At 44.8% G+C, this 72,089-nt stretch overlaps 1 protein-coding gene and 1 long non-coding RNA gene across 2 annotated transcripts; both read left to right on the top strand.

The window, feature by feature from the left end:
* Window positions 1-2,893: 2,893 nt before the first annotated feature.
* Tcim (transcriptional and immune response regulator) lies at window positions 2,894-4,419 on the top strand. The gene has a single exon (XM_048456382.3). It carries the CDS (start codon window positions 3,149-3,151, stop codon window positions 3,467-3,469), a length of 321 nt encoding a protein of 106 aa, XP_048312339.3. The 5' UTR covers window positions 2,894-3,148; the 3' UTR covers window positions 3,470-4,419.
* An 8,662-nt stretch (window positions 4,420-13,081) lies between these two features.
* Window positions 13,082-45,518, top strand: LOC146890563 (uncharacterized). The gene is made up of 3 exons (XR_014998695.2): window positions 13,082-15,773; window positions 44,038-44,181; window positions 44,702-45,518. It is a non-coding gene; the product is annotated as an uncharacterized LOC146890563 (long non-coding RNA).
* The last annotated feature ends 26,571 nt before the right edge of the window (window positions 45,519-72,089 follow it).

Here is a 72,089-nt window from a genome sequence, read left to right on the forward strand (position 1 = left end):
TACAGAAAGAGATCACAGGCTAAGCTTTATAACAGAGAGTCCTGGGTATCTATGCTTGCAAAGGGGTAGGAAACAGGGGCTGACAGAGGGAGCGCTCAGCCAGTACCACTAATGTTCAGAAGTCCACTTGCCCTCTCAGTGCTAGGAGAACAGCAGGGTGGGATTTCAGCATCTCATGTTGAAGATCTCCCAACTAACCCACTCCTCCCTCCTAGTAACCTATTTCTCCTGGTGAACTACCACTGCAGTCGTCAGTGATGGCGGTGACAGCTGAGCTAGGGAGCTCTGGCTCAGACATCATCGGCACTAGAATTTTGGCTTGCTTGTTCTTGTCTTGGTCTTGTGCAGACGACCACAAGTCACTGTGAGTTCCGGAGTGCAATGGTTCCGAGGACACCATTTCATAGACGCTCCCTCTAACAAGCGGTTCTTTCACTCTTTCTGTTCCTTCTTCTGCAGTGTTTCCTGAACCCTGTTGGAGGAGATGTGTTACAAATGTCTTCAGCAGGGATGAGCACTCCACAATTACTTGTTCTCCGCACTCTGACCAGCGGCCATCTGTATTTGTTGCCATTCACTGCAAAACTAATGCTGAGAGTTGGGATGTGCACTAGTCTGCGGGTGCTGGGAGTTAGACAGGGTCTCGACTTTTTAACACAACAGATACGTGTGCCATGTTTTTATACAGCCACATGAAGGAAAATTATACTTCGGAGTATGGGTCTAGGCTGAGTATCATTTGGGAGCCATCAATAAATAAGTCATAATAGAAAGTCAGAGCCTGTGTAAGAATGAGCTTCTGCAGCTTTGAAGAGTGCTAATAATCGAGTTACAGACATTTCTTGTCACCATGCCTGGCACATACTAACATCTCAATAAATCACTGTTTCCATAACAATAGTGATTCATGGTCTAAGAAGAAATATCCTCCCCAGGAGCACCTGCAATGGCAGTCACCCCCAGCTACACTGTCCTCCCACCTCAATGGGAAAACCCTTCCATCCTCTTGGCTTTTCCTTCACGTTATGCCCAGAGTCAGAAGCATTCGGACTTGTCTTGTCTAGGTAACTTGGAGGTCTCCCAGCTGTTCTTGCTCCTCCCTCCTAGCTCTGTCAAGTCATAAGCAAAATCATCCCAGTCTTCCTCTTCAATGTGTCCAGGGATCGCTCATCTCATGTGGAATGAGCTCCGTCAGGATGGGACTCCTCGGAATCATAGCCTGGTTTGCTGTCTTCCTGGCAACACCTTCTCTTCCTGGCCTGGGCTCCTCCCAACCCCCTGCCCCAGTTCACTGCGTCCCAACCACACTGACTCCAGCTACCCACACACTTGCCCTGTGCCAGACCTCTGCACTTACCGCTCCCTCAGACTAGAACCCTCCTGCCACAAATGACACTCTAGCTCCTTCCCCATCTCCTTCAGGTCTGCACAGGTTACATGAGAAGATACCTGTGTGGGATAGTCTCTATGTCACCTTGATGCAAGCTAGAGTTACCAGAAGGGAAGGAACCTTAATGGAGACAATGACTCCATAAGATCGAGCTGTGAGGCATTTCCTTAATTAGTGATTGATGGGGGAGGGCCCAGCCTATTGTGGGTGGGGCCATCCCTGGGCTGATGGTTCTGGGTGCTATAAGAAAGCAGGTTGAGTAACCCGTGGGAAACAAGTCAGTAAGCAGCATCCCTCCATGGCCTCTGCATCAGCTCCTGCCTCCAGGTCCCTTCTTCAGTTGAGTTGTTATCCTGACTTCCTGGATAACGGACATGATGTAAGGTGTAAGCCAAATCAGCCCTTTCTTCCTCAACTTGCTTTGGTCATGGTGTTTCGTTACAGCAATAGTGACCCTAACTGAGACACACCCCTCTCCCCTAGGCCCCACAAACCCTATTCTTCTTTCCCTTCCAGGCTCATCCAACTCTGGGGCATTTTTTATCCACGGTGGACATTACTTTCAACCATATGACAATGAGACTCAGGAATTCCCCCTTTCCTTTCTCCTAGTAGGATGTAAACTTTATTAAGGTAAAATGGTGATTTTTAATTCTATGTTATCAATTAAATTTTGAGACAGGGTATGCTTGTGTGACTTGCTCTGTCCTGAAGCTTGCTGCCCTGCCTCAGCCTTCTAGGAGAGATGAGATAACAGATGTATGACTTTCTTGATTATGTAAGGAATAAATGAAGGTCCGTTCTGATTCTTAGAGGACCAGAAAGTCCAGTAGAGATCTACTTCATAAAAGGGAGTCTCCAGGCCAGGCGAAGGAAACATTTAGTGTACCATAGTCATACTTGTCTGGGTCTTGTAGGTAGCAAAAGCAATACATTGAAACTCTAAATGAAGATAGAATCACCCTAATTATGCTGAGTGATTCCAAAATAAACCTCAAAGCAAAAGGTCGGCTCCTTTTTTTTACGGGCATTAAGTACTCAGAGTGTCCCATTAACTTTTGCTCCCGGCTTGTGGGTAGCTGTTGCTGTCGATCCCCACACAAGTACCTGCACAGTTATCACCGGTTGCTATTTCCTATTTAAACTGTAGTTTCCTGGGGGAGAATTGTACACAGTTTGAGACACAGGGTTTCAGGCTGAGCTGTGCCAGTGTTCTGTCAGAAAAACCTTGGCTCAAGAAGCAGGAGTCCTCCCAAGTGTTTTCCCTGACTCTCCCAGCCTAGCTCAACACGTAGCCCTTCCCCTGACAGGGCCGCCCAAAAGGCAGGCAGCCCTAGGCTGCCAGGGTTTGGCGAGCAGTTTTAAACTTCTGTACTATTTGAAACTCCCTTGAGCTTGGCAGGGTTCTGTTGCTTCAGTTGTTGGTAGAGATTTGGAGCCTCTGTGCTCTTTTGTAGTCTTTTCTGGCCTAAGCTTCTGGAAGGAAGAGTCAGTTTGTAGGACGCGCTGTTGTCTGGGATGTCGAGAGGGAAGCCCATAGCCAGCTCTCCAGCTTTGAAAGGCGTTCCTACATCCGGAGCCAGATATTTGGCAACTCAACTGTTAACTTTCTGTGGTTTTTCCTCCCTGGGATCAACGTGACGTCACCAGTGTAATTTGAGTCCGGAGCTTTGTTCACACTTTAAATAGCAGTCCAGGGACGGTTTTACACAGACTCCCTGGAAGCGCCCAAGCCGAGCTGGGGGAAGACCCACATCGATGAAAGCAAAGCGACGCCACCAAGCCACCAGCATGTCCTCGTCTCTCCGAGTAAGCCCGTCCATCCACGGCTACCACTTTGACACGGCCTCTCGCAAGAAAGCTGTGGGCAACATCTTTGAAAACATAGACCAGCAGTCCCTGCAGAGGCTCTTCAGGAACTCTGGAGACAAGAAGGCAGAGGAGCGGGCCAAGATCATTCTTGCCATCGATCAAGACTTGGAGGAGAAAACACGAGCTCTCATGGCCCTGAAGAAGAGGACCAAAGATAAGCTTCTTCAGTTTCTCAGACTGCGGAAATATTCCATCAAGGTGCACTGAGCATAGCAGGATGGGTCAGGAGCTTATCCACCAATGGACCTTTAAAGACAGACCCAGCCAGCGAGCCTGCCAGCCCTGGCAAGAGCAGCGTCCTGCGCGTGAACGCTTGAGCGCTTCTTCCATCAGGACCCCGAGGATGGAAGGGGACAGAACACACCAGCTACAAAGACTCCAACTCCTTGCAGCCCTGAGCTGTCACATTGAGAGCAAAGTGCCTTCGGCAGGCGTTGAGAACTCTCCCGGCCAGAAAGAACTGGCTTTGCTCTGGTAGGAGAGAATGGAAGCACGGAACTGAATGTGACAGACAGACCCGGACTGGCAGAGTGCACCCAGGGTCATCAGCAAGGCCCTAAGACTGAACTAAAACCGAACTTGGTTTTTGGTGGTGTTGTTCGGTTTGTTATTTTGTTTTCTTTTCCTTTCTTTTTTTTTTTTTTTTAATGTGTCAAAGCAGATAGGGAGAGGGAGGAAGGAGGAGGAATAACAAACCTGAATGGTTTACTGAGTTTTTAAAATCTGAATGTTTAAAATGTGGCTAAACCTCAATGCTGTTTATTAGCCAAGATTTTTAGAGATCAGTAATTGACTGCTTGCATTTGCCTAAGAAAGTGTATCGCCTGGTGTTAAGTCAGGGGACTGGGTGCTTTGCCCAGCCCAGGAAAACCCACACCACTGTCTGCGTGTTTCTAGAGGATTTGTATACATTTCAAAAAGGTTTGCACAAAGTTGAAATAATGGGGCTGCCCATAAATCTGAAGTACTGTGAACAACTTTTTAATGTTTTTTTACTCTCTGACTAATGCTGACATCTAATCTAATTAAATGTCCTAAAGATACTACAACCATCATTAGAAAGTGAGCATGGGAGACTTCAGAAGATGCTGTGTGGCCTTTATAATTTATTATACATTGTAAGTGATACGCAGCCCTAATAAATTATTATAAACGTAGCTTCTCTTGGTCTGTGATGATTGGTCCCACAGGAAAAAAAAATCTAGATTGGTAAGTTTGGATCATTCTAAACTTTCCTAGGGGGCTGAGCCTAAAGCTGTAGGGGCTTTCAGAGCAGTCTTGTGCAGACTGCCAAACTTTACCCAAACAAATTATTGCACCAAGTGTCTACAAATTTCTTTGCCCCAGTTTTAAATGTTGTGGCAGAGATATAGTTATCCACAGAGTAACTTTCCAACATTGCTTTTATATATCCATTATATATTTCCATGTTTGTGGAATCTCTCCTCCATCACCGTGGCCGATATCCATGGGTACCCACGCATTTCTTCCTGATCAGTTTGATTTAAAGTTAGACTGAATAAGGATAAAGTTTCTGTGGGTTAGTATAACCCTACTATCTCTTTCATTATTTCTGCATTATTTATAATAAAGCATTTCTAAGGAGGCATACACACAAATGCCCACTGTGCTTTCTGAAGCAAAAACAACCCCCAGAAATTGTTTCAGTGAAAACCTATCAAAAATTTGACTACAGTATTTCAAAACACATGACCTATCTGAAATCTTCAGGGAGGTTAGAAGCCAGAATTTTAAATACAAAAATTATAAAAGAGAAGTAAGGTGGTAAAATTCTATATTCAGCTATTAGTTATGAAGCTATTGAAGGCCATTACAAATCAACCCATGGGACCCTTATCTAGGGTTGTAGACAGTGTTTGATCATTTGGCCAGCATGTGCAAAACCCTGGGTTTCATTCCCAGGAAATAAGGAAAAGGTGAAGGGAAAGTTATTCTAGCAGTGTGTGTGTGTGTGTGTATGTGTGTGTGTGTGTGTGCGCATGTGTGTGTGTGTGTGTGCAATGCCCTTGACCATTTTTTTCTGGGAATAGTATTCATAATCATCATCATCATCAGATTATCAAAGACAACCATGACATTAAAAGAATTTAAGACCCACAGAGGCAGGGCTTCACAGGGAGCAGTCAGCTGCCAGAACATGATTATGAAAGTGAAGGCTGTGGACAAGCCCTCTGCTCCATTCCCCTGTCTCTCAGCCTGATGCACACCGAGCTAGCTAACTGCAGTCTGCGTGTGCTCGGAGTAAGTTTCCCGTTCCTTGTGGAAACCCTCATGGAGGACTTTTAAGCTGCACTTTATTCAAAGACAGAGCTGGGCATGGCTTGAAATCCTACCACTCAGGAGGGTCATGAGTTTGAGGCCAGTAAGAGTCACTTTGTGAAATCATGTCTTCGAAATCCATCAGCCCACCCATTCCTCCATGCATCCCAATGAAGGCGGGTGCATCTCAGATGCTGAGCCTAGAGCCTGAGTTTAACCCGCCCCAGGCACTCAGAGCTCTGTCTTCTGCTGCTGCTGTTTTCAGAAGAGTGTGGTGAGAGCTTGTCTTTTTTACACAGGAACATTAAGTTGTATTAACTTTTTTTTGGCAGCAGCTTGCTGTTATTTTCTGATTTCAACACCAATGCACGAGGAAGGAAAGCAGAAACTCCTCCAGCAGGTTGTTCCAAACACTCGCCTCGAGTGGGAGAGGTCTGATTGCGCAGGAACGTTTTAGGTACATCAAGCACATTGTATAATGTCAGATGAAAGTAGGCATTATCAGAAAAGGGAGACTGTGGGGCCAGAGAGGTGGCACAGTAGTTCAGAGCACACGCTGTTCTTGCAGAGGACTGGTTTTGGTTCCAGGTACAACACATGTGACTCAATACCGGTAACTCCTGATCTGATACATCTGCCCTCAGTGGGCATCTACCCTAATGTGTACAAATCCACAAGTACACACCACACACACACACACACACTCCAAATTAAATCTTAAAAAAATGTAAAGGAGGCTTAGTTCGGTCCTGAGTTCTATTTCTGATATGGGGAGAGTCAAATAAATTGTAAGATCTTGTAATAAAAGAAATAAGCATAAAGTGCTCAGTAGCTCATTAAGAATATTAGCTCATTTGAATCATAGTAATAACTAACTTTTGACAAGACCTAGTACCAGTGGCCAGATAATTCTCTAACTATATTTGTGATATAAGTAGTAAGAGCAAGCATGTCTGCATTTATGTCTCCCTGTACACACAAGGCTGTAAGCTTCAAGAGTTGAGGAAACTTGCCAGGGACATATAACTCCAGGAAGGATGGCCTCCATGCCCAGACAGTGGCTTTGACCATGTCACCAGGACAGACAAAGCTCCCTCCTCCTCTGTAGTTAGCGATCAGTCACTTTGTTTTCAGCTGTATCTGTCTGTCTGTCCATCCTGGGGAACATGTTGTAGTTAACCATTTTGGTGGTGTCAGACAGCTAAGATAGTATAGTGCGCAGCTTGGAGCCAAGACCACTCTTCATGTCTCCTCCAAGCAACTAGGGGCTTGGGTCTCTTTAGGCATGTCAGAAAGCACAGTTCACTGATTTATTGACTCAGCTTCCTGTCTGTTCACAGTAAAAGGACACCCGGTAGCACACACTGTTCTTGCAGATGGGGTTCACGGAGAAAGGTCTAAGTTATGTGTCTAGCTACACACTCTTCCACTGTCATGGGGTAATGATCTGAATGTAACCAACATTTCCCCGAGAAGCTGGATTTGCTAACTTTAAAGAGAGGCCCTCTGTCTGGGGCTTCTCTGTCCTTGCAGACACGTCAGGCACCTTCATGCTTGCACACAAGTTCCCAGCATGAGCTCGATTTTAGATGACCCTTCAAGTATGGGGAGCTGAGCAGTGGGGACTGAGTTTGTAGCTTATCCGCTCTTAGAGGCCGCACCTAGAGGTGTGAACCAAGGCCAGAAAAGACACTGCTTCCTCTTAAAGGGTTGACAAGGGCTTTGAAACAAACAGGAATGAGTCACTGGAACAGCAGAAGCTGTAATTGTGGCTGTAAATGCATGGGTGTGTCTGAGTGTGTGTTTGCATGTGTGTGTAAGTACATGTCTTCTGTGTGTGTCTAAGCATGTCTGTTCGTGTGTGCATGTATTGGTAGTCTGTATTTGTGTGTGGACCTGCACATACTTGTGTGTCTGTGAGTGTATGTGTAGAATGTTATGTTTGCATCTCTGTGAATCTGTGTGTCTGTGAGTGTATGCATGTGATGATGTGTCTGAATGTATATCATATGTGCGGTGACTGTGTGTCTTATGGCTGTATAAGTGATGTATCTGTCTGTGTGACTGAATGAGCAGAGTTGTGTCTGGTGTGTATGTGTGTGTGTGTTTGTGTGTGTGCATGAGAAGGGAGAGAGAGAGAGAGACAGAGAGAGAGAGAGAGAGAGAGACAGAGAGACAGAGAGAATAGGAGAGAAAAACCCACAGAGAGCAAAGAGACCGGTAGTCAGATAGAAAGGAACAAACTATGTTTGTCTTTGTGGATCTATGAAGTGTGTACTTGTGAACATGTATGCGCCTGTGTGGATATGTGTCTGTATCTGAGTGCACATATATGTGTGAATACATTTGTATACATGTGTGGCTGTGTATCTGTGATATCTGTATGTTTTGGTCTGTGAGCCAGTATGCCTGTGTATGTCTCCTTGACCACATGGGTAGGATGTCTATGTGTGCATGTGTCTATACTGCTGTGTGATCCTGTCTGTGTGCGTGGAGGAGCAGCAGAAAAGAAGGAAAATCTTTTACTGGCCCACGGACATATTGTCCACAAAGGCAGGAAAGAGTGGGTCATGCTTGAGTCTCCATGGATTGCGACTAGGGGGACTAAGCAATAAAGAGTGACAATTAGAAGAGACTAGGCCTTTAAGGACAAGTTCAGATCGATCTGTCCTGAAAGTAATGGGAAGCATTGGGGACTTTACATATGCTCCTAACACTTGCTAGCTAGTGGTGCACATCTGGCCTTATAAAACATAATGTATTAGAGAACAGCAGAACTCACGGTCAGCTTGCAAAGATTCCTCTAGAACCTTGTGTCCTCTTCCCTGTGTGGCAGAGGGAAAAGGCATGTGACTTAGTGGCAACAAGCCACTACATGGCAGCTATTGATGACCTGGAAGACCCTCTGGTGAGATGGGGGAAACAGCCTTCTTACAGACTTCCCAGCCTAAACCTTCAGATTCGTGGCTGTCTACATGATGTGTTGAGTCGGACTCTTTTGCTAGTAAAAACAGTTACCTGGCTGTTGTTACGCGGGCAAGCCTGCTGCAGTTTCTTGGCACTTGGTGTGTCTCCCACCATCCTATTAAAATACCCTGCTTCAGTGTGGACACACATGTTTGGTAGATACAATTTAGAAACCTATAAGCAAAATTATCTTACAGAATTTTGGCAGTAAACATCGTGTCCCCTAAGGTTTTGAGGAGCTTAGAGAAAGCAGGTTTTTCCTGTAGCAACGTGCCCTCTACATGCTCCACCAAACACTGCAGACACACCACCTGGGGCACGGAGGACTTCCTCGCCCCACCCCCACACTCTAGGCCTTGTTTCCTCTCTAGAGGACAGTCTCAGTATTTACCACCATAGTGAGGTGGGACTTCCCGGGAGGAAGGATTCTAATCCTTTGGACAAATTCCTTTCTTACCTTTGTCTATGACTAGAAGACACCTGCCCTACTTTCATCCTCACAGTCTTCCCCAAGGGCAATGATGAACTAGACCTGTCTAGCCTTCCACAATCAGCTGGCATTTCACCAAAAGGAAGATTTTCTCTTTCTCAAATACAACAAAAATCTAGTGAGAAGTTTTGATGGTTAGCAACAGTCACCAGAGGCACAAGGCCAGGGAAGTGGCCTTGTACGGGTCCCCTGTGCTTACAGGCCCTGTCTGTTCTGGCTGGTTGGTGCTCCCCGTCCAGACTCTCTGTTAATGTTTCGCCCACTTTGACTTCTACTCAAGGGCAGAGTCACTGAGGCCATCTCTACTGTGGGCAGAGCTGTAACCATCTGTGGGCTTTCCTAATTCCAAACCCTCTGTTCATACAGCCCAAGACTGGGTATTCGCAAAGCTTTGTGACCCGCGGTAGAAAACGTCAGAGTTTCAGAACCCTTCCTTGGGTTACACTGCATCTTCTGGTCCTTTATAAGATAAGACCAAGAGCGAGGGTCCATCCCATGGCTCTGCAGTTTTCTTAGCTTAGTGATCCTGTCCTTCATTGAAAACATACGGCTGGGAAGAGTTGATGGAAGTACCATCTTGATTGTAATGATTGCGGTAGTGTAGGCGACCCCTTCACTTTGCTGATGTATTTTCTTTGGATTTAGTCCGACATTTGGCATACACGTACGTTGATCAGGAGGTGTGGTTCTCATCGCTTCCTTTCTCATCCTTCCAAAGTGTGTCTGTCCTTAGAGATTATTTATGCCGAGCTCTTACCACTTGAAAGGTTTGGGAGAACTCCATGGTTCTGGGGAGCTCTCCCTACTGACACTAGGGAAATTCCAGGCCCAGGAACTTTTTTGCAAGCTTATTCTTAGCAGAACCCCATGGGGAGACCTTTCGAATCCAGGTTGGATTTAATGAACCAGAGTTTTGGAGGCTGGACCCTGCTGCCTCCGCGCCGCAATTGCTCCTTGGGTGGTGTTTCGGCTCAGTCAGGTTGAGAGCCACTGACCTAGATTAAAGTGGTACGTTGTGCTTACTGTAAAGACACGGCTCATTTCTATCCATCCAATCATCCCCAGCTGCATTGCAAGCCATTAACCCAAGGTGTGATTTGTCCCTTATCATGAAATGTCTCATTCTCATCATATCTAATCCAAACAATACCATTACTTTGACTTGCTGTTCTAGGAACCTGAGTGTGCCATTCCCTACTGTTGACATTATTAGTGAAACTCCACAGAGTACATCGTCTTAGCAATCACTGTGCTTTGCTTTGCTTTTCTGTTTGTTTGTTTGTTTGTTTGAGACAGGCTTTCACTGTGTAGCCCTGGCTGTCCTGGAAGTCACTCCGTAAACCAGGCTGGCCTCGAACCCAGAGATCTGCCTGGCTCTGCCTCCTAAATGCTGGCACTAAAGATTTGTGCCACCACCGCCCAGCCTCACTGTGTTTTCCAAAAGAAGGGAATGTCTTTACCCCTCTGCACATAGTCCCCACTTGTCTGCTATTCTAGAAGATTCCTCCTTAGTCCAGACAACTTAGTCTTTTCAGAAGAATAACTGATGATTGTCACTAGCAGTCATTTATGTGGGTTAGAGCACCAGCAGCAGTTACGGGAGCACTCTCCTCCTGGTGGTTCTCATCCACAGACACCCTACAGGGAGCACAGCAGACAGCCTGGAGGAACAGGGGATGCGGCAAAACAACCAGCCACGACAGTACGCCAAAGAACAAATCTGCTTTCCGATTTCCCTCACCTTGACCCTGTCTGGTGACAGCCGGACACTCCATGTCCATACCGTATAATGGACAGTGGAAAGACAGACCAAGTAGGATGATTTGAAGATCTGGGTCCCAGTCCTGTTGCAGCCTTTTATTGGGTACACAGAATTTTGAGGAAGTTAGGTATGCTTTATTAAACCCACTTCATTATCAAACACGTTAGTAGTGACAAGAGAATATTTTAGTTGGTTAGGACCACCACTGTTATGGTTTGAATCTGAAAGGTTCCTGACTTAATGTCTTCAATAAGCATTCTCAAGGAGTGTCAATATTTTGAAAGCCTGTGGAACTTTGAGGAGGTAGAAATATCTGGCAGAAGTTTGGACTAGTCATGGGCACTTGGAAGTTCCAGCAGACCCTGGCTCAGATATGCTCTCGGCTTCCCAGTCTACCACAATGCAAACGGCAATCGCTATAGGTTGTTTTATATCTGACACAGCAGCTGCACCTGAATCTACTGTTGTTTCAGCCAGTGACTGCGCAATCGCAGACACTAGCTTGTGTCTCTGGTCGAGGCAGGACTTTTCCATCCTGCCAGATAAGGCTCCTGCTGCTGCCACCGAGTGCAGTTTTTAATTAAATCTGTATTGTTCTGTTTAGCAGTAAGACTCAGGAGTCAGAGGTTGGGGTGAAAACCTGCTAGCTCAGAGAGGCTGAGGCACTGCCCTTTCCTCTTCCCTGACATCTCTGAAAAACAGCATCCAAACCAAGAGACGACCACACTCAAAGTCCCTCCCTGCTATTTCTTCGAGTCTCTCTATCAGTTTCCTGGACTCCCACTGTCTCTGTGATTACTTTCTGCCAACTGGTTGTTGGCTCTACCTCCTGACTCAAGGTTGATTTTATTTCACACAAATGCCAACTTGGGGTTCACAGTGTTATCACGTAGCCCGTAATAGCCATATTGGCCCTCGGCCATGAACCTCACCACGCATTCCCTGCCCTGATGACTGTGTAGTCTAAAACCATGAGTCAAAGTAAATCCTCCCCCCGTTAAGTGGCCCTGTCAGGGACTGGGCCATAGGGACACCAAGCATAACTAATACAGCCATTGACCGATTAGTTTCAACAGGGGAGTTTTACTTCTTTTCAGCTCTGGAGGCTGTGCACGAGGTCAGGGCTGCTGTTGCCTGTGGCTCCTTCCCATGCTGACAGCAAGCTCTCGAGCCTTTCACACGCCCATCCTCCTGTGTGTGTCTAATGTCTGTGGCTTAGGTGCCCTTCTCATAAAGATCAATCATACTGGACTAGAGCTCAGTCCAATCATAGAATTTCCTCTTTCAGAGTCTAGCAACACAGTCGTATTCGGAGATCTTTCAACAGATGGGTTGTCACCGCTGTTCGACTCATAACACTTTGCGCTTGTCTCTCTTGATTGCCGTAAGTCTGACATAGCAATCCATGTGGCATTAAGCCCCTGGTTAAGTGCCCGGAAGGGCGTGTGAGCGCTGCTCTTGGTTAAACATTACAAACGACTCTAGCACAGAGCTTTATGTGGTATAAGGCGCTTCACAAGTGTTTGTTCAGTTTTTAACAAGAACAGATACCACTTTAACACACGTATTTGTTTGCGGTCTCAATGCTACTCTCTGAAAGTACTTTGGCATCTCCAGATCACTGCAACCTCTCAAAAGAGGGCTCTGTTCTCTACGCCCCATCAGCCAGAGCCATGTCTCATGCTGAAAGAACTGTGTGAATGACAGCATTTTTGGCCAAGGCACATTGCCTTCTTTCCTGTAAGCATGGTAGCTTGAATTCCTTCAGGGGAAGCAAACACATTCTCTGACCCTTTGGGAACCAGCTTCGCTGACACTCCGGTCTGTTGTTTTTGATAAAGCCTCTGTATGTCTTGGGGCAGATCTAAGACAGCTGAACACTGTGTCCTGGCCTCTTCCAGTTTGAGCCCTCTCACAACCAGTGATTGCCACAGCCTGGGCGTTTTGTTCAGGCAAGCATGACAGAGGGAGGGTAGTTCCTCTACAAGGAAAAGGCTGTGCTGACCACAAAAGTAACTTTATATATCTTACCTTAGAGGGAAGGAATTTCAGAATCAACGGAATGGTTTAGGCAGCTGCATAATCTACTCTTGAGAAGTGTGGGAACTGGGGAAGGAATTATTGCTTGTGTTTCATCAACCAAACTTTGTTGGGTGTTGATTTCAATTACCAACTACAAAGATCATATTGTGTTACCCTAAATAGTCTTTTAAAAGATGAATTGGTTAAACTGTATCAGTTAAGTAAGTGCAGGATGTTACAGAGACAAAATGACAATTGGAGTATCTGATTTTTGTCTTGATTTTTTTTTTCAGTCACAATGAGGAGTCAAGAGTGAAGGTCTTTTTCTTTCACATTTGAAGACCAATCCTAACATGTAAATTTGTTTCATTCCTGAAAGATATCAATGGGTCTACATGCAACTGAATGGATTTCAAACCTACATCTCTTTCAACTCCTTTACAACTGTTTCTTGTCATTTTAAACAGATGTAAAAGGACTGAGTTGTAATTTTAAATTTTAAAGGCTCACTGTTGCTCTCAGAGGTGTCTGAAAACACAGGACTAACGAGACAAGATGGTTGCTCAGGCCAGGCTGGGGTGGATCGGTTGCTTTACTACCCAGACCTCTGCAGGTAAGCTAAGAAAGAACAGAAACTCAACATCCTGGGGACCGCAGCTGAGAGACTCAGGAAGACAGTCATTCTAAGAAAATGCGCATCTGCAATATAAAGAGTGACTCCTGACTTACTAATTGAAGGGAGAAGTTGAACCCCTAAATAACAGGACAAAGCACAAGGGAAGGCTAAAGGAGATGGGGAGCCCTGAGGACGTTCACCCCACCTTGGCAAGCCTTGACGGACTTTCCACAGCAGAGCTCACCTCCTGACCGCGGAGACACGTGTGTACCACGTGTGACAGATTACTCCACCACTTAGTGAACACTCCTGTGCTTAGCACGTAGCTCTGTGTGGGGCCGTGTTCCTCCTTTGACCTGAGCCCATGTCACTGTCTTCTGACAGGTTTTCCGGTTCCTCTGTGGTCAGCTGGTAGCTGGATGATCTGTGGCCACCTCACTCAGATGACTGGTGACTGACAGGCCCTTGGCCCTGGTGTCCTGATTTCTACCAGTTTGGGCCCCAGATTAGCATTGGGTGCTCAGCCATAGCTCTGCTGTCTCTGCATTCCTCAACTCCTTCCTGTTTGTCTGCCTCATCGCTGTGTCCTCTGCTTAGCACCCACCTTCTCCGTGAGCTCATCTGAGTAACCACACGTCAGCTCTGAGAATCAGCCCCCACGGCTGACGAACGCGGCCCTTAAAACTCTGTCACTATCTCCGAAATGCTGCCTTGCTTGCCTCTGTCCCTAGCTCGTCCTTCCAGACTTTGCGAATGTGCTCAGGCAGCGTTCAGAGAGCATCCGTTGCTGTTTCTCTGTGACCCCCTTGGTGGGACAGGAAGAGCCAAGTTTCACTCCCAGCCTCGTGTCTGCGACAGCGCCAAAGCAGTCAGCAAGGATCAGCAGAATTCTGCCCAACTGTCATGTCTCGGTGCCATCCTCCATAGGAGAAGGGCAGGTGATGTCACCAGACCTCTGAACCCGTTCACTGAATAACCTCCCTCTGGAAAGGTTTTAACATTAACTGCCTGTTCTGTTCTCGGGGACAGTGGACACGCTGTGATGCCGGCCTGGGGGAGACAGACTGACTCAGGGCAAAGAATTAATGGAAGCATATGGCTCCTGCGAGCAGGAAACGCTTTGATAGGCCTTTCCTCTTTTTGTTACCCGGAGAGCCTTGACAATAGACTCCACCTTGAGCAGCTGCTCCGGCTCCGTGATGACCACAGCACATTTTCCGCATCAGACTTGCAGTCTGCACCAGGGAGTGCTCAGGAAGGCGCGGTTACAATGTTGGGGGCTGCCCTTGAGCTTCCACACTGGGCGGTGGGTGGAGGCTGTGCCCTGAAGACATCCAAGGATCCTTTTGGCACACGGTTCAGGAAGTCCATCTGCTGCTGCTGTTCCTCTGACCTTTTGTTCGAACGCTCCCTAAACTGGAAACTACCAGAAATATGCTAAAGCCAAGCTAACGCAGGCTCTACCTTCAAACCAAGTCAAATCTGTAACTAGGTAAAGAAAATATCATGATTTTTTATTTTATTTTATTTTATTTTAGTGCCTGGGTATATAGTATCAGGACTCTATGGGACGATTCATAATTTCATTTAATCTTTTCATCACTCCTGGCAGGCAAGTATTATCATCTCCACTTTGCAAACAAGCAGACTGAGGTTCATTGAGGCCCCACCAGCTTTCCCCAGGCTTATCTGACTTAGAAGGAAAAATTCAAGCCAAGGACTCCATCTCAGTCCTACACAAAATCTCATCGGTATCTCCAATGAACCCCAAACTCTGGTATTTAACAGTTTTTATTCCCCGTTTCTGTACTTGGTGTCAAGAGACTCTTAGAAACTTTAGACACAAAGAGGCCTGGCTCCAATGATTCACCCTGTTCTATGTAACGTTGTATAAGTTACTCTACTTGGAGGCATCCAGCACCTTCTGTGAATTAAGGAACAAAAATGGAACTTCAGCCATCCTCGTTTCTGTATTACAACCCAGTCATAAATGTTGTATGGACTTTGGGGCCATTAGCAGAGCCACCAACAAACTGTAACAGGAATAACCCAGGAACTAAGTGTCACCAAGGGCAGAGAAAGTAGAATCCTTGCCCCCTCTAGTTAGGTATTGTTGTGGAACACAGCATGGCCGGTGTTCAGAAGCCTGGCTGTAGAATGGCCATATGACTCAGCAAGCCTACTTCTGGTTCTGCACCCCGAGGCCTGAGAGTAGCTGAGCAGTCACCGGTGCACACAGGCTCTTATGATCCTTATGCCCATTAAGCCAAAGCCAAAGGCGGTGCACGCATCAGTGGATGGACGGGTAACAAAGAGTTACACTTGGAAAGGAGATGTGATTCAGCCTTAGAATTCTGACGCACGCCAGCCCTGGGTGAGTCCTGAAGACATCACGCTGAGGGAAATAAGTCAACCACAAAAGGGCAAGTCCTGCCAGCTCTCAGAAGCCCAAGTGAAGTCTCCATGGGTGAGGGGTTGGGAGGACAACTCAGTTTGGGATGGGCAGAGGGGGGAATGCAGACTTTGATGTCTCCAGAGACCTATTGTGGAAGGAGAAGAGTTTGGGAGTTAGTGGTGGTTGACATGAATACGAATGTGTGTTATGTTACTTAGCACTACACCTAAATCACCTCAAATGGCAAAGAGAACCACATTCTAAAGAGCAAGCAAAGATGCTTGTGGTCGCATACAGCTGTGATCCCAGCGCTTGGGAGGCTGAGTCAGTCTGCTCTGCAGTCAAATTAGCCTAGACTCCACAGTGAGTTCAAGGTCAGTGAGTTCAAGAATCATAGCTTTAAAAATCTCAATTAAAAACTCAAATAAATAAATTAACAAACATGAAAAAATAAGTAAATAAACTTCATTTCAAACAAAATTGAAGTTAACAATTAAGGTAGTTTTTAGTTTTAAGTATATCCTCCTTTCTTGAAGTGTTAGGGTCATCTGATTTTGTAATCACTTTTAGGGATTTTTAAGATCTTGTAGCCTCTATAGGCAGGAACTGTGAGCGAGCCGGTCACTGTACTCTGCACCAGGGTTATAGGATGTGTGGGCATGATTATGACAGAAGATCAAGACAGATGCTGGTAAATATGACAGTTCTGTAACTGGAGAAGCATAGCAGACCCGAGACAATTGGATCAAGACAACGCTGCAGGATCCCAGGTGGTGGTGATAGCACGGTTGGCCAGGGGAAGTCACAACGTGTGCGTGGTGCAATGATGTGAGCAGTGGGCCTGGGGAATTCTAGGCTGGAGAAAGGAATGGCTTGACGTGTGTGTGTGTGTATGTGTATGTATGTGCATGTGCATGTGCACGCACGTGTGTGATGTGTGTTTAAAGGCAGGCTCTCTCTATGTAGCTCTAGTAGGTCAGGCGCTCATTTCATAGCTATGTAGAACAGGCTGGCCTCAAACTCATAAGGATCTGCCTGCCTCTGCTTCACGTGTGCTGGGACTAAAGGAGTATATCCTTATGTTTGGCTGAATCTGTGTTTTTTAAAGGCCATTCTGGCTTTCTTTCTACCAGAGGTAGCAACAGCGTACAGTGTGAGTCTTCCTGGTAGCTATGGGACTGAGTAGATTGGAGACTGTAGAAATGGAGGTGGACACAGTAGTTAGATTTTCGAGACCGATTGGGAGGCAACATCAACAAACGGAGAAGCACGGGCAAGCCCGTCATTTTCACCAGTGCTACCTCCGCCATCCTCAGGTCTCTCGGTATCCACTAAAGTTCCGTTCCTCTTGTAGCCCACAGTGTGCAGCTCTTGTTTCTCAATGTGCCTTTCACCCTACAGCCAGCTCTTGCTTTCTATAAGACATCACTCTGCAAGACTTGATAGGGTAGCCCAGTGGTGGGGCCCTTGCCCATGACTTTGATCTGAGGGGTAGCCCAGTGGTGGGGAAATTCTTTTTTATCTCTGTGACAATATCCCTGACATAAAGATGAAGAGAAGAAGGGTTTATTTGGCACAATGTTTCAGAGATCTTCCTGATTCAGGGCCTGAGCTATGGTTGAGCATCATGACAGCAGGGATAGGGTAGAGGGCAATAGAGGAGACTCCTGACCTAATGCATACAGGAAGTCAAGAGAGGAAGGGACTGGAGGGGCCATATTTAACATTTAAAGACATGTCCCTGGTGACCTGTTTCCTCTAATTAAGTGCTCTCTCCTTAAGTTTCCACAACCTCTGAAATAGTGCCACCAGCTGGGGACAAGGTCATAGCTGGGCCCATTATGGGGTGAAGGGATATGTCATATTCAGACCGTAACAGTTTTCCTGCAGAATCAAGTTCAACTTCCCCAGCCTGGCATCTAAGGGTCTTCGCGGGTAGAATCAGAATTTGGTTGGAATGCCGATGGGGCAAGACTTCACACTTGAAGATCTCTAGCATTCAGCTGTAGCTGCTGATCGAGCAAATAATTGATGAAGAACCACGTCAAACTGACAACATTGGCCTGTGAATAACAAGGGAAGGCATCGCTCTCACTTCTAACAATTGCACAGCTGAACACAGGCAGTGCCATCTTTTTTTAAGGCCAAGATTCAGGAGATGCCAAGATGAGTAGCCCTGCTTTAAATTTTGATAGTAGAATTGGAGGAGGGGCGAGAACGAGGGTAGACACCTCTACAAACCATCGTAACGCAAGGCAGTAAGCGCCACACACTGAAGTCCTGCGATAACGGCACTAACCAGAGAAAGTATTCATGGCCTAGAAGCTGCACATGTCCCAGCTTGTTGGAGAAAGCCTTTCTCATCCTTGGCTGTCTTTTCAGTCTGTGTGTCCCTTGCCCCAGCTGGCAGAAGTCTGGCTTCTGGAATGCTGGGTCTGGCTGCGGATCTTCCAGTAGGCTACGATCCCATCCTGTGTTGGGGGCTCAGTGCTCCTCAACCTTTACAGTGCAGATTCTGAGCCTGACGGATTCTGGGAAGGATTGTGACGATCTCTGACATTCTGTTTTTCTAACAAACTGCCCGGTGACGCTCATGATGGGCCTGCCAAGCAGAGAATAGTGGTAATTCTGTGACTCCCTGGAAACATCCCTCCGCGTTTGCTAAGAGTGAGACTCTGCGTTCCCCTGGAGTGAGTTAGCATCCATTGCTTGGGATCCCTGGCTGGCCTGCAGTTCTGTAGCCTGATCCCACTTCCTGGGAGCTAGGATAGCAGGTGTGTTCCAAGTTCCAGGCTTCATCAGGCGTTCTGCCTCTGCCCTCCCTGGTGGGTGCTTTGTCCCAAGTCTCTTCCCTCGGGAATCAAAGACTCCTTGAAGGGCTGACTCACCGAGATTCTCAGATGGTAGGCATCTGTTTGTCATAGGGCTGGGCTTTAATAAATATTTGCTCAGTTGGATTCGAATTAAAATACAATTGCATGTGGAAGAGATGTGTACATGGGCACGTTTGCGTCTGTGTAAGTGTGTGTATCTGTATGTAATGGCCTGTTCAGTGAGTCAGCACAGGCAGCGTAAGTCACCTTTGAGTTATAACAAAATATAGACTACAGTTATCAAGGCAAGGAAATAACCTGCAATATGTAGTTGATGAAGACTTTTTTTTTGCTTGCTGATACTAGGCCTTCAGACCCTAAACCATGTCTTGTGCATAGTGAATGATCAATAACTATCTTTCAAAGCTAGCGGGAGAAGATACTGAACCTCTATTCTCTGAATAATCGCAAATTCAGTCCCTGGAAAAGGAAGGGGCTAAGTTGTGGTAAGAGCCTTGTTTTTGCTAGGATAAGGAGAAAGCCAAACAAGCAGTGTTTGGGTTATTTTCTGCTTAAAGAGAAAGCCAGAGAACCCAGAATTCCCTCCCATATATTAAATTCACACTACACGTTTCTTTAATGAAGAACATTTTCATCAGTAGCAACAAAATGAAATCTAAGACAGTTTCTCTTGTGAGTTATCTTTTCTTTTTCTGAGCATACCGAATTGTTTTAGATCAACAAGGTTTAGTTTTGTGACTATTAAATAGTCACCGACTTCACTGCCAACACGAAAGTCCTTTCCGTGTCTCTTTTCAATTTTGCTGATGAAAAAGATTTTTTAGCTCTACTTGGTACCAAAATAGCCCTGGTTTTGCTGACCATTATCGTCTTCATAGGGCAGGCGATGATAATGAATTCAGAACACAGGAAGTTTACCATTTGGCTGCACTAAAATAGAATTCCACTACACAGACACCTCGCCCACTGAGGAAAAAGGTCTAGACTTTTCATTTTCTTCACACTGTTGACATTAATATGCTATATTCACACAACTAATAGTCCAGACATATTGCTTCATGATACGTTTTTGTTTGCCGATTTTACAATAATTTAAAACGTCCCATTGCCTGCTAAGCATCATAGCTGGGACTTAGCTGAAATCAAAGCTAGCCAGATGGTTTCAATGCCCTTGTTTTCCTGTAAAGGATTAAATGGCAAGTTGGTTATTTTTAGGTGGTAACTTGGTAGCAGTTAGGGAGTGGGAATATGGCTGTGTCCTGTAGTGACTGGACAGTTGTGCGTCATTTAATTTACACAGTTAGGAGTTGGGAATGTGGCTGTATTTACTCTATAGCTGTGTGTCATTGTATTTGCACGGTAATCCTTGCAGGCTTATGTTGTCGTTCTGTTTTACGGACCAGGGAGGGACCAGGGGGGACTGAGGCTTTGCTTGAGGTCCTTCAGAGCTAACACTGAAGGGAAAACCTCATTCCTCCCTGACTCCACGGCCCATGTACTTTACTCTATAGCAAGTTGAAACGGTTGCATTGAAATTGTATGCAAGTATACTACACCAGCGTGTCTGTATTTCTGATTACAGAGTTCTGCTGTGTTCGTTTCTTCCATAACCATTTCCTGTATTTGATGTTCTCGTAGCTAAAAATAGGCCAAACATCGTGAAATCAGGAGAAAGAGACAAATGCAGTTTGAAATTACCAGGGCCCCATTATTTCCAAAGTAAAAAGAAAAAGAAAAAAGGGCCAATTCCGTGTGATTTATACTACACGTCTTCTCTAACAAAAAGAAGCAGCACATTTTCACCAGCTGTGCTAAGCCAGTGTTTTAGAAAAAGATATTGATCCGGTTCCCGACACTTTGACTGTCCTGCCCATTCCGGGGTGCCCTCTTGGTTCCCCGGAAACCTCTGCCCCTGAGAGCAGAGCAGCTGCACAGAGCTGGCACCGAGCGAGCGGGGCTCTGCGCCTCTCGCCTGGCCCTGTCACTCTTGGCCCAGTAGGCCAGCCCTCTGACCGCTCACCTTCTCTCCCCTAACTGGAATAATGAGACAGATGCTGCCCATTTTAGAGGCTCAGCCTTCAGTCAGTGAGCCGCCCAGACTTAACTTCTGGCTTCAAGTCTCCTACCATTGCCCCAGCCCTTTTATTCCGATGTAAATTTGAAGATGTCAGGACAGAAAACAAACAACGAAACTCAGTGCTTGAGGCCAAGGGCCGGCTGTCTTTACGACTTGGATTCCTTATGAATACATTTGTGGTTTAGATTTTAGTTTTGCTGTTTGTCGCCAAGAGAACGATTGAGTGTCTTGGACACACCTGTCTCCGTCAGCTGCAGACCGCACCAAACTGGAATGCCCAGACTTTCCCTGAGAAAGGCCCTCAGGTGAAGACATTCCCCACCACACAGGGCTCAGCCTGAGCTCAGCGGCTCTTCAGGGCTGTGGGAGCTAACAGGAAATGAGTGATTCCAGAACAAGTGCCTGGCTGTCTCTGCTCTGGCAGGAGAGGGCTTGCCCCACCAGCCTTCCCTGAAAGACCTACTCAGTTATTCCACAGGCCCTGGACCTTGTGAAATCAGGTTTACCCTTTGTCTTTGGCAATCTCCACCTGCGGAGTGGGCGGATCTAAAAGCCCTGTGAAATTCACTGAGCCTAGATGCGATGAGTCAGAGGCAATTAAAACCCTGTCTCTGTCTCTGTCTCTGCCTCTGTCTCTCTGTGAGTATCCTACTCTCTGCCAGCTTCTGGGGCAGGCTGCAAATATCAACTGGTAGAATAGGGGGTGAGCCCTGTGTTTGAACAAATGAGAATAAAAGCTAGTCAGCAATACAAATGCATCGTGGCAGAATAGGATCACAGAATTGAAGGTGCCAGAGCTGCCTCATTTCAGTCGGCACTCATAAAGGAAAATCTGCCAGGTGAGGGAGTTGAGAGAAGGCTCAGAAAGGGCTGTGAAGAGAGAAAGAAAGTTCTGGGGGACGGGAGCTCTAGGGAGCTGGCGCCCAGACTTCAGCACCTACGTTTGCAGTGTGCCCTTACAGCAAGGCAAAAGGATGCTTTAAACTCATTGTAGCTGCTGTGTGGAAAGCAGACAGAACAAGGGACAAAACGGGAAGTGGAGAGAATAGGGGGTCTTGGGTGACACTAAGCATCAAGGAGGGGGCGTGGAAGAGGTGAGCTTTTGTGGACAGGGTGGTTAGAAGTACAAAATGGGAAGCAAACAAGTCCCAGAGATCAGCTGTGTCTTAAGGATGCTTGGGGGAGAATCAGCAGGGCTCACACCCCAGCAGAGCGGCCTGGGGCAGGTGGCCTACAGACCTAGAGATGGTGTGTGACCCTCAGGACTCCATTTTATATCTGGGAGAGCTCTCCTGTTTCTTCCCCATTCCACTGGCTTTCATAGCCACTGCTGGCGACCCTACCCGGAAACAGGAGACTTTCTAGTGTACCATGGGAACCGACCCTAGGCAGCCTGCATAGGTCAAGCAGTAGGCCTTTGGAGGAGGTAGCCTGGCCTGGCTGACTAACAGGGATTCTTGGTGACTCCTGAAAAAGGTGGTGTGTGTGTGTGTGTGTGTGTGTGTGTGTGTGTGTGTGTGTATTGGGGGCGGGGGATGCTATTCTTCCTGAGGGATGCTTTGCCCTTTGAATGCGATTAGTTAGACAGGGATTTTTCTATTCTTTAAAGGTCTCCCAGTGACCAAATTTGGCCTATGAGAACCAAACTGAAGCATTTCGTATGAGTCATGTCTGTTTGCCTTGCTGCCTGTCATTAGCTGTTACGGAAACGTTGCAGCCCAGTCCAAGAGTTCAGAATCCCCGAAGTTACCCTCAAACCGATCTACAGTTGGTGCAGCAAACAAGTTTGCTTACTTTGTTAATCTTCAGCCACTTCCTGCCCTGTTCAAAGCAGAAGCTGAAGAACCTGACACTGCCTGGGGCCCCGCCTAGTCTTTTCGTGGGAGTAAAAATGTCTGCCCCTGTGTTCTGCCGGGAGCATGATAATGAATATTTAAAGGATTCCAGATCACTTCCTGGTTATCTGATTGGAGGATCAAAGTTGTTCTCTTGTTAACACAGAAGCCCCACACATGTGAAAGGAATGTCAGAGTTCTTCACATTGTCTGTTTTGGGTTCATCCCTGGAACAAAATCTTGGGCCAGATCTAAATAGCTTTGGGCAGCGCTCTTGGAAGCTGCTCTTTAATGAGACCTTCGGTGAATCTTGCTACTTGAGTTTCCTTGATCGTATCTGCAAACTTCTGTGCTGGATGTCTGGTTTTTTCAGCTGGCTGTTTGAACCAGGTGCACCCCGGTTCACCATCTTGCAGCACCAAGGCACAGCCACCTGAATGGATAGGTGATTCGTCTTTGTTGATTGCTTAGAAAGAAGGATGTGAACCGCCACCTGAGTTGTCCCTAAGACTATGCATAAGGGCAAGGGTGATGGAGAGATAGGATGAAAACGCATCACAGACGTGAATATGACATCCTGAAGAAAGCTGGTATTTGCTGCAAATTAATGCATGCTTAGAAATGAAAAAAGACTCTGCAAGGCTAACATGCAAATTATTTAGAATAGATCTTCTGCAAAGTGAAGCACTAACGAACATCCGTTTCCTTTCCTTTTCAGTGAGATGTATTGCTCTGTGGTCATTCCTTGATGTAGGGAAGCAACCAGTCTGACTACAATCTAGATGAATTTGCCATTTTGTTGAACAATAATACAGATGGAAACGAGGTGAACGCGGAACGGTACACCAGACCCATTTACTATAGTGTACAGACCGAATCATAACTGTTCCCCCCATCTTCTGTATCCACGCTAAATGCAGAGTCGCATTGGCAATCACAGACTCAGTTCACTGCTGTGAGTTCTCTCTCATTGTAGGAAGCTGGTCTCCTACGAAACCTCATCCTGTTCTTTCTATTGATACTTAGTGATTGTGCAACAGCTCCCTGCCCGCCCCCCTGGGTCCACTGGTTTTCACACCTCTCTGTGATACCCTCCGGGGTCACTTAGGGGAAGCAGTCATCAATGTTAACATTGGTGCTAGCTGTGGGAAAGGCCTGGTACCTGACATACAGGATATGCTCTGTTACTTCACACCCAGGTTTGGGGTAAGGCGGGCGTGTTGAGTTGTCCCAGACATGTTTTGGGGCCATGTTCATGCTCTAATCTGCATAAACACAACAAGAACCTGCCTTTGCCGTATTCTATTTAACAGCCTCTCATCTCTGACGGTGACAATTTCCTCAGTTCTGTATTCTGTGGTGTCTGAAGCAAAGAGGTATTTGTAGCCGCTTTTCACAAAGCCAGATGACACCAAGCCACGGAGCCAGACAGAAACAGGGCTCTCTCTACCCTATATGCAGGCCCTCTCTTCTCCGTCAGTGTGGGCAGTTGTACAGACGGACCTCCAGGGCATTCCCATCATTTAGCCAACAGCGCAGACAGGATGTCAGCCCAAGTTTAGACTAGGGCTCTCTTCTAAGGAAGGACAGACCTTGGAATGTGAAAAGGAAATTATCGTTATCCAGTAGGAAGACTAACTATGGGTTAGAAAATTAGTAACTGAAATCCGGAGAGAGACTTAAAACCAAGGCCAGGTTAGCAGAGACCTCAGCACTGAGCCAGGGGGCTCACCCCAGACTTGACACTCTGTCTTTCGACCCATGGACATCTCAGTTTCTCTCATCTGTTTTCCAATGGCTTAGCATTAAGTCTAAAATCTACTGAGCAGTATTGTGTACCTCTGTGTAAATAGTGTCTTTCTCAGTGCTGGTCTGTGTAGTTGAGATAATTCCACTTTTATCAAGCACTGGCATGAGAACAGATAAGTTACTCACTTGGCAAAAGGCCTGGAATACAATGAGAGCTAATACGGCATCCTCCTCACCCCTTTCCCTCCCCAGATCAAAGCACAGTTATTTGTCAAAGGTTAAGCAGTACCAGTGCACCCTAAATATTCAGCCACCAGTGATGAATCACAAGAGGGATAAGCATCCGGAATTCTAGTGTTAAAACCTAAGAGTTAAAAGGAGAAAAGACTAGAATTCATCAGCTGATTCAAATCATTGTTTTCTTCTCATTATTCCTATGAAATAAACTATGCCTGATTCCAGGCTGCTGAGAATGTGAGAGGTAGACACTGGCTGAAGAGTTGGCTCAGCAGTTAAGAAAGCTATCTGCTCTCTTAGAAGACCTGGGTTCAGTTCCCACCACCCACGTCAGGTGGTTCACAGCTTCCTGTAACTCTAACTTCAGGGAATCCCACGCCCTCTTCTGGACAAATGCAGGCACCTATGGCATATACTCACGCAGACACAAGGACACAATGTTAGTCTTCTGCTGCCACTTTAAGAACTAACCACGCCCACCCCAGCCACTTTGGACTTCCCCCACCGCCATCTTTCTCTCTCTCTGGTGTCTGTGTGTGTGTGTGTGTGTTTGTGTTTGTCTCGTCTCGTGTGTACGTGTGTCTTTGTTCTCTCTCTGTTTTTCTCTCCTTTAAGCAATAAATGTCTCCCTCTTTTTTAAATAATACTATGTCTTATGAGCCTTTTATCCGCTGTAACCGCCCGCCTGACTCCCCCGGCCGCATGGCGCTGCAGGGACTCACGGCCATCCTTGTCGGACTCCGCGAGCCGCCCGGGACATCCCATCATCATATCCTTTTTAAAAGAACAAAACACACATAAACAACAGTAAAGACTCTTTAATAAAATGTCTAGAATAATAAAGACACCCCCTCTTTAAAGGGTACAGTACTACTATAAAATAAGGTTACTCTAAGGCCTCCTCTGAGCTGGTACTCTATTGCTTAGTGTGCTCTCGGGACTTTCTCCTAAAATCTGTATTAAAGTGTTAGACTTAAAAGAAATAAAAGTGTCACTAACGTTGGTAAGCGCAATCAGACAGTTCACTGATAATAATGTGTAAGATCTGTGGTTTGGTATATCCAGCATTCCACAGCCACTGTCACAGGTGATTCAAGAGTGGTTTTCAGTCACTTGCCACATGATTTCCACATGATTTCCATGATGTTCCCTTCCCAGGGCCCATCTCTTGCCAATCACTGGTCTCTTTTCTGCTTCAGCAGATTCCCTCATTCCAACTCTCACCTGTGTGGAATCACATGAATGTGTGGTCTTTTGTATCTGGCTTCCTTCGCTTAGCATGACATTTTCAAGGCTCACGCTTGTTGAAACTCACCTTACTATCTCCTTCTCACGTTGTTGTCAAGGGTGGCTGTATGGCCCTCCATCCATCTGGGCAACGTTTCATAAAAGTTTGACTTATTTCCAATCCTTAGCAGGATGAATAATTCCACCTAATGACAATAGAATCAGAATTTCAAACCTATAATGCATTCTTTGGTTTATGGGTCCTGGTCCCTCAAGATACAGATATGCTAACAAAGCGTCAGAAAAGTTAGACGGAGAGCCTGTATCTCACTGCTTCTCGTTAGCAAAACTTTAACTGGAGCTCAGCTCTTTTGATTATTGTATGACTGCAGCTCCCATCTGCATCAGTAGTTTACAAGGGTTCGGAGACAAGGCTTTATGGTAACAATTATGCGCATTCAGTAATAGAGAAGAGCCAGTCTCTGCAACCTCAGCAATACACAATTTCACCAAATTGTAATTGTGTGTGCTTTTATTCATTTCCGAAATTCTTTTCTTAGTGCAGCACACACAGAGAGTGTATAATAGGAAAGTAACTGGTTCATTGAAAGAGCAAAACTCATGGGATATAAACAGCCAAGCAACTCAATGTTGATTCTTATTTTCCCTTTATGCCTGTTCATTGTGGTAGGTTTTCCTCCTCCCTCCACACTCTTAGATTAAAAACTTGAATAGGTCCCAAGAAATCAAAAGCCCTGAAGTCTCTTTATCACAAAGCAATCCTAACTCAGTATTTACAGTGCTATAACTATGTGACCCAGAAAGTCCCAATCGTACCTGATGTGAGCTCCATCCCCCTCCGCTTGAGAACTGCAGTGAGCTGTCAAGGGTTGGAACGGAAAGGCCCAGGGATGTGGGATGTTGGGGAAATCTCAAAGATGCTGTAATACATTGGGTTGCTTTCCCTTGGTCTTGAAGGTGTGCACAGCCTGATTCAAATGTCTCACAAGACTCTGCCTTCCCTGGGTTGCTACAGTGTTCTTCACAGGTGAGGTTGCTATTGTCTGGTCAGTTCCATCCTGGTTCCTCACAGGATACAGCAGTTTCTCCACTAAAGCGGTGTCAGCTTGCCTCTTGAAGAACCTGATGGAAAGTTCTGAGTCTTCTCTTTCATGGATGGCCCCGCATTTGGCTCACTGTAGTTTTTATGTATTTTCTTGCCTTCTGTTAAGCCTAAAACCAGTGGTCACACAGCAACAGAATATCATGCTTGCTCTGTCCTTTGTTTTCTTACACCAATCTCTCTGGCCGCTAACCTTCCCTGCTCTAAACTTTGGGTCAATCTGTTTAAGTTGTGCATCCATTTCTTTGAAGTCTGTGTTGGCCTTTGGACCACAGGATACCTTATATGAGGGGTGTGGGAGAATTATCAGTATTCTGTCAATCATATTTTAATAAAACACTGATTGGTCAGGCAGGCAGTATAGGCGGGAAAGCCAGACAGGAAGTAGAGGTGGAGCAAAGAGACTGGGAGTATTCTGGGAAGCAGGAAGCTCCTTCCCCAGTTCTGCCCAGACCACCGGAGAGGAAAGATGTAAGCTGCCCCACTGGAAAGGGTACTGAGCCATGTGGCTAACGTAGATAAGGATAATGGGGTAACATAAGTTATAAGAGCTAATAAGTAGCCTGACCTAATGGGCCAATCAGCTTTATAACCTAATGTAGATTCTGTGTTATTTTCTTTGTTGCTTGCTGGCTGTTGGGGTACTGGGAGGGACAGAAACCCCAACAAGCCAGCCCTCATGTTACATATGAACGGCAGAAAAAAAGGAAATTTTGCTCACAGCTCAGAGCTTTCAGTCTATGGTGGCTGCTAGGCTTCATGCAGTGGGGTGTCTGCTCTTTGTGGCACCAGGAGAGAGGAGGGGAGATTTTTCACTTCCTGTTGAGCAAGAAGCAGAGCAAAGCAAAATAGGCCAGGGTTGTCATGGCCTCTAAAGCACTGGGCCTGCTTTTCATAAACCAAAACCCTAAACCAGCCATTATCATTGTCACAAAACCCTAAACCTTTGAAGTTTGACGTCTTGGTCTGTTACCTTACTTGGGGACATCATTTCCATGATATTTTGATGCCATAAGTCTATTTCCCAATTGAAGGCCTAGCTTCACTCTTACACTGTCTGGAAATTAGGGCAATGCCATGAAGGGATGCTGATCTTGAGCAAGGTCAGCCTCGTGTGTCACCGGACACTGTGCTAAATATTCATCAGCACTACCTCAGTGACCTCCTGCCAACAAGTCAGTGAGTGAGCAGGCCATTGAGATCCTAATAGAATAGGGGACAAAAATCACTAAACAAACAAACAAACAAAACAACAAAACCATAAGCAGCAAACAAACAAAAAGAAACAACCCCCCACCCAAAACCATTTAGAATGGTCTGTTCAGCCCTTTCCTTCAACATGGCTTCAGGCACAGAAACGAAGTGGACGGTACACAGTAGACAAAGCCATGGAAACAAGATGGCCAGTACATTATGACTAATGGGAAGGCAGGGCAGCTCCAGCACTAGCTAATGACTCATGAAGATCTGAGTTTGATCTTGGAACTCAGGGAAAATCCCAGCACTTGAAAAGGCAGAAGCCCAGAGCTCCATGCCTGGTCAGCCAAGGCTAGGCACTCTATTAAAATATAATCACTGCTTCCTGAACAAAGATACCCAGAGTTGTTCCCTGCACATGTTCTATAGCACATGTGTTCTAAAGCACATGAACATACATATACACACAATGGAAAAAGAAAAGGGTTACATCTGTGTGTGGTAGAGATGGAGTAAGGCAACTATCACCCAATCTAAAGGTTGGTCCAAGTATGACTTTTATCTGTGGCAGAAATCCATTAGGTGGACTGCCATTTAGTCTAAAAGTTATCATAAATGGGATTTACTCATTAGGGCAGATCTGTTTGTTAGCTTGTCAATGCTTGTATCTGGAACTTTCTTAGGGAGAGAGAACTGAATGCTTTTAATGAAAGGGCAAATTAAATCAAATAAGGGAAATGATGGTTCCATTTGATGGACTGCAATGTTAGAGAACATTACAGAGATGGAAACAGGGGTTCAAGGGTGGCTCCAGCAACTAGCTTAGAAATAAGGGGCTGGGTGTCAGTTCACCAACAGAGCACAAGGCCATGGATCCCAACCCAAGACCAGGAGAGGTCAGAAATATGAGAAAGACTAGCATCCAAGAGTTCGAAACCCTTGTCTGTCTTCTCCACAATTGTTGCTTTGGATGTTTTCTGTAGCTTTTTCTTACAAAGTAAAGTTCAAAGCTTTACTCTGGAATATCCCAGTGCTTGTCTTAAGAGATACAGGGTAAATGATACCTCATTCTACAGGAGAAAAGACCCACAAATATCCCCACAGGTGATGCTAACTTAAAAAGAAGGGAAGAGAAGCAGGCTGCTTATGAGGAAGTGGTATCTGTAGCTTGGAGGAAATTCGTTGGTCAGCTTGGTCCTAAGTAGGAACTGTCCCTGGCCCGTCCCTTGCTGGTGCCACAGAAGGGATTGAGGCCACTTCCTTCCCTTAGAGGATGATGTCATCAGATTTATTAGGCATTTTTTCCTCTTATAACTGAACTATTTTTAGACATAGCCACAAATCTCTTACATTTCGGTCATCAGGGAGCAGACCTGAAACACAAACACTCCACGCCATGCTGATGTGGTTCAGTTGTGCGGAAGGTTAGAGTGCCCAGAGTCAAGTAATGAACTGGCTTGCTTCCTGTTGCTGCCACAAAACAATGGCCCAAACCAAGATGGGCAAGGAAAAGGTTTATGTGACTTACGGGTTGCAGTCGATCACTGAGGAAAGCCGAGAAGGGACTCAAGGCAAGCACCTGGAGGCGGGAACTGAAGCAGAGGCCATGGAAGAAGACGGCTAACTGGCTTGTTCCCCATGGCTTGCTCAGCCGACCCAAACTCAATAGACTGGACTCTCCCACACCATTTTGCAATGAAGAAAATGCCTCGCAAACATGGCCAAAAGCCAGACTGTGCTAGGCGGTTCTTCAGTGAGATTCCCTCTTCCTAGGAGCCTCTAGGTTTGGGTGAAATTGACAGCTGAAGCCAACCATGACAAGTAAGTTCATCGTGTGTCATTTACATGGTGATTAATTGTCATAATGACATCCATCTTGCAATGGATCCCCTGATCAAGTGACGCCCGGATATGAAATATGTGGCTGTTTGGGGGGGGTAATATTATAAATGTGATTTTATAGAAATCTTTTCCCTTGACCTTTTGAAAGTACAGCTTGCTATGTACATCTCAATAGCAAACCCTTTCTTAGAGGACTCATGTGGAAAGCGGGCAGACTTAGCTATTTCTAGAGCCCCATTCTTTTGATGTAGTCAATGTACACTGGAGAATAAGGACATCGATGGATCCAGAAACTTGGCTGGTGTGGGAAGTCCTTATGTATATGTAGTGTTTTTATTGGCTAATGAATCTGTTTCATCCAGTGGCTTGGCAGAATAGAGGTAGGTGTAAAGCTAAACTGAATTCTGAGAGAAAGAAGGCAGAGTCAGTGAGAAGCCATAGAGCCACCACGAGACAGATGCTCCAGAACCTTGGCAGTAAGCCTTAGCCGCATGGCAATACACAGATTAATAGAAATGGGTTAATTTAAGATATAAGAGTTAGCCAGAAATACACGTAAGCTATTGGCCAAACACTATTGCAAATAATATAGTTTCTTTGTGATTATTTTGCGTCTGAGCAGCCAGGAATGAATGAATGGCCTCTGACAACACTTGGCATCTGGTCAGGATCCAGGCTCAGGCTCTTCTCCATCCAGCATCTAAGAAAGGGAAGAAAGGTAACCTCTTTTCCCAACTCTGAAGAAATCGCCATGTTTATTATGCACATACTTCGTAGGAGATACGATTATTTTTGAAAGAGGAGATGTCACTGGGCAGAATTTTGCTAGGACTGACAGAGGGAGGACTTAAATCTACACAACTCTGGCAAGGACTCAAACAAAATTCATGAAAAGCAAACAACTTGTGGGTAACCAAGAGTTAACAATATAGAAACACTGTTCTTGGAAAACCTAAATTCCAGCAGAAATATGATTGAATGATGCTGGCCCAAGGGTACGGGCAGCATTCAGTCTTCACCACTAGATGAGCATCTCAATTTCTTTTAGAAAGGAAAAGCAATATTAAAATCCAAAGAATTGAAGAATTCATCAAACTTGTATTGATTCTCAGGCGGCGGGGGAGAATTTTCATATGAGGCAAAGCATTGCCCACAGTGCCAGCGCTATTTCTGTCCACAGACCCGAGCTGCTGGCAGAGCGTTGCTAGGGACACTCCCCTAACAGACAAGCACTGTTTATTCTACTATCCATCAATGTGCCAGCAAATATGCAGAGTTGTTAGTTATGAAAAACCTCTGCCAACTTAAGAGATGCAGACAGAAAACAAGTAAGTATATCAAATAAAAACCCACACCCACAGTCATTGATAGCAGGGGACTGAGGTTTCTTTATTTCACCTGTATCTACTGAAGGCCTTAATGCAAACTTTGGCCTCCCAAACTTGAGATGAGCACAAACTGAGATGTAAAGAAACTACTTAGGCAAGTGTCCTAGGTTTTCTTTCCTGTGATAAACACAATGGCCAAATGCAAGTTGGGAAGGAAAGGGTTTCTTTTAGCTTTAATTTGCAGGTACCTGTTCATCACTGTGGGAAGTGACTGGAACTCAAACAGAGCAGGAACCTGCAATACTTTGTTTTCCCAGTGAGACTCTTTTGGGGGAAACTAAATTTTCATTGGCTACTGGTTATTAATTGGGGATAGACTCTGAATTAGGCATGGGGCATTTGTCTACTCGTTTCAGCTCTAAGACCCTATCTGGTGCAGGCCCATGAAGGCCCTATCCATGCTTCCTCAATCTCTGTGAGCTCATGTATGTGTCAATCTATTGATTTAGAAGATTTTATTTTATTGGTGTCCTCCATCCCCTCTGAGTCTTATACTCTTCCTGCTTCCTCTTCTATGGGGTTCCCTGAGCTCCGAGAGAAAGTCTTTGATGGAGACATCCATTGAGGACTGAGTGTTCTAAGATTCTCTTTCTCTCCTTTCCCCTCCTGGCCCCCATCAATAATGTTTGGTTGTGTGTCTCTGTGTTTGAAGAACTACAAAAATTAACCACAGAAGAATAAATTCTCCATCAGCAATTGGTCTGAGGACTTCAAAAAACAGCTCTCAAAAGAAGAAACACAAATGGCCAATAAGCATTTTTCAAAAGCCTTCAGCATTCTTGGCCATCGGGGCAATGCAAATCCTGTCTCACCCCAGTTAAAATGACCACCATCAAGAAAACAAATGCAGGATGTGGTGGAGAGGGAAACATATTTTATACTGTTAGGGGTGTAAATTGTAATGTCCACTTCCATTTCCCTTGTGGAAACCAGTATGGAAGTTTCTCGAAAGATAAAACTAAAACTACCATATGACCCAGCTGTATCTCTCCTGGGCTCAAACCGAAGGACCCTTTATCCTATCACGGAGATGCTTGCACATCCATGTTCATTGCAGCTCCATTCACAAGAGTGAGGAAATTGAATCAGACATCAGTTGAAAAAAGGGCAAAGAAAACGTGGCACATATCACCCAGCAGGGTAACCAAAACTCACAATGAAAAATAGTATCTATTCTCTTTCATATGTGGATTGTAGATTCTACGGTTCACTTACATGTTTAGATATGGTATGAAGCAAGGTCATGCAATCAAAACCGGACGGCATAAAAGGCAAACATGGCTTTGAGAAAGGTGATGAGGATAATAGAACTCATGTGCCATCGGAGAGGGAAACTGAGGGTAGAAGGGTATAAGAGGGTCAAGGGGATACAGGAGTAGGCCAGCACCAACAAATTATGCTTGAAAATGTTACAATGCTAATTTTAAAAAGTACTATTCCTTTAATCCCTGCACTCGGGAGGCAGAAGCAAGCAGATCTCTGTGAATTCGAGGCCATCCTGGGCTACAGAGAGAGTTCCAGGACAGGCACCAAAGCTACATAGAGAAACCCTGTCTCAAAAAACAAAACAAAACAAAAATACTATAAATTACATGAAAAGGGGGAGAATGTACCCCAAAGGACACCGTGTCTGACTTAGTTTCCTAGGCAGAGTTGGGAACTTAGTTCTCTAAGAGTCTGGTTTAGTGATGTTAGGTAGGGTCTAGGAATGCATTTAAAAGGTAACAGGCTTACCTAACTGCTTAGGAATCAGCTGAGACAGGTTAACAAGGTCAAGGTATTTTACATCTCAATCACTGTGCTTCCTAACACAGCTGCATACATTTTATCTCATTTGATCAGTAAAAATTGTCATATTAAGAAGGTAGGCAAGAGATTTTTGTCTTTGTATGATTCATTTATTATTCACTTATTTGTTCCTTCATTCATTTAACACATCTGTGTCTGATATTTTAAGGTATTCAGCATGATGTAAGATGTGATAGGATTCAGTGGTGAGTTACATGGAAGCTGTGGCTGAGCACAGGCCACTTTTGTGCTGAAGGTAATCATGAGAGCTCTATGAAGTCCCATTATCAAGATGTCAGGTATCATGGGGAAAACATCTCAGAGGAACACATTTTGTATTAGAAGACCCAGGCACACTGCTTCCCTTAGGCTGCCAAGATTACAATCTGTAAGGGGTGAAGGCTGTGACAATCTCTATGTCCCCTGTGGTGCTGTATCTAAAGATGCACTAGGTCAGGAAGTCACCAAGGCAGGAAAAGGACGGGTCAGCGAGATCAGGAAACGCCGCTGTCTGGGACTGAATCTAAGGAAGGCCCACACCCCGGAGGTGGGGCTCACTCTGTACAAGAGGCTCGCCTAGAGAGTCAAGCTTCACATAGAGTCAGCAGCGACTCTAAGGAAGGCCCACATCCTGGAGGTGGAGGAGGAGGGGGCTCACGATGCAGGAGTCACCCAGAGAGCCAAGCATCACACTGCCACACGAGGGATGCCACGAGCGCCACCCACCCCATCAGGAAGTTCCCATCCTAGAGGCCACCAAAAAGGGAGGAAGTGCAGTTTTGTGAGCTTCTGCCCCACGTATTAACCATGCATTCTGATTCATTGGTACTTATCATTCCTTTCTTGCATCTAAGTAAACTTGACTTCACAGAGGTTAGATAACACAGTCAAGATCACACATCTTGGCAGAACTGGGTAAAAATCCATCTTGGGCTGACAGCAAGGTCAGTCTGACCTCTAATTTGCAGCTGAGGAGATGGAGAATGCTCAGGAAATGATCTTCACTCTCAGGAGACTGTGACTTTGGAGTAAGTCTATATTTCTGCTCTATGCTTTAGATAAGAGACAAGCCCGAGTATTTAAATCAGGGTTTTCAAGTGCATGTGGAGACAGTCGTGGGTGTGCCTAAAATAGATGCTGGACCCCTGCCTGGAGAATCAGTTCAGCACTCAGGGTGTGGCCTGACATGTGTGCGTGCACACACACAGATACACATGTAGACACACACACACACATAGATATACAGACACACATACAGATGCACAAAGTCACACAGACACACATACACAGAGACTCAGACACACACACACACAGAGACACTCCCCTCACAGATACTTTCATGCATATACAGACACACACGCTTTCATACATACACACACAGACATAGGCACACTTTCATGTACATACACACAGATACACATGCACAGACATGTACACACACACTTTCATGCATACACAGACATATCCACATAGACACACACAAACTTTTATGCATATGTAGACATACAGGACATACAGACACACAGACAGTTTCATGAATATACAGACAGGTACATACACACACACACACACACACACACACACACACACATACACACTTAACTGGTACTCTGGTACTCTAGGCCTTCCTGACTCCAGATAGGTCATATTCCATCAGTTTGATTGTTTTCAAGTCTGAGGAGGGAAGTAGGTAAGCCCGACTGGAACAAGTACAGAAACAGAAGAGGAAGGACACATTTAAACATTTCCATGGTTGATGTTTTTATACAATTCACTTTCTCAAAAATTCCATGCTTATCAAACTGAGAGATGGCATTTCCAAGAATCTTGATGTTAGGAAAGCCTGTCCCAGCTAACACACTGCTTGCCATCTGAGCACATCTGTCTCTATAAATTGGTCTTTTCAAAGAATGTTTTCCCTGAGGCCTGATAGCTAAGGACCAAATTTGGCCTGTGAGAACCATCCACCCGACCTTGAAGCTTCCACGGCCACGGTCACCATCAGGACCTCAGTGAAGCCACATGACCACATGAAAGCCATAAAGTAAGAACCGATGGTAAGAAAAGTAAACTGTCTGCGAACACGTGACAGTTCTTAAACCAAAGGAAACCTCATGCAAAAATTAGGAGAATTAGCACAGTGGTTCTCAACCTTTCTAAAGCTGTGACTTCACGATGTGGTGACCCCCACCAACCAGAAAATTATTTTTGTTGCTACTTCATAACTGTAATCCTGCGACAATTTATAAATCATGATGTAAATGTCTGTGTTTTCTGATGGTCTCAGGTGACTCCCATGGAAAGGACTTTCTAGTGGCCAAGGCAATCACGACCCACAGGTTGAGAAATGCTGACGAAGAGCAAACATGAAGGACATTTCATAGACAACAGACCAGGAAATTATTTATAAGAACAGGACAGCAAGGGTTGGGGTTGTAGCTCAGTGGTGGTGATCTTGCCTAGCATGCACAAGGCCCCTAGTTCTTTTCCAACAACAAAAGGTAACACAGAGAAAAGTTAGGGGAGAGGCAGGCAGAGGTGGGACAGGAGGGGTTGAGGCACAGTCCCACAGAATCAGCAGACTCTGGTGGTGTACTGTTGCACCATGGGTGACTGTGAAGTCTGGGGGTCCACAGCAAATCTCACAGCTTCCAGAAAGGAGTTGGGAAGTTGTAGCCATGAAGAGATGATGTTCAAAGAGATGAGGTATAGTTACTCCCATCTAAGATTGCACAGTGCATATATGCATTGAAGGGTACACAACACACCACCAATAAATATGATTTTTATGCATCAGTTAATTTTAAGACCTAGAGAACGAATGCAGAATGCCCAGTAAACACACACACACACCAGAGAGATGAAACATGGACAGTGGACAGAAGGGAATTTATTATTAAAAGGATAACTCAGGGCAATTTTCCAGAATCAAAGAACATTTGTTTTTAAATTGAAATGATCTGTCAACTATCAAGCAAAATTAATTAATAAAACGTGAAAAGCTCTTCCGTGTACACTGGATAGTGACTAAGGACACAGCGCCTTTAAGAGCTCAGAAGATGGTAGGATTAAAAACAATAGTCAACGTCTCCAGAGCTAGCAAATGCCACAGAACCTTCGGGGTGCAATAAGATTTAATCCAGTCAGGTGTGAGGAGAGAAGAAAGTCGTCTCACGGGCACCAACACGTGTTCTGTGCAGACACTTCCTGCAGAACGTCCTGGAAAGTACGCTCCCACAGGCCCAGGTGTTCCAAAGAAAGAAAAGGCAGGAAGGCCGGGAGCAGATGTCTCCAGGACGGGGCTGCTAGAGCCACCATTGACCCCTGCGGACAGTGTGGCTGGGAAAATTTTAGGCTTGGCACTCTTATACAAGGACACTAGTTCAGAAAAAAAACCCTTTGAAATATGTTAAAGTATTATGAGAAGAAAGAGAATGCGCGAAGATATCATATGAGTTTCTGAAATAAAAAGGTTTCTGATGGGGTGAGGGCAGGAAGCAAGAGCTGACTAGTGCAGACATTGTCTAATAGACTGCAGCTTCACATACCTCTATATTTCTACATAGCTATAGAGTAAAACAACAGGGGTAGAGCCCTAAGTGTTTCCATAATACTACCTATAATTAAGATTGGCTGATCAATTAGGCTTATTAACAGTACAAAATACATACCATAGTAAAATGATAATCATTCTAATTCAAGTTTTGGAGACATTATTAAGTAAAACAAGGTCTATTTCTGTTTATAAACACTGGGGTCCTGTGATAGTTTATCTATAACATAAGGGGGCCTGTTTGTTTGTGGTTCTGTCCTGCCTGACCCCCCAGCTGTTTAGTCCCAGAGAAACTCACCCACACAGAGGACTCGGTAAGTTATAATGCTGATTGGCCCATTAGGTCAGGCTTCTTACTGGCTAACTCTCACATCTTGATTAACCCATTTTTTTCTGATCTATGTTAGCCATGTGGCTCAGTACCTTTTTCAGTGGGGCAGCTCATATCCTGCTGCTTAGGTGATCTGGGCAGGAGTGGGAGGAATCAACTTCCTCCTCCCCAGAATTCTCCTGCTCTCCTAACATCATTTCCACTTCCTTTCTGGTTTTCCCACCTACACCTCCTGCCTGACCAATCAGCATTTATTTAAAACATGATTGACAGAATACAGACAATTCTCCCACACCATTTATCTACCAACCAAGAAGGCTATCTAGTGACCATGGAGCAAATAAATTATATGGCATGAATCTGCCAAGACATGGCATGGCACATGATCAAGGGAAGATGCCATGGCACTGTGTGAGAAGAATAGACAATTAAATTTTTTTCTAGAACTTTCTATTTAATATTTTCAGAGTCATTGATCATAGGTCACTGAAACTGTAAAAAGCAAAGTGAAAGGCAACAATTAGGAACAATTAAGTCATTCCTGTGTGCCAAGAAATCTTGTAGGTGTTTTCCATATTCTCACTAATTTTACACCCACCACCACAGTAGTCCTTGTACCTGTAACACATCCAAGGAACCCGAGATAAGAGTCACAGTACTGTGGTCAAATTCCCAAAGCTGGGAAGCACTGGTCCCACGATTTTGTTCTCTGTTTTTATCCTTTATCCTGCACTGTCCCTCCCATTGGATAGCATGGGCGGAGAGACGGAGTAGATCCATAAATAGACAGGAGGAAATTAATTTTTCCTTAACTGTTTCACATACACAGAGAAAATAGCTCAGATAAAGTTGAGAAAGTTCTATATTTAAGGAGCAACAACCAGGGAGTTGTGTGGCAAAGCTAATTTGTATTATAGGCCTCCTTCTACCTTTTAAAGTTGTATGCCCAAAGGCGGAAAACAGAGAAAGAGAGCTAACATCAGCCTCTCCCCTAAAATAAACAAAATTCACCCCCCCTCCTCCAATACAACATTCACTCACCTGCCATCTCTCTCTCGTCTCTCTCTCTCTGTCTCTCTTGCTGCCACCCTCTCTCTCTCTCTCTCTCTCTCGCTCTCTCTCTCTCTCTCACACACACACACACACACGTTTTCAAACAGGATTTAGGAACCTACAGGCAAAGTTTGCATTATTTTAACTAGCTGTTACTAAAACTGTCCTTGCTACATTTAGCCATCCTAAGGTCTCATCCTGTGGTGCCTGTCTGACTCTACCATGAAATCAGGGTACAGTAGCAATTGTAAGAACACGTTACAGTCATGGGATAGACACATATATGTTCATCTCATTTAACACAAACTAAACATCAGAAACTTTATGAGCACTGCCCAGAGATAGTGACGTCCCTTTTTCTTCTTCTCCAAAGCCTACTTCTCTTTCTCCACACCCCTTATCTTTTCCTTGTCTTGGTAAGGCAGGACTTAAGACAAGATGAGTCTTGGCTTTGTTCTAACTGGTAATTCTTTAGCTTTGGAATCAAACTAAAATTAGACTCGGTCTCCAGTTTATGTGAAGTTAAGCACTGGAGAACTATTTTGAGTGGAGAAATCCTTTTGAGAGGATTATTCATATCCAAAACATGAAAAATAGAGTTAATAATCTGGATGATTTAAGAAAATAGACAAGATTTATAACCTCTAGAATATTTTTTTAAATATTAACAAAAAAGGGTTTCTCATATTTTTACAGCTGACTTATTTAAGCCTCTTACAAGAAACATTCGAGCCTGTTTCTAAATACGTAAACTAAACAAAAAAGTAGAAAACACACGCTTTGATGGCACAGGCTTAGCTGAACAAATCCTACGGGAGGAACCCTGAGGAATAGTAATGATTCACAAACAGATAGTTCACAACTTTTAAACATTTAGGAGAGACTAGAGCCGAAACAAAGGAAAAATATTGACTTGAAGATACCAATTTTTTTAAGATAAAGGAAAAAGGCCATATAGCCAATAATAAATACTCGCTAAGACAAATCCAAGAGCATTCACAGTTCTTAAATCAAAGAAAATTAAGCAACAGCTTGTCGAGACTAGCCTTTTAGAAGAAATAATCTATAATTTTCCTTTTTGAGGAAATCAGATGGTTAACAAGATGTTCTCATACAACCAGAGTCACGTGACTAAAGAGTGGCCAAGCCAGACTCATAGGCCAGGTCTTCTCATTATGATTGATCATGGAACAAACACAAGATCCAGGATACACCTCTGCAAAGTATAATATTCAGGGAGAAAACGAGGAGCTCCATTATATGTCTGGGTGATTGGGTGTTGAGACCTCATGGGTGTTGAAAAACACAGACCGTAGATCTGTGGTTCTCAACCTTCTTAATGCCAAGACCCTCTAATACACTTCTTCATGTTGTGGTGACCCTCAGCCATAAAAATACTTTCATTGCTACTTCCAAACTCTAACTTCTTGCTATGATTATGAATCGTAACACAAATATTTTTGGAGAAGGAGGTTTGCCAAAAGGGGTCACAACCCACAGACTGAGAACTACTGATGTAGATGCTGAAGAAGTGGAATCAGAACACTTCCAGGAAGCATTTGCTACAAGCAGTTCTGCAGACCTGAGTGAGCAGGCATTAGAAGACCAGGATTGGAAGGCTCCAGGAGCGTGTGGAGATTTATTTCTTCATTATTAGTAATCAAGTGATTGTTTTACACCAAACTTTATAATCACATTTTTTTCTAGGAGAAGGAATGTAGAACTGGATATACAGAAGGTCTCATACGTACTAGGATCCCAGAACCTTTGGGATAAGATCTCATTGACCATTATTATGCTTTTGTTTGAACAATATTATGAGAGGACGTTTCAGGCGTAGCAGTGATCCATACAGTACAAGTTAACACTAAAGTGCCTAATGTATAATAATTATCAAATATACTAAACCTACCTGAAAATTAAAAACAAAATGCCTAGGTATATTCTTATAAAAACATTACTCATAGTTACCTGACTGCAGCCTGCCCCCACCCCAAGCACACACTCCTCTCATTTACATCCACATAGTAGCAGTTTCTCATTGAACTGACAGATGGAAAATAATGACAAGGAGACTTATTGTTAATCATGAAAGCTCAACCTTCGCTTAGACTTGTCCCATTAACTCTTATAACTTAAATTAGCCCATATTTTAAAAACTGTGTTCTACCACATGGCATTGCCTCTCTCGTGTCTTGCATCTCCTTCCCTCTTGCCAGATGCAAGAGGTCTCCCTGGCATCCCCTCTGTACCTTCATTCTTCCTTCTCTTCCATTCTCTTCCCAGAAAGTTTGGCAATCCTTTCTCTTGTGTCCTGTTCATCCAATTTGAACAGTATACTGTCAGTAGTCGAGGCAAGGACAATTTCTTGCCCAGTGGCTAACTTTGCCAAAATGAAAGCAGACTCCATATGGAGGTTCTTCAACACCCAGCATCCCCTTTTGAAGTAAATTGGCGCTGCCAGGGCAGATACATCTCACTGTCATGAAAAGTCTTATGTTCTTAAAACATCTTAAATGTCATATTTTGTAGATCTTTGAAGTGTTTGGGGACCATCTATTTATCTAAACTATATCTGAAAACATACCTAACATGACCATAAGTTTTATTGTTATAAATGACTCCTAACCTGTATTTTTGAATTATCTTAAATAGCTTATAAAAATATCTTTTAAGGACTAGAAACTTACATTACATTGTTAAATGAGCTGACTAGGCACAATATCTTAAATAAGAGTAGAAATATACATACAGCATAACAAAAATTTTAAAAAACCTTAAGTTTGTATCAATATACAAAAATACACAAAAGAATTTTAAAAACCTTAAATTTGTATCAATATACAAAAATCCATACCAATGTAAAATATTTAAGATTATTAGTTGCTTTTTAGTTTGAAGTAGATTCAATAATCTACATTTTTATCCCATTATTTCTATATCCCCCTTTTTCTTTTCAGAACAAGATCCCTGAATCTAATTTCTTGGTTATTTTTTTCTTGACCATGACTAGTAACAACTTGCAACCAACCCCTATATAATGACACATATTCATAACCTCCTGGATGACCAAAATCACCCATCCACCTCTTGGGAATGTGGGTGTCATGTTCTCTAGACTGTTTCCTATTGTCTGGGGGTGATAACATCTTTAGGTGACCCTGAGAAAATTTGGATAATGGCCAATCCCAGGAGAGCTAGCTGTATTACTTTTGTTTAGTATCTTTGTGATAGGAAAGTATAGAGCTTATCTAAAGACTTGGCTGGACCATATCAGCTAGTAGCTTTGAAATTATTCTGGATGTAGAATTTTGAGAAAACTACAACAGAGGCATTTTGAGAGGCTGGGTCCCCTGGGCTACTTGTCTTTATTGGTGTCTAGTCTAGTCCTTTTGTTCTGAAAATACATAAACTTTAAAGATAACACACATACACACAAATGCATTAACACAAGTCTAAAATGTACAGTGTATACAAGTCAGTTAAGGTGTTTGTTGTTTGAATAGGCAAACTGCATCTGTTAACTTTATAAGTTTGTTCGGACTGTATAGCCAAACCTCGATCCATGCCATATGAAAGGATGGCATGTAATAATATCATGAAGACTCTGTAGCAAACAAGATTTCTCATGTCTCACCCAGTCTCGGAGCTGTTCCCATGCAGAGGGCTCAGCACATGTCACCTGTCCTGCAGTCTTTCTTGGTTTCCTTCTTCATGTCTGTGGCCAAGATCCTCAGGAGATCTCTGCCAATCAAATGTAGAGAGCCATAACATTTATTTCCTATGGAAACAAAGGTATAACTTCTCCACCAAGGCAGCATGCTTTTTGACTTCCATTCTGAAGTGAAGACATTCTTAAAATATATAGGCCGGTTTAATTTAGCACCTTCCATAATCCCACATCTCTCAGCAGCCATTGTCTTTTGTACATTAACATTTCAAACATTCACAATCAACAAAACGCCGTATAGGATCCAGACATCCTGTGTATTTCTCATCTTTACGTGGCTTGTTCTTTTTATAATTATTTCATTCTTTCTTGAAAGACATTATTTTACTATTTTTAAATGATTTAATTTTTTTCTAGGACTGTCCATACCGATTTCTTTTTCCCTCTTTAGCATCTAAACACATTTTTAAGTACGCCGCATCTTTTGAGAAATTTTCTGTGTCTAGACCTGGCTTTCCTAAGATCCTCTAGTGTTCTCTGACTGTGTGAGGCCAATTTTAAACAGCCACGTCAGCCGCTGCAACTCTGCTTAGCACATGGCGCTTCCACATGGCCCTGGCCACTGGCTCCAGTCCACAGGCGGCAGCCAGCAGCCATGCCTCTGTATGTGGCTGAACACTGGTCAGCCTGGAGACTGCAGGACTAGGAAGCCACATCTGACTCCTTGTCTAGGACCTTTCTTAGCTTTCTCTGTCCCAATGTTTGAATATTCGAGCTCCCACATGGTTGAACTCCATATGTGATAGTCTTTCTCATAGGAACCGCCAGCCCACAAATAATGACATGGAGACATTATTAATTATGAAAGCATGGTCTTAGCTTAGGCCTGTCCCACTAGCTCTTACAACTTAAATTAACCCATATCTTAAAATCTATGTTCTACTAGATAGTGTTACCTCCCTTCCGTCTCCACCTATTTCCTCTCGGTGTCTCCCTGGTGTCCCCTTTGTGCCTTGCTTCTTCCTCTCTTCCTTCCTCTCCCCAGACATCATGCCTTTCTTGCCTCCTTAACTATTGGCTGTTCAGCTTTTTATTAACCAATCAGAGCAACACCTCTTCACACAGTGTACAAATATCCCACACCACATTCTCAGCTGAGGTCCATTAAGACATGGGTGGTTGTCACAATTGCTCCTTGTCGGAGGCTAAATAAACCAACTGTAAGAAAGTAAAAGAGATTTCTCTTTCATATTTTGTGAAGAGCCCAAAATAAATATTAATGTTTTAACCTTTGTGGGTCCCAGGTACTCAATTGTGACATTGTAGTATGAAATCAACCATAGCGAATACCACATAAATGAGGATGGTGGTGTTCCCGCAAAACTTTATTAACAAAGATAGACTTTGAATCAGAGTTATCTCACAGGTGGGAGCTGTCAGGCCTCCATCAAGTTATTTAAAAATCATGTCTGTCAATCTCTGTACTGGTGGCTCTTTCTGTACTATTGATACTTTGGCCGGATCTCTGTACAGGTGATACTTTGGCCGGATCTCTGTTCTGGTGACACTTCAGCTCACTGTACATAGCTGTCTTGCACACGGTTGTCACTCTTCCTCCCACAGCCCACTCATGCCCATGGCACTTTTGTCTTCCGATGGCTGCAGTTATCCAACCAAAGATGTTTCTAGTGGGCTTCTACTGAGAACCACTGTCTTAAAAGAGTGTTATTTGGAGGCGAGGAAAGCCTAGAGACATGTGTATCTGAGTGATCTGGGCTCCTGGTCAGCTATGTCAAGTCCATTTCTGCCCATCTCCCAAATGCCCCCTCCTTCTGGAGTCCTGGAACACCAATGTTCCCCTTGGTGATTCAGAAACGTGACTCAACTTTCATTTGACTATTGAAACCTCAGTTTTATTTACAAATACCACTGTCATAGCAACCATTGATCTTTATGTTATATAAACTGAGGCCCTGCTGTCTGTTACTAAGACATTTGATTACTAAATTTACCATTTGTGTAATCAACTGCCTCTAAAAATGCAAGAGAGGGAGTCTGGGCATGTTTCCTGTTGATGTATGTTTTATCCAGTCTAGATTTTAAAGTTCAGGGTGGCATATAACAGTGTCTAGAATGGGAGGCATGTAGAATTCTTCTTCATGAGCACCAACCCTCTAAAGCAGTGGTTCTCAACCATCCTGATGCTGTGACCCTTTCATACAGTTCCTCATGTTGTGGCGACCCCCAACCATAGAATTACTTCGTCGCTGCTTCATAACTGTGATTTTGCCTCTGTTATGAATCATAAAGTGAGTATCTTTGTTTCCTGATGCTCATAGGTGACCGCTGAGAACACAGGTTGGGAAATGCTGCTCTAGGGTCTCTTGTTCCTTGAACTCCGAGACATTGCCTTTAAGGAAGCAGGAGAACATACATCTGTCAGATTTGATGGCTGCGCTGGGAGATTGCAAAACATAGCCGGGGTAAGAGCGACTTCCAGAGCCGCACTGTGAGGCCTGATGCTGTGTTATCTCAGGGCTGGTGCGACATCACCTGGAACTGCCGTGGGGTAATTTCTAAATTCCAGCAGCAGGCGAACTGGCAAGACAAAACAAATGCCAGAAAAGATCTGGCCAATTCTGTTTGTAGCACAATGGGGAAAGGTCTTCCTGCTTGCGTTTTGCACTTGGCAGGTGATGCTAAAGCGAAGCGAAGGGCAGCTGCTCCTGGGGTCTTTGCTCTGTGCATCATGGCGAGGAAAGGCAAGCTCAGCGCCCCTTGAAAAATGAGGTTTAGCTTTTTGCAAGCTTGCTGTCTTAGAGGCGCTTCTGGAATAGAAAACCCAAAAGGGTTGTTCTTCTCACTCTTAAAAAAGACGTTCTTTTGTTATAAATCTTTCACTTTTGATTGTCATACTCAGGGCTCTCAATTCCCCAAGTAAATAATTAAACAGAATTCAATGTTTGGCCATAAGACTTATAGTCTCTTCCTATTGTCTCTCAGGTGAGCAACCCATGCTAAGCACAAGTCATCAGTGAATCCTGATCCTGGTAGCAAATGGGCCCTAAAACTCTGAGCCCAGAGCAGCCATGGGGTCAGGAGTCAAGGGAAGAAGCTTGAGCTCTCTTCTTCTGCATCAGAGCTGAGCTGCCTCCATTCTCACCTATGGAGACACCCTGCCACCCACGAGTCCAAGGTCAGCACACCATCCATTTCTAAGCCAGCTCCGATTATTAACAAATGAATGACTCCATCTCCCTGAAACTGGAAGAGGAAAGAAACTTAGTACAAACCTCAGAAGGCTCCTCTGGACCATCCCTCAGATGGCGCCAAGGCCCAGAGATCTCAGCCTAGCTCCGCAGGAAGTCAAAAACAGTCCACACTGGCTACTACAGGCACTGGTAAGATGCTTAGGAACCTCTTCGGCTGCTTATTTGTTTTCCCAGAGAGTTCTATTCTCTGACGTATGTGGTTACAGAATTCATTCACATTCTGTGGCCTGAACTCTCTTGACGAGCAGCCTTTCCAGGACTGTGATTACAGACAAGTAGAAGGGGACTCACCAACTAAGTGCTCCCCGAGGAGACTTACCATCTAAGTGCTCCCTGAAGGGACTCAGTATCTAAGAGCTCTCTGAAGGGACTCGGTATTTAAGTGCTCCCCGAAGGGACTCACCATCCAAGAGCTCCCATGAGGAAAATCTCCTGGCTTTGTACCCCAAACCAGTAACAGAGATTGGGCTATTTTCAGATGTGAAAAATTTGCCGTATTATACAATCTGTCACTTTATAACCTTTAATAAATGGAATTCATAATTAGAGCCAGGGGTTAAGACCAGTCTCTTGCTAGGCAGAAGAATCCTGCCGGAAAACCAGAGAACTCTGGCCTTTAAAGGAATTTGTACCCCCAAAAGAGTGTTGCTGTTGTATTCTTTGTAAGCTGGGAGCAGAAAAACACAAATGCTTGGTGTTCATGACAGCGGTCCTTCAAGGATGCAGCCAGGAAAGGAGGATATGGAAGTTGCTTTCAGCAGACTCTTTATAACCTAGGTGTGGAGAGGGCCTAGAACAAAAGTATTGTGCATGCCCAAGAAATCATACCAGATCTATGTCAGAAATCACACAAATTACACCCAATTGCATGCATTCATACATGTACACACACACACACAAATGTGCACACACACATGCACAGCAGGATAAATTTTCATGCAATAAAACATACTTTATTGATTTTTTTTTGCAACCATAGTAACTGCATTTAGGTTGCTGCCTTAGCTCAATATCTTTAGGAACTTAGAGTATAGGCTTCCTGTAAGTGGAAAGAAAGAGATAAAAAGAGAGGAGAAAGAGAGAGAGAGAGAGAGAGAGAGAGAGAGAGAGAGAGAGAGCTTCAAATAGACAAGTTCTATTTCTGACTTTACTAGAGCCTTTGCTTAGGATCCCTACAGTCAAAAAGATGTTATTGGTACCATTTGGCTCCAAACACTACATCAGAATACAAAATGAAGCCAGAAAAGACTTTTAATGCTACATTTAAATTCAGCATGTACAGCGTCACCCAGTGTGAAAAGCAAGATATTTATACAGAACCTAGAGTCAGAAAAGGCAGGAAGGGGAAGCTTGTTCTCCTGTGCTCCCCAGTTCCCCTTAACTCTTACCTTGAGTCAGTGCTGAGACCCTAATGCTGAGACCCTTTAATACAGTTCCTCGTGCTGTGGTGACCCCTAACCGTAAAGTTATTTTGTTCCCACTTCCTAACTGTAATTTTGCTACTGTTATGGATCATAATGTAAACATCTGATATGTGATCCCAATGAGGCCGTGTCCCACAGGCTGAGAACCACTGAACGTTTCTGTCTGGTCTCTTCGACTCCATCTCATCTCCCTTGACCCAGCTTCTGGCTCTTCCTCAGGGATCTCTCCCAAATGTCCATCTCGCCATTCTCTTCCCCACATGATGCAAACCGGCAAGCGCTTTGTTGTTGAGCTGCTGGTGGCCGTTTGTGGCTTTGGCTATTCATTTTTTAGACAAAGTCTCACAATCACTCCAGGGCATGATCCTTGTGCCTCCTGAGCACTGGCTTGTGTGCACCAGTTTTGAGCACACTCACGGAGCTTCTTAGACGTGGGCCCGCACTGGCTCACCCGTCTCCCTACTCCACTGAACTTTGTTTATTAACAATTCCAAAGAGTTCCCTGAACAGGGTGGCACTGTCATCTGTGTGCAGCTGCCAAACCTTTTCCTCTGCCCGAGGCACCTCTGTCCCTACCCCTACCTGGTGGGGTTGTGACTGTCTCTCCTGACACTGCAGATGACCCTCGGCTGGTCCCTTTGTTCCAGACAAGCAGTCATTACTTCTCCCAGGCTCCTCTCTCCTGCTGGTCAGTGCTTTCTGTTTATTTTTCTGTCTAGACCCCAAAACCCTAAAGACACAAAACACAGCTTATCCAGCCACGATACTGAGTGCCTGCTACAGTGTTACACATAGAAGAGGCGCAGTGATCTCTGGGAGAAGGAATAAACAGATGTGGGGAGGAGACGCCGTTCATTCCTAAGCATCGGTGTTACACAAAGCTTGCTATTTTGCCATACTTTCTACATGTGTCTCTCCCACCTCAACACGGACAGTGCTTTGGCTCGAGCCACCGCTGGATCATTTGTCTCTCTATCTTGCTCCTGAAACACAAGAGCACTCCATGTGATACTTCCTCCCAGACAGCTGTCGCCTCCTCCACAGCCTCAGGGCTGCTCACAAGACTGCTGGATGCTTCCCTACCAAAGGATGCTTTGCCACGGGAGAGGGATGAATACTGAGGAACGTGGAGGACAGGATAGGGGAGTGGTGGGGAGGGGAGGACCCACACAGAAGGAGGCAGAGTGAACACCATATCTACGTGCTCAAGGCTAGATACTCACGGTCCAGCTCAGCACGACCGAGGCAGTAGAGGCTCCCCCATCATTCACACAGCGACCTGAAGGTCTTTAAACAGTAGCTTTACTCTAGCGAAGTTTTATTTATTTCCTCTAAAAAAACTGGCTCTTCAAAAACACAGCCACTTAACCAACTGGTGAAATAAATAAAAGCTAGCCATTGTGACGGTGGCCCCACCACTCTACCAAATAACAAAGCACCACATCAAGGCTATAAATAAGCACAATGTTCTCACTAATCACAAAGGTTAAGTAATGTCCTGACATCTTTATAGACCTCCTGAGCTGGCTACCACCACTGGGTCATCTTGGAATCATATGCACAAGAGAGTTGAGTAGAAAATTGGTGGAAGAAAAGTTCAGTCCACAAAGTGCAGGCATCTGCAGACCCACATCCCATGCCAAGTCATGTCTTCAACACAGCCAACCACCTTCTGGTTCTTTCAATAGGTGACTGTAAATCATATGTAATTGATGGCTCCTTCCTAATTACATATCAAAGATTTAATAAACCAGCATAGTTCATAAACCTAGTAGGCTATTGGGCTCATAAAAGTTCTTAGAAAGCATACATGCCAACCTGTAATTCTACAAACTGAAACCAAATGAGGCTGGTTAATTGTCCCCAATCACTCAATGGGTAGCTAGAATTAATTCAGATCTTCTGAAACAGGGATTTATTATTAAGTCATAATGCATACCCAAAGCACATGGAATGCTAAATAAGAACACGCAGTCTGTGCATGCACATACAAATATCGCTACTGGCTGTGAAATAACTTGAAATAATTATCATTAATGCAATTTAATGAATTGCATAAAAAATACCTTTAGAAGACTGTCTCAGCTAGCTGCACTCCCAACATGTTTCCTGACACCCTCATCTTCTACTTGTGACATTTGCTTTGCATGTTTCTTCTAAATGCTGCCCGAGAAAGCAAAAGGTAGAACTTTTGTGATGCCCCAGGAGTGCCTGTGGAATGGTCTGACCAAATGAAATCTTTTCCTTTGGAAGTGGGATGGAAAGGGCGCCCTCTTGTGTTACCTCAGTGGAATAGGCCCTTCTGCCTGAAAATTCCCCTTGCTAAAGCGTAAGCGAGGGGCTCGAAAGACAGATATTCATCTTGGCACACTCATGGCTCTGCAGGTTGCATGTATGTGCTAAGGAAAATCCAAAGTCAAATGTGAATATCTACCCTGCATATTTTATTCCTGACTCTCACGCATTCAGCAGGATGATTCGTCATCACCCCCACCCAGAGTACACAGAAACTGAATTCAAGAATTAAAAAGGAGATACTTTTTAAGTTGAGAATTAAAAAGGCTAGTGAGATGGGAGAGTCAGGCAGGTAAAGGTGACTGCTTCCAAGTCCAATGGCCATAGTTTGATTCCCCAAAACCCACATGGTGGAATGAGAGAGGAAGTTCTTACAAGTTGGCTTCTGACGTCTCCACAAAAATAAATGTAATTAAAAGGGGATGCAGTGAGGGGCACAGAAGACATAGGTTTGATATGAAAGGAGAAATGCCGGAAAATGGTGTGCATGCGTGTGTGCATCTATGTGTGTGTGTGTGTGTATCTGTGAGTGTGTATCTGTGTGTGTATCTGTGTGTGTGTGTATCTGTGTGTATCTCTGTGTGTGTATCTGTGTGTGTGTGTGCGTGTGTGTATCAGAGTGTGTATCTGTGTGTGTGTGTGCGTGTGTGTATCAGAGTGTGTATCTGTGTGTGTGTATCTGTGTGTGTGTATCTGTGTGTGTGTGTGTGTGTGTGTGTGTGTGTGTGTGTGTGTGTGTATGTGTGTGAACTTCTACCTAGGGAGGGAGGACAATGCAGAGGGAGAGAGAGGAAAGAGGCATAAATAGCACTAAGGATATTTAGAAAATGTCATAGAGAAACTTTTCTTGTTTACTCTCTCTGTTTCATACACATGTATATGCACACGTGCATACACACACACACACACACACACACATTAAGGGTGCTAATTGTCCTCTAGAGCCATAGACTAACAAAAACCCCAGGGCCAGACATGCAGACATGGGGAACCTTTCTTTAAGCTGTTCGTCAGTGTCCTTAGTTTGCTTTTTATTGCTGTGATAAAAAACATTTCAACCAAAAGCAACTTGGGGAGCAAACGGTTTGCAGTCTTACAACTCCCAGGTCACAGTCTGTCAACGAGGGAAGTCAGGACAGGAACTCAAGCAGAAATCTGGAGGCAGGAACCTGAGCAGAGACCACAGGGGAGTGATCCTCACTGGCTTGCTCCTAGGGACTTTCTCAGTCTGCTTTCTCATAGAACCCAGGACCACCATCCCAACTCCACTCCTGGGAAAGCACCTCCCACAGTGAGTTGAACCCTCCAACACCAATCACCAATCTAGAAAATGCTCCACAGACATGTCCGCAGGCCAGTCTGATGAAGGCAATTCCTCAACTGAGTTCCCTGTTCCCAGATGACTCTAGCTTGGGTCAAGTCAGGGTCGGAGGGTTCAGGGAAGGCATTCCAGCAGTCAGAGGAGACAAAGAGATGCCCAAACAAGATAGGCTATTGCCACTGCCTTGGGTTGCCTCCAAAAACTTGAAGGTAAGACCTTATTGCCGAAGACACCACAAAATTTGGAGCCAGGACTTGGTAGAATCAAGCTGGAACTTGTCTGAAAGTCTCCTCACTGAGGAGTGGCTCTTACAGGATGTGAAGCTGCTGTGTGAGCTCCCAAGGGAGAAGAGCAATTAATAGCTGTACCCAGCTGTAAAGATTGTGAACCACACAACGACCGGCACAGCAAGACACCCTCAAGGGTACAATAGTGGCATTTACATCTTGGGGATAACCAACAGCCGCTTAATTGGACTACAGATCAACTCAATACGATGGAATTTATGCATAATGCTGTCAAACCTACCCCCATCTACCTGTGAATCAGAGGCCGTGCACTCTAGAGGATCCAAGGGTGGTAGATTGCTTGTTTAGTTACTAAACAACTAACTAACATTTTTCTACACCAGCATAATTTCTCACTGTATTCTAAATAATTATCCTCATACTCGCAGTGGCTTTATAAGGATCCATAAGTGGTCAAAGTGCAGAGAACAACTTTCTATGGAGGGACCCATCTGGTACAGCTACGACACAGCTCCCACATCAAAGGGTCAGGGAACATCAGAGAAGAGGGGATGGAAATACTGTAAGAGCCAGAGGACCAGGATGTCCCCTGTGAGAGAGTGGCTTCTATGTATGACAGAGATGCTGCACCCGTGAAATCTCAACAATATGGTTGCTTAAAGAAGACCTGAAAAATGACAAATCAATTGATGTGCCAACATGGATAGAGAAAAAAATATTACAAAGCCCCACTCTGATGTGGGAGGTCCTTTTGCACATGTTTACTTTTATTGGTTAATGAATAAAACTGCTTTGGCTTACGGCAGGACAGAATATACCCAGGCTGGAAGAGATCTATTTAGAGAGAATAGGTGGAGTCAGGGAGACATCATGTAGCTGCTGAAGGAGACAGACACCCTGGAAACTTACTGGCAGGCCACAGCCTTGTGGTGATACACAGATTAATAGAAATGGGTTAATTTAAGATGTAAGAGTTAATTAATAAGAAACCTGAGCTAATAAGCCAAACAGTATTGTAATTAATATAGTTTCTGTGTCATTATTTGGGTCTGGGCAGCTGGAAAATGAACAAGCTATCTCCGTCTACACCACTCCCTGCTATTCATTTTAATTACTGTCCCCATTCCTCTGACACAAAAACCAGGCAACAGATTCAATAAGTGGTTTATATTCTGGACGGGTGTGTAGTAACAACACAGAATAATGGCCATCCACACAAACACATATATACATAGATGAAGTTGCCGTAGGAAAAGCATCGAAACTTTATACATATAAAAATAAGTTTTATTTTAGCATATATCTATGTCATGACTGCACTCTCGGTGATTATTAGAACAAATGAAGAATGACATCTCTAAGCATAACTTTGAACAGAAATGGGATCATAAGAAACACAACCTAGATCGCCATAAGTGAAGCACAATTCCAGTTCCGCGGATCCACCGTTTCCTCAAGAGGTTCTCTCTTGATTTGCTGTCCAGTCACTCCTCTCTGAATAAGCCATGCTATCAAACCCTACGCACTTTCCCAGCCGCCAAGACGGTCCACTCTTCCGGTCCCATAATGCTCCACGACTCTAGAAGTCACCACCCTTATTCACCATGTTCTGTGCTTTATTAAAAACTCCAGGCTTTTCTCTGCAGTGTGTGTGTGTATGTGTGTGTGTTGTGGTGTTGTATAGTATGTGGCGTGTGTGCTGCATCCACATTAATGTGCGGGCAAACATGCACTCAGATGTCCCAAACAGGACTTGCGGTGTCTTTTTTTTAAATTGTTCTCTGCCTTTTTTTTTGGAGACAAGATCACTTACAGTGCAGGAAGCTCACACTCTTGCCTGGGCTATCCAGAGAAATCTCAGGAACTACCTTTCTGCCCCTCAGTTCTGGGCTTGGCGGCAGGTGTAGCTATTCCCAACTTTTATGTGCATGCTGGAGATTTGAACTCGGGTCCTGTCTTTTCTGAAGACCTAGCCATTTCTCCAGTCTTTAACCAGACTTTTTTTGTTTTTTAATCAGAGAATGAGTCTTATTCTCATACTACTACTTTATTAATAAATATTTTAGCACATAGCAGTTTTTTCCCCCACACAAAGAATGCCCGCAGACTTCATTTGCAGGTAATTAACTCACAGGAATAAAGAACTGTCAACATGTCCACAGAATTAATTTGACAATGGCTCAAAATGAGGAACTGAGCCCTTCCCCTTGCCAGGCCATCTTCCTCCATTTCCCAAAGCTTTGGGCCCAATCAGACAGTCTTGAGAATTTAAGATGATGTCTTATTAGCATATTGAAATTCCAGCAGACACATTGGCATCTCAGAGCTCCGGGAGCTCTCTGTGAGGCAGCAGTGAGGCAATCTCATTGCCATTGGCCTTGGGCTGTTTATTGATGTCATGACAGGCATGCATTTGTGCCCAAAGCAGTACTAACAGAACAGCCTCCTATAGCCAATGTGAGCATCCTTGAGCCGGGGAAAAGAGCATTTAGGAGAAGCGAAGGTGCAACTTTGTCAATAAAATATGCGCCTTAAGCACCGAGACTTCTGAACCCGGATTTAATGAAATGCTGGTGCTTCTGTTTTCCTTTGGGGGAATGGCCGTTTCCATTCTTCCGCTGCTGTTGGTCTTACAATAATGTGCTCACGGTTTGTGAGATAAACTCAGTTATTACTCTCTGAGCTGCCTTTTACTGATCTCGAGAGTTATCACGTTCACACCTTGTTAGCCACCTTTTATTTTTAGTTAATGAATCAGCCAGTGCTGAGGACAGACCCCGGGCGATTATGCGCGGTAGGTATCGGTTCCGTCACTGAGCCACTCATCCCAGGCCCGGTGCATCCCAGTTTTAGAACCGCGGGACTGTCAATGGAGCATAAAAATAGTCCCAAACTCGCTTGCTTCACTTCAACAGCTTGAAAAGAACTCAAATACACGATCCAAAGTCAACACATCTGTACCCCCTTCACTCTTGCTCCCCCATCCAATTCTGCAGCTGCAGGAATGGCCCTCCCTTAACATCCCTGGGTGACATCACATCCTGTTCTCTCACTAGCGGATCAGGGCTATTTAATTCCCTTTCTCTGTTCATGTAGCTCCCCCTCCCCTTCAGCATCTTATATTTTTTTTCCTACTATTTTCCCAGTTTCTGTCCTGGGAAAACTCAAGGATGCTGGTCTATGCACTTAGCTCTGTCAAACGTTACAGGTCTATGTGTAAGGCCCTGGGTTGAATCCTAAAGTCTGCAAAAGCAACAAGTAAACAAGCCAGCAGATGTGTATGGTGGACTCCTAGGAAGCAGGGAAGAGTGTCTCAATATGGAAGCAAAGAGACAAAAACATTAGACTCTCCTTGGTGAAACTGGATGTGGGAGGAACCGGGGGAGACTTAGCTGTAGTCGCTGTCACACCTAAGCATATACTCATATGCAAAGCGATTCATAAGTGGCAGCAGATAAGACAGCAGAGGCATTGCAGATATAATACATGCCCATGGAGAGGCCACCTTAAAGAAACGGTGCTCAAAGAAGTCAGAAATCCCCTCTGCAGACTCAGCTCCCTACCCTTGACTGAAAAAGCAACACCGTCTCTCAGGCCCTTGAAATGTGTGTCTAGAGAGGAAGCCATTTCTGAACATTCAGCCTCAAGGTTAGAAGGCCCGGACAGATTATTCCGTGCTTCTAGATGGAAGCGCCCCCGCTCCCAAAGATCAGCTGTTGAAAACTACCCTAAGTTTAGATCCTGGGGTTCTAGTCCACTGACCAGATTTGCAAGTTTCTCTGCAGAAACTCAGGGTGTGGCTGGGGATGAGCTGTAGCTGAGACCTTCTGTCTGCATCCCTTCAGCCCCAGTGTGCAGGGGAAGATCAGAGATGCTGCACTTATGACGTAATCAGAGGAGCAAATGAGGCCTCCAGAGATGCTGGACAGAGTCAGCCATCCAGCAGCCTTTGCCCTCCTCACAAGGCTCTCTCTCAAGCGAGGAATGTCGGGCAGCCCTCCTCTGCCTCCATTCACTTCTCCCTCAAAGACCTCAGGGCTCTCCCAGGGCTCACTCACAGTATCTTCCTTCATGAAGGAAGAGGGAAATTGAAAATCCAAGAAGCAGGCTTTCCACACAACGTAGTCTTTTTATTAAACGAAGGGGCAGAACCCACAGAAACCTTCAGAACACTCCCCCTTCCCCCAGAGAAGCTTAGCATGTGTCTTAGCATCCTTTAATTTCCTGCCATGTTTCTTAACTAAGTCTTAAGTTTCTCCTTTGAAGTGAGACTAATATATCACAAAAGAGGGTAACTTGAGCGGGCAAACTTTACCAAAAACCAACCAACCAACCAACCAACCACCCAACAACAGAGGTAATGAGACTTTACATCTCCTCTTCTCTCCTCTCTTCCTCTCCTTCCCCTCCTCTCCTCGTCTTCCTCTTCATCCTGTGCCCTGAGCATCTCCCCTAGTTCTTCTGTCCTGTGGACACTTTCTCTGATGTTACTGCTGTTTGGTTGGAAGCTTCACCCCAGTCGCTGACATCCTATATCCAAAGAGTCTGGACTGTTTGGGCTGGGGCTTCACCCCAGCCTCTGGCATCCATATATCCAAGGAGTCGGAAATGTTTGGGTGGAAAGTTCCATTCCAAGCCCCCTCCCTGGGAGTTGCCTCAGTCCAGACTCCACCTCCTAGAAAGCCTGCCAAACGGTGACCCCTCCCCAGAGAGGCTCAAGACCACTCCCACAGGGTATTTAAGCTGCATTACCAGAGAACAGACATGTGGTCCTTCCCTGCCACCCGGAAGCACTTGGCATCCTTTAAACCTGGGTCTTTTCTACTCGGTTTGGTTTGGTCTGATCTGGATTATTATGTTGGCGGAGAGGCTTATTAGGCTGTAAAAACTTTTCAGTTGCTCCTGTTACTGGGTGGCCCTCACCTTGTTCTCACCACCTTGCTCTCCCGGGAACACGGGACACGGAAGCATTTTAATTCAGTCGATGAAGACAACAACGTTTCCAGACTGAAGCAAACAGCTCCACAGCGGAAATACACCCACGGAGCTGCGGGATTTCCATGGCGCGGAGTTGACGCCATTGTTCCGGCATGGCTTCTTTTTTTTCTCAACTTCTCGAAATTGCCCTTATTACAGCACACGGAGATTGATTTTTGTTGCGCACAATTATATAAGGCGTGCTCATCAACTTTGAAAAGTCCTGATATTTCATAAATAAGAAGGCTAAACAAAACATCTAGCTATCTGCCAGCCTATTAACTTTATAATATGTGTCAAGTTATTTTTGCATGCAATTGGGAAGCACGCTGTAACACATCATTTGGTACAGTTTTTTGAAAACGAATGGCAGTTTATTCATGGCAGCTTTGGAGGCTAAGAATCTAAGCTTAAAGCTACCAGCAGGTTCAGTGATGACTACTGCGTTTTCCTCCCAGAGCCTCTTCCCAGGTGTCCTCTCAAGGTGATGTGCACAGCTTACAAAAGGCTCCTCCCATTCTCTGCATTGGTGAGAATAGGATGCTGAAAGGGTGCTGTATAATCATGATCGCCAATGTTCCCTGAAGGCCCGCGATGCCCAAGGGCTGGTCCCTAGTGGGTTCTTAGTAGGAGGCACTGGAAACCCTGAATGGTTAGTGAGGCCTGACAGGAGACCTTTGGTTGTCCTGGACACCCCACATTAGAGGTAAATGCTAGCCCTCAGTCCCTCTCTTCCTGTAGTCTCCCTTCGCTAGGTTAAACCCCAACCTGGCTCCTTCCCTGCCCTGAGGAGCCTACTTGTGCTAACCATATCCTCAGCTGTGATTCGCTGCCTCACTGGAGGTCCAAAAACAACAGAGTCAAGCAACCATGGGCTGAAGCCTCCAATCCTGGGGACCTTTTCTCTTTTTAAATTGACACTCCCGTTATTTTGTTACAGCAACGGAAAGATGACCAACACAGGAGAGAACGTACAAGCAGAGCCTTTCTCCACAGCCTCACTAGAACAGCGTGGGAGTGGAGGCGGGGGCGGGGATCAGAAGACACATAAGGCAGGTGTTTGAGAGAAGCAGAACTCTGAAAAGGATCAACAAAAGGGGAGTTATTTTCTTGGCTTGTGCATACTTGGTCCCTGAACTTTGCATTTTAATAGACTGAGCTCTAAAATTAGCTTTTTGTCACCATGGGGTGGGTAGCATTGGGAGGTTTATTCATTCAACCATGGGGTGTGTGTGTGCAGCACAGCATCTGGGTTTTATCAACAGTGCTGTATATGGTAGAAATAGCCAGGACATTTCCTCCAGCCACACCTATGGAGACTGGCTGAACTTTGATCAGTTTGTGAACGCTCAATGGCCGGACTTGGCAGTTACTCATTACCGTTAAGGCTTGGATCGAGGTGGAGTTCACAGATGCTGCGTGGACAGTACTGGTGGGAGGCAGGCAGACATACACTTACAGAATTCCATGCAACACTGGCAGATACAGAAAGCAAGAGCAATATATTTTTTAAAAGTCTGCAGTGCAGACGGTTTAGTAGGCCTTAACACCCAGGAGCACACGCTTGAGGCAGGAGGATTGAGAGTTTCAGATGATCTTGGTGTACACAGAGGGAACCTGCCTCAAAAGTCAGAACAAAAGAAAATACTAGCAGCCCTCTCCACCCCGACACATATCCAATAATGAAGCAGTCACTTGGATACAGAGTTTCTCTGGAGTTGGGTGGAGCCACTGGTTACCCTTGACGCCACAGGGAAGCAGGAACAGGCAAAGACTTACCTGCTTGTGAGCTGTGGGCTGGGGACAGGACTTTCTCCCCAGCTACTCCAAAGACAAAAGACAATTTAAAAAACGTTTAAATTAGAAACAAGAGGTCCGAAGTGGGGAGAAAAGATGTCAGGAGGAAGCTTGGGTGCACACATGGCAGGGTAGCTTTGCTAGTATCACACCATGGCGTGACTGTGGCCATCTCTGAAGGACACTTTGGCATGGCTGTATGAAACCAGAGTCCAGAACCATTCTCTCAGACAGGGCTGAGTCTTTCGCTCTTGCTTACCCAAGACAAATCAGGTTTTTCTTCACTTGCCCTGTTCAATCCCTCCGGAGCCTCTGAGACAGATGGATTACCCTATCTCTAAGCTACGGCAGGCAGTTCCGGTGAAGTCACAAGATACAGTGCAGCCACAAATGCCACCCTGCCCCGCCCCCAGCTTTAGTTCTTCTGCTTGCTTCCAGTGGCTGTCAGTTCATTGATGATCAGGACGATGAAGACAATATGCTGACGGAACAGCGCGACGCTATACAACTGGGGCACAGCTACTCCAGGGTCCTGGGGGTGGGGACTGTTGTTCTGCAAAGTGGCTTTGCCATTCTTGGAACGCCATAGAAACTTTTGTAAACATGAAATGTTTGTGGTTTTATTTTCCCATTAAAATTAATGCAAAGTGACTTCAGTCGTAGAAAACTCATATAGCCTGATTTATAGTTTCAATTACAAAAATAAAACCCAGATGCCAGTGTTTCTTTACTGTCTGTTTCATTCCATTGTGCTTCGTTCTGTTTTCTCCAGTGCTTTTAACCTGCTGTGGCGGTACACAGCCCTGGGGAAGGGCAAAGTGCCTTGGAAAAGAAGAGCAGTAGGAACCACCAGGGGGCGCACACCACCAAACCACAAGCAGAGTGGCCCCTGAGAGGCTCGGTGATTGTGCTTTTTGCATTTTATTAAAGCTTTATTTGACATTCCAAAACCTAGCAAGTATTGCAAGCCGTTGATTATAGGACTGCCTTCCTCACCATGCTGAGTTTCCCCAACCACTCTCTAGTCAATATTTTTGTTGATATTAAATATTACCTGACATAACACTGAGTTTGCTTTGCTCATTGGAACCGAACAACTCAAACCGAACGCATTTATTTAGTCTTTGTTTTCAAATTCAAACTGCTCATTTCCTCAAATTGTTATCGAAAGATTTGGTCAGTCAAGTGATAAATGTCAAATAGATAATGAAACACTGTTGCAAGCTCTCTAACCGTTCACTATTAAAGGAATGATCTATGTGAAAGCAAATTGAGCTCATTAGCAACGTGTAATTCAGCTATTATCACTTGAAATGAAATGACATAGATGGCACTTCTGTTTGGAAAGTTATGCGGGAATTGATCTCCATGATCAATTTCATATATTCATTTTAGAGTTTTATCTATTAGCAGTTGGGCAATAAACTATGAACAGGAACCAGTGCCAGACAGCCGGCTACAAACACTGGCAAGTCCGAACCCCAAAGCTGCATTGAAGATGATATGCTTTTTCAATACCCACATTTTTTTCTTTCCCTTGGCTATTGATTGGGCAGCACAGAAGCAATTTAGTTGACTTTTAATCAGGCCTAATATATATGAATTCAACGTTGTAATTCAGGTCAATTAAGGACTCAAGGGGGTGAGTGCAGGGACGATGTGCTGTGGACTTTGGGACTGGGAGTGGACCTCGATGGCAAAGTGCATGCGTGCAAGAGGACTGGGTTACTTCCTTGGCAATGCACAACCCAAAGAAAGAAAAAAAAGAAAGAAAAGCAAGTCATCCCTGCTCACCCGGCTTATTCCAGAAGAAAGCCTGCTGCCACTTGCCCAGCTCCCTGAGGAAGTCATGCAAGAAAGAGTCTGACTGCAGCGCTGACTGCCTTGCCCACGTCTCCCTCTAAAGATCAGAGGGCACCAGATTGAGATTGGCATAGAGGACAGAGACAAGGTAAGAGCAGGCCTCTCAAAGGTTGGATAGATACCATCACATCAACGAAGAGCTGGGTTGGCAGAGGTCAGGAGAGACAGAGGTTGTTCATTTCTGTAAAAGACCCACCTAAGGCACCCGAGGGAACCTGAACATCAATTTCTATGCAGGAGCTTGTTTAGGGTGGCCGCCGCAATTTCTTCCAAAGGAAAAAAAATATGGTAACACATTTTCATTTATCTCGGCAAACCACCCATCGGGAAGCAATGCGAGTGCCAGCATTAGAAGAACAGCACCCTCGTTAGGTTTGGAGCACATTCTCCAGAGTCCTTTGAGAGCAGATGTGTTGGAGATAGTCCTAGTCCTTCTATTCATTACCGTAGAGCAACTCTTACAAAACCTTTTGTAGTCTAGGTTTCCTGTGTTCGTTATGTTTGCAATTCAATGGGCAGGAGCCAGTAGGACCAGAATTAATAGAATGTCATGGGTATAAATAGTGAGCGCATGTTTTACCCCCTAAATACTAATTATTACAGGATGCCTGCTTTCTTCTTATTGCAAATTCAATTCGTCAAATTCCAGTGTAAAAAAAAAAATCCAATTCTAGTGATTCATCCCCCTAACGAATATGCCCAGTAACACATGGGCCAAAGTTAACAATACTTGGTGGGAGCCATTTGATGCTATTCTGGGGCACACCACAATCTCTCTTCACCATGGCTCTGCCCAGGAGGTGAAGGCATAAAGAGTCTTCTTTAACTTTCATTTGTTTTGTCTTTTAATTGAAGTAGTCTTGAGAAAGATCTAAGCTTCATTCTCATTTTTGTCAGCTTTTGGAAAGCGAATCAAACAGGTTACACACATCTCACCCAGTTTTCTCACATGTGTGCCTCCTTTTGGGGACCGGTAGGATGATGTTGAAGCCCTTTAGTGAGTCTCAGAAGCTCCTGCATTTAAGCAGAGTCTTACCCCACACCCCTGAGCACCACATTTCAGTCTTCCCACTGAGATGCAACATGGCTTATTGCTGAGAAGGTGAACATTTAATCCCAGCTGGTAAAAACAGCTCTGGGCAACATGGACCCAACCCCATGTTCAGTGTTTGAAGACTAAAGTGCCCAGTGTTGAAGATTATGCACACCTTCCTGTTTTCTTGTCTTCCTGCAAAAATCTGAAAAGAGAATTGCTTCTCTCTTCACTGTAGGAGTTCCTTTAGAGCGGAAAGGCAACTGGGACGCTTCCCCAATTTGGGAATCCTAGATGGTCTTGTCCTTTGAGAAATACCGGGAACGTACTGATGAAACTCTTGCTGTATTGGACTTGAATTGGCTTCCCTGGTTCCCTCCTGGGATGCCCTCATAAGAAGGCAGGGGATGTCATGAGCATCTCCTGATCTGTAATTGGAGCCTGCATCACGAAGAAGCAGATTGTGCAGCTGTTGACTATAGAGGGCAGCAACACCTGCTTCACCATTTGCTTGAAAGTGGCTGTAACAATCCCAGATGAAGAGGGCCGGTCAGGGATTTAAACTGCGGTCCACTTCTAATGTAGTGTAATTAGATGTTAATGTGTCCACACCTTGCCAATTGGGTGGAGAGAATTATACTTAGACGCGTTATGTGCTTCTCATCCAAATGATCATGCTAATCAGCTTTGCATGGTTATATAGCAGGGGGCAAGAGATCTGGGGCCCCAGCAGGTCAGTGGCTATTACTTCACGACTCTGTACACATTTGTAGACCATAAACTTGGTTCATTAGTTTCTCAAAGACAAGAAAGTTTTCTCGGAGCCGGCCTTGCTAAAGCAATAAAAATGATGTCACCACTCTTGAAGAACATGCAGCAGTTAGAGTCGAATGAAACCCTTCACGCACATGTGCACAGCAGACAGATGGTGGTGGGGAGGGAGCCGACATTGAAAGGGGTCCTTTACCCACTCAAAGCCTCCTGGTCAACACTTCCTTCAACTGTGATAAATTCTGTCCTCTCACCTGAGAAGGTGACATTTCCTGGTAAGGAAGCCTGGGAAGTCTCCTGGAACAGTAATGCTCTCGGAGACATTTCCCATAATGACCAGCAGCCTAAAAGGGTCATTACAAGCTCTTCCATCCATTGGGAGATCCAGGCTCCTGTTTCAGGAATCGGCTGAGAACTTGGGGTCTGCTCAGAGGAACCCCTAAGGGAGGAGGAGAAGGGTGTGCTGATCCAGCTGCTGCAGCTCCTCTGGAATTACGTAAAAGGAGCGGTGGGCTGCGTCCTGCCACCCAGATCCCTGCTAGCTAGCTTACCCCCGAAATAATTACATGGAAACTGTATTCATTCAAACACTGCCTGGCCCATTATCTGTAGCCTCTTATTGGCTAACTCTTACATATTGATCTAACCCATTTCTAATAATCTGTGTAGCACCACGAGGTGGGGGCTTACTGGGAAAGATCTTAACCTGCATCCATCTTGGAGAGGAGAGCTGTAGCGTCTGCCTCACTGCCTTCTTCCCAGCATTCTGTTCTCCACCCACCTATGTTCTGACCTATCAGGCCAAGCAGTTTCTTTATTAACCAATGAAAGTAACACATAGACAGATGACCCTCCTCCATCAGAATTAGAAGGTCCATGAATAAACGCAGGTGTTGACAGTGGTGAGTTAAGCATCTGTGAACATCCTTCTTGACTGTGGTGATCTAGTCGCTACCAGTGGCAGCTACTTCTGCTCACTCAGGCAGCCCAGAAGTTGATGGCTTCTTTGCCGTCCTATCCCATGCCTGCCACAGTTCTCCACGGCCACCATCTCAACTGTTTCTCCCCTTTGAAGATCTTGGCTTTTTTTTCTTCTTCAATAAGACATTGTAAAGGTATTCATGGTAAAAGGTAAGGGCCTCGGTTTACAATGTAATTCAGACAATTAAATGAAACTCTCAATAAAAGCACCTTGTAAAACTGGGAAAAAATAGAGAGAAGAGACACTTTTCAAAATTCTTTATAATCACCAGGTGCATGTCTAGATTTAAGGTAAAATATTTGTTCTCGTAAACCCTGGTGGTGCTGATGATAGAGTCTTACATACCAGTAAGGCAAGGGGTGGGGCGGGAGGAGGAAGGAGAAGAGGAGGAGGAATAGGAGAATGTGGAGATGCAGAACAAGAGGCCAGAGGGGGTAGTGGTGGTGGGGAGGCAGAGGAGGGGGGAGGATACAGTTCCTTCAGTGTCTATTGGACATTCGGGGGCAAAGGAAAATAAATATATATTTCACTTGGTCAAAAATCCCATCTATAAGCATGTAAGTTGAATAGAATCCCTAGTCAGACAGTTGAGGTGCAGAACACATAAATAAAAACACAAATATCATCATCACCACCACTACCAATAATCCCCACAAGGCTGATGAAGAGGAGGGAAGGTGCTTTTACTCAGCCTGAGGGTCTGAAAGGCATGGAGACAGGATGAGCATTGCACTGGAGAACCAATTTACACTGTGCTGTGAGTTTTTAACAGCATGTCTTCATTAATAATGGATTTAAAGCACAGGGCATCACTCTGAGATGGTAAGTCTCGCCCTGCATGCCCCGCCCCCAGCAGATCCTGGTATCTGCATTGTTCCTGCCTTGCTGTCAGGCTGGCTCCGGGGAAATGCAGTGCAGGTAGGTGTGGACGTGTCCTCTCTTTCACCTTGCCAATTTTCTGCTGTGCTGACTGGAGTAGGAAGCTGTCAGATCTACCCAAAGATAGCAATTCTGGTCCAGGAAGTTTGGAATTTCTTTCGAATAAATAGCTCACCCTACCCGAAACAACCTAACACATTGAAAAAAGGATCCCTGGGGAAAGACATTATAGAGTGCCTGGGAGGCAGGTGCTGACAGAGGTCAGACAGCTGTAGACACAGTGGCATGCCTGCAGCCGGATGGGTCTCCATCAGCCCCTACCCTGCCCTGTGCACTCTAGGCCTTTGCAGACTTAGAAGAGCTGATATTCGGAGGAGTCATTCTTTAGTCCTTCATTTTGGGGGGTCAGAGGGTCAGAGTAACAGGAGACGCAGCTGGTGGGCCCTGCAAAGAGCTGTTGTGTTTACGTTGCTGGAGTGTGTGTGTGTGTGTGCACATTGCTGGAAACGGAATCAAGGCTTTGCACATTCTAGGCTATGTTTTAAAATTTTGTGATTTTGGTATGTTCTTCTGGTCAAATACTTGTTATTTTTAGCAATTATTAATAATAACATAAAATCTATCTTCCGACTCTACGTCTTCATTTAAAGGAAAGAGAAGTAATTGGAAAACCCTTAGGAGGACCTCAACAATGCTACGGGGAGCACCAGAGGCAACTACTCAGGCACAGTCTATGGTCAAATGAAAGTCTTTATTCCAACGGGCTGGGTTTACACGCGGGTATTTGAGACCCAAGTGTAGAGCAGAGAATTTAGAGTTAGGGTCTTTAAGGGCAAAAATCACATTCTGGTATCTCACTTAGCAACTTCAGTGGGAGTTGTGTGCACAAGCAAGCAGTTTCACAGAAGCCTAGATAAGCAGCCGGAGGGGGAGGTTTGCATAAGCAAGCCTTTTAACAGAAGCTAAAGGTAAAGTTAGCTGGGGCATCTTGACCTTGGGTTTCTAGAATAACATTTGAGTACTTTTCTGCAGGATTCTTCCTCAAGGAGATCAAATTCTAGTTAAATTTGAAATGACCTCAAGAGGAAGACAAGATGGAAGAATTTCTGCTCTGTCGTGCCCTGTAAGAAGGGGAACTATTAGTGGTATTGCTTACCTTAGTTAGGAGAAAGGTTAAATCATTTAAATTGTTTAGAGAAATCACTTCGCGAGCTGATGGGCCTCACATGTAGTGTTAGGCAGCTCTCCGCCACTGTGACAAAATACCTGGGTCTTGAGGAGGCCCAGCATTGCAGTGGAGCTTGCTGGAGAGCTCAGTGGGGTGCTTTTTGATGACTTGAAAGGAGAAAGGAAGGAGAGAAGAGCAGACAGGAAGATGGGAGGAAGGGAGAAGGGGAGAGGGAAAGAGGAGTATAGAGGGATGGAGAGGGAAGGAGGGAGAGAGAAGGACATAGAAACAAAGGGATGGGGAGAGAGGGAGAGAGAGGAAGAAGATAGGAAGGAACAGGGAAATGGAAAGAGGGAGAGAGCAAGGGGAAGGAGGAGGGGAAGGGAAGTACAGAGGGAAGGAGGGAGGGAGGAAGGGACAGAGGGAGGGAGAGGGAGATAAGCTGGTGTTTCAAAATCTTCAAGTGCATGATTCTGATGATCTGACTTCCGCTTGACCCTCCTTCCACCCCCTCCCACTGAAGCATAAGCTGGAGACTGGACCTTCAACACATGGGTCTTTGGGAGACAGTCAAGATGCAAGCTATTAAATATGCTAAGAAACTTATTTGATTATTGAGAGGTACTTTCAGATAGTTACATTTAGAAATGCAATGTCTTATAGATTATCTCTTAAAGCAGAGGTTTTTCTCTTTAAGAGTCGTATAGTGAAGAGTACAAGAATAAGAAAATAAAAATGTAAATTCCAAAAATAAAAATGTAGAAATAAAGAAATATAAAGTTATAAGTCTAGGGGAATGAGAACAGATTGTCAGTAGCTTTCTCAGTAGATCAAGGGTCAATCATTCACAGTGAGCTATTTTCTCAGACACGTAAGAAGTCTCCATGAGCCTGGGTCATTTTATTTTACAACTGCCTGTTCTATTTACAAGGCCAGACCTTCTCTCTGTAAACCGAGAGTAGTGTCCTGGCCATCCTTGATGAACGACAGATATGAACTGAGTTAACCTTTAGGAGACAGAAATAGGTGACCTCTGGGTTAGGCACTGTCTCTGTTATGGTAAACTGGCACCATTAAAGGGGAGGCGTGGGGCTTCAGTGTACACTGCCTGGAGGTACCAGGAGAAACAATGACCACCGTGCAAACACCTGGTTTAACTAATGAGCTCTGATAATGGAGGTTATGAAGTATGGCAGTGTGTATCTGAGCTTTACCATGAAATACTGTGAAGAACTTTCTGCTATCTTCTAAGTCCCCAGCCTAAGAACTAATTATGCTGATTTACCAACCCTCTGTTATTACTAGCAGTCCCTTTCCTGACTAATTGCTAAAGACACCTGTTTTCTTGCAATCAGTGACTTTCGCTGTTATCATATTTCTTGATAGTTGCCTAGTTACCCATGGCTGTTAGCACCCACTCCCCTCCTTCAGGTCTACATTCTACATTCAGGTCAGGGTAAGACTGTAAAATTTCCTTTCTTCAGACCTAATGCTTGGTGCCCTAACTATAAAAGGTGAGTTCAGAAACTAGCCTTTTGCCACAGCCTAACAAACGCCATCTCTGGCTGTGGTCTCAGCTAGCTGATAAGCTTATGTGCCCTGTGGTGTTTTTTATTTTTTATTTTTTATTTTTAAGTTTGCTTCTGGTTTTCCTGGGATCTGGTTTCTGGAATAAAGTTTGCTTCTGGTTTATTAGAATTGGTGGTGTTCTCATTTTTGCCCGACCCCCCTGGACCCAACAATAGCAATATATTTATCAATGTTTATCATTCTCACTTTTAGTGGTTTTACATGAATACATGTACATGAATATGTATATGCATATATATGTATACATGGGTGTATGTGTATATATACATATGGATATATGTATATGTTTTTTGTAGTGCTGAGTGTTTCCTTTCTTTAGAAGAGCCAGTGAGCTGCTCCTGGAATCTTATTTCCTTTCTCCCTTACCCACCATGGCTGTCTACCAGACTCTCCCCTGCTTTGGGATTTGATCATGTGACTATGATCTTACCCCTGGAGGAGGAATTATGTGCATACTTGCAAACCTGTAACTTCTGTCATCAGCTCCCCCATGTTCTCTCTGTGACAGTACCCCTTGTCTCTGTGCAGGAAAAACTCTAAGTCAGAGGTTCTCAATTTGTGGGTATCGACACCTTTTGGGGGGTCAACCAACTCTTTCACAGGGGTCACATATCAGATATCCTGCTCATCAGATATTTACATTACGATTCGCGATAGTAGCAAAGTTACAGTTATGAAGTAGCTATGAAAATAATTTTGTGGTTGGGGTCATCACACCATGAGGAACTTTTTAAAGGGTTGCGGGGTTAGGAAGGTCGAGAACTGCTGCTCTAAGGAATATGGCCAAGCAGTGACTAGGAACATGAGTCCTTGAAGGCATCGGTGACTGAACAGCCTCCTTGAAACTTGTGCATGAACGAAAGGTGATCTTTTTTATTTTAAGCTACTCCACAATCATGTATATTATATTTTGAACATGTTACGTAAACATCTTCAATCCTTTAAAACTCTTCAGTTTCTAAAATCATGAGTCAAACTCAAGGCATGCCAACTGTTTGGTTTCTGTTATGTTTTGTTCTTTTGTGATGGAAACCAAACCCAGGGTCTTGCACATGCTAAGCATCTTATATCATTCTTTTTGTTGTTACTTTGACAAAATATTCTAACCAAAGCAGCTCAAGGATTGATTTATAGTTCAGTGACAAGGTCCATCGAGGCAGGAGAATTGGCAGGTTCTCAAGGAAGCTAGCTGGCTCCTCTACACCTGCAGTCCAGAGGTAAAGGGCCACAGATGCTGGTATTCGGCTAGATTTCATTTTTATACATAGTTGAAGTCCCGAGTCCATGGAGTGGTGCTATCTGTCGGCTGTCAAGGTGGGTCTTCCCACCCCATTGATGTCATCTGTAGGACTCTTCTCATAGGTACCAGAGGCTGACCAAGACAGTCTTTCATAGTTAGAGGCTTGTCTCATGGGTGATTCTAGATCCTGTCAACTTGACAACCACTGACTCTCATACATGCTCTGCTCCTTATTCACACAGCCAGCCCCCCAATTGACCTTTGTAACCAAGATTTTGAAAAAGACATGGTGCATAACATCCTATCTCCGGTTGTGTGTGTGTGTATGTGGTGTGTGTGTGTGTGTGTGTGTATGAAGCACCTGTAAAATAAAAAGGTTGGCAAGACATTTAAGGTCACACAGTTACTTCAGAAATACATTGGTACCTTGAAAGGTTAGCATTAAAATTGCATTCATTTACTTGGCGGGGCTGTGGGGCTGGGAGACACGGGGCACTGGGTCTGTCAGAGGACAGTGTCCCAGGCCTGGCTCTCTCCTTCCACCATGTGGGACCCAAGGATAGTATTTGGGTTGTTGGGCTTGGCAGATGGAGCCTTTACCCTCTGAGCCACCTCACCAGATCCCTTTGGTTATTTTTTTAAGATGCCCTTAATCTAAATCTCATCTTCTTGTCCTGAAAGTAATGGAAAATAACAGGCTTGGCATGAATCATTCAATTTGTCTCCCAATCTTCTGATGAGACGCTTTGCTTGGGGTGCCCCTCCCCTGCCCATTATTAATTAGCATCAGGAAGCCAGTTCCATGTGAAAATTGCCCTACTTATGTCTTCAGAACGGACACATCATCTTGGTTTTGTCAAATGGACTACAATCTGAGGGAAAGAAAACAAGCCCCTCCAATTAGGTTTGCCATTTGTCAGTTACTTTCCCGAGCCTTCACGCCAATGCTACCACGTGTTGTCTCTCTGTGAGAAACCATTTACGTCAAATTAACTTAGGGAGGGCAGGTACAGAGGAGAAAAAAAATAACCACCTGGAGTAGCAGCAGAGAAATACAGGTTTGTCAACATTTAAATTAAATCAGAGTCTGTGCTTGCTGCTTCGGAAATAATCCAATATACAACAGTGACTCTGCATCTGTCCACAGCCATGGAGGAGCACTTGGCTTCACAGGCATCTTTCCCACCCACCCCCCAAAATAACCCAGTTGGTTTCCATGGTACCCACCAGGATTCCCTTGAATCTAGGTAGTCATTGCCCTGACAGGAAACCCAGTTTCTTTAAACCTCACCAGCAGCAACAGGAAACAAGCCGGACAGAGGAGGCCTGGGCAGACAGCTTCCCCGGCTGTCTTGTCATTTTGGTATCCTTTCTTCATTGACTATAAATAAAGTTAGAAAATTAAAAATCGACTCAAGTGCTGAGCTGAAGGTCAGTAACAGAGACCAAAATTTTAACCCAAAATTGACTAAAGAGTCCATTCAGGAACTGGATCGTGGTGGCACACACCTTTAATCCCAGCACTTGGGAGACAGAGGCAGGCGGATCTCTGGGATCAATGCCAAAAAAAAAAAAAAAACCAAACCAAACAAACAAAAAACCCAAGACAGACAAACAAAAACCCCAAATATTCAAGACATGTAACTAGGAAAATAAAAGCAAAGGCAGAAAATACAGCTTTGCCTCAATGTTAAAAGCTACACAGCAAAGAGGTCATCAATCACTGTTTGGAGACAGCGCAGCATGAGACAGAAGGTTGGCGTCACCAGGGAAACGCAGATCAAAATCAGTATGATATCCTTATGGGTGTCTAGGAGCCGGACAGATGCTGGACAGGCAGACAGACAGGAAGACCATGGACAGATAACAAAGAGGGCAAACTTCCGGCTTTTCCCTTACCCTTCCAATCAGAGACAAAGGCCCAATGGGCTTTTCCTCCTGCCTGGAGGGTCCCTCTTCCTGCTGACCTGTTCAGACTAGTCAGGTTGGTCCTGGGTATGTGTATTAGGCACAGAGTTGTAGGCCCATTAGCTTCTCTTTCTTTGTCTAAGTTGCTCAACCTAAAATTAGGGAAAGAGGGCCCATCCCAGGCCACCAAAACCACTTAAAAACTCCATGTTTTGAGGGGGGAAAATCCACTTTGGCTCCGGAGTCTGTTCTGTACTATGTGGGGAATCTTCTGTCTGTGCTCCCCCGTGTCTATCTGCACACACTCCTGTGCACTTCTTCTCCTACAATGAGATTACCTGTTGCTGTCTGCTGTGTTTGAGATTTCCCACCTTTCGATTTTTTAATTAGTGGAAGAAGTGAACACAGCAAGCTCCTCAGGCAGCGACTCTCTCGCTCCAGCTAGATGCTTGGTAACTAGAGGCTCAGGTTAACAGGCAAAGACAAGGATGTGCTGAAGTGCACATCAGCATCAGTTAGTGGGAAAGAGGATTGGGGTTCCCCCCCAAATCAGGATGGATCATACGACATTATCTAATCCACCAGCACTTCATTCATGATACATTTTATTTGCCTTAGAGGACGTTTCTTGAATTTCCTTGCCAATGTTTTAGCTAAAACTTTTTTAAAAAATCGCAAGATCTGGATATCATAATTGGGTGTTTTGAATTTTAAAAGTGCTTCATGAAGGTTGTCTCTTGACTATGGGATGGTGGCTTCTGGACTCTGTATCCAATGTGCTTTTTGCACATTCTCTGTATAATTTTTTTTCCCTTTTACTACGGGTGGAACAATGCTAAGCTTTGAGGATTTCTCAGATTTGGAGATCCAGTAAAGAGCCATTTAAATGCACCTGAAGAAGCAAGTATGGGGAATTAGTTCACAGGGAGAGCAAAGGCCAGGTGCTGCTGTGGAATTTCCTGGGAGCTTTATGGTTGGGTAACACTGACACCAAAATGATTTGGGACAAGTGTGCAACAGCCTGGGACAAAAATATTAAAGAGCATCCCAAAGGTAAAACTAGAGGTCCTTAGAAGCCAGAAGGGAGCTACTTGAGAATCCCAGTGCTACTATTGGTTATATCCTTAGATGTGTAGAGCCTGCAAAACAACAGAAGCCATTTTCACTGTTATTGGTTACATTCCATATGAATGGGAGACCCTATTGCTGAGGAGGTTGCATGCATTGGCTACTGGAGTTGGAGAAACAAAGCTATGTCTGGACCTGAGGGATCCTCTCCCCGGCAGCCAGTTGATACTGTGGATACTGTGGAGAGTTAAGCCCAACACCCTACTCAGCTGTGGATCCTGCATGCCTCAGGATGGGAGGGTCGGGAAAGATACGCCACCTAGTGGCTTAAATCAGAACTTGCTTTCTGAAGGGACTTCAGGATCAGTTCACAGGGGGCAATTCACATCTCTGACTGGGAGCTCAGAGAAAAACCTATGACCAGGAGAGCCATAGACTCCAGTGAGATGCAACTGCGATGGATTGGCTGGGTGACGAATCAGCCAAAGTGCTCCCCCCTTGTGTTTATAAGCATGGGTTTTACTGAAGTCTGTCGATAGGAGGAGACGTAAGCGCAAGACTCACCAACTGCCGCAGTCTGTAGATGGGAGGAGGAAGAGAAAGGATGCCCTCGACAGAGCAGAAGACGTAGCAGACATCTACGTCACCCCCTCCATGGCTCAGGGACCCTTTTGGAAGATGAGGACGGAACAGATGGAAGGGCGAGAGGAAGGGTGGAGAGTGTCGTGAGTGACCGTCGTCCGAGCCAAGCAGCTTCTATATGGGGCTTTCCAGCGGCGCCATCTTATAAAAGATCGTCCCAGCCGGACCTGTACTGGGAAAGAGGAGCCAAAAGTAAAAGCAAATGCCTAGATAGAGGGGCAGAGGAGGGCAAGAGATTATCACTTGAATACCCAGCTGCTCTCCACCATTTGGCAACTGTCACGGTTTGAATAGGAACGGCCCCCATAGTCTCATGTGTTTGAATGCTTGTCACACAGGGAGGGACACTATTAGGAGCAGTGGCTTTGTTAGAGTAGGTATGGCCTTGTTGGAAGAAGCGTGCCACTGTGGAGGTGGGCTTTAAGGTCTTACATGCACACAGTCTCCTTCTGCTGCTTGCTTGCAGACCAAGATGTAGAACTCCCAGCTCCTTCTCTAGCATGTTGTCTGCCTGCATGAGGATAATGGACTAAACCTCTGAAACTGTAAGCCACCCCAATTAAATTGTTTTTTATTAGAGTTGCCATGGTCATGGTGTCTCTTCACAGTAATTGAAACCCTGACTAAGATAGCGACTATGCACAAGCCCCTAGGGGAGGGACTGGAGCACACACATGCACACGCACACACACACACACACACATCCACACACACACAATCAGAGATGGCCAGAGTGAGGTTCCATCTATGCAGCTGTGGGATGCCTTCAGCCATGTTTCCCTGTATAGTGTGGCTGGTTGAAGGAAGAGTGCTCACCCCTTACCTTTGCTCTGTAAGCCAATAATAAACTCATTGGCTCCCCAGAGTGAACTCTGGTGGAATGGTGCCTCAAATTGTTATTGGGACCTTAGGAGAAAGGGAAGGCATTCCTTACTCTCTCCCCATGGGAAGGAGCTTTAGCACCACCCATGTTCACTATGCTGATTGACATGACACATTTGTATTCTCTGATACAGAGTGCATCTGTGCTTTCAAACTACTGTTTACATAGAATGACACTAACGATGATTTTAACTTGTAGTTTATGCTGAGCAGTAAATGTTTAAAATTATGTTAAAGCTACAAACAGTGCTATGAAATACACACACACACACACACACACAAAAAGGAATCTTGGAAACCTCAGACTGTACATTAGAACATAGAACTCAGGCAAGTAAAGACAATTAACTCCTGATTTTCTAATCCCCACTGATGGTGCTGCTGACGAAAGGGTCCTGTTGAAGGTGACAAGTCTGGAGCTTCAGTGTGCTTAGATAGTATAGTCAGAACAGATTAAAAAGCCGCCAGAAGGTTGTGCGGGAGCAGGAAGACACAGGAATGTATGTAGAGGATTTTGACATTGGCATGTCTTGTATCACGGAGAAAAATGGAAACCATCACGGCTGGATGTGCTATGTGTCACCAGACTGAAGGGAAAATAACAGTCTCTCGATATTTATTATGTGTTTTTAAAGTTCAATTCACAAGCAGGAAGAAAAGCCCACTAAACTTGATAACCAAATATACAGGTGTGTGTTATATATCCCACAGTTAAAACTGTCTTGTCAAGGAAAAAGTCAGATGTAACTTGCTAATCTTTTAAATGACTTCAATAAAACCACCAGAGGCTTCTACTGAGATACACACGTGCTTTAGAGTTGTCATTTCCAGCGCAGCTGGTGTGTGGCATATTCTGAGTTGCACAGTTATCTCCATAATCAGAGTCTAAAGCTTTTCTGACAGGGCAAGCACGCCCATCTTCCACCCTTCATCGCCCACAATTTAAACAGGAACTGAACTTCCTTGACTGATGTTTCTCTCATCTGGGTCTTTCCAGATGTGACAGAAGGGAAACACACATGGTTTAATTA

Source organism: Myodes glareolus, chromosome 23 (genome assembly GCF_982192425.1).
Source record: "Myodes glareolus chromosome 23, mMyoGla1.1, whole genome shotgun sequence".
NCBI lineage: Eukaryota > Metazoa > Chordata > Mammalia > Rodentia > Cricetidae > Myodes > Myodes glareolus.

What these genes read in the sequence shown, in the direction of transcription:
- Tcim (XM_048456382.3), top strand. Translation starts at nt 3,149, where the DNA reads ATGAAAGCAAAGCGACGCCACCAAGCCACCAGCATGTCCTCGTCTCTC.